This window comes from Neovison vison, chromosome 1, assembly GCF_020171115.1.
Source record: "Neovison vison isolate M4711 chromosome 1, ASM_NN_V1, whole genome shotgun sequence".
In the NCBI taxonomy this organism is placed as follows: Eukaryota; Metazoa; Chordata; class Mammalia; order Carnivora; family Mustelidae; genus Neogale; species Neogale vison.
Window position 1 is genome coordinate 95471101 of NC_058091.1, and position 72089 is coordinate 95543189.

General features: G+C 35.9%; 2 protein-coding genes across 5 annotated transcripts; one reads left to right on the forward strand and one right to left on the reverse strand.

Annotated features, from left to right (window-relative positions):
* Positions 1–9303: 9303 nt before the first annotated feature.
* MMUT (methylmalonyl-CoA mutase) lies at positions 9304–40688 on the reverse strand. Of its 4 annotated transcripts, none has more exons than XM_044252530.1 (14): positions 40549–40688; positions 38190–38285; positions 36975–37399; positions 35283–35650; positions 30751–30908; positions 28554–28725; positions 27309–27557; positions 24292–24403; positions 22886–23001; positions 20680–20795; positions 17393–17524; positions 16084–16231; positions 11900–12067; positions 9304–9571 (listed from the first exon to the last, which is right to left on the reverse strand). In XM_044252530.1, exons 3-14 carry the CDS (start codon positions 37357–37359, stop codon positions 9443–9445), a joined length of 2253 nt encoding a protein of 750 aa, XP_044108465.1. In that variant the 5' UTR covers positions 37360–37399; positions 38190–38285; positions 40549–40688; the 3' UTR covers positions 9304–9442. The 4 variants fall into 4 exon arrangements, with proteins under 4 accessions (XP_044108465.1, XP_044108457.1, XP_044108474.1 ...); XM_044252522.1 differs by having other exon boundaries at positions 40541–40688; XM_044252539.1 differs by lacking the exon at positions 38190–38285.
* Positions 40689–40766: 78 nt separating this feature from the next.
* CENPQ (centromere protein Q) lies at positions 40767–59169 on the forward strand. Its single transcript, XM_044252550.1, has 9 exons — positions 40767–40880; positions 44980–45122; positions 46056–46104; positions 47363–47489; positions 48610–48678; positions 52545–52674; positions 57301–57420; positions 57556–57630; positions 58313–59169. The coding sequence occupies exons 2-9, from the start codon at positions 45021–45023 to the stop codon at positions 58442–58444; spliced, it is 804 nt and encodes a 267-aa protein (XP_044108485.1). The 5' UTR covers positions 40767–40880; positions 44980–45020; the 3' UTR covers positions 58445–59169.
* The last annotated feature ends 12920 nt before the right edge of the window (positions 59170–72089 follow it).

Here is a 72089-nt window from a genome sequence, read left to right on the forward strand (position 1 = left end):
TCATCTGTAATTGAGGATGATAACACATTGCTCTCAGAGTAGTTGTGATTATTAAATGTACAATGGCCAGCAGGAGAAGAAGTGCCATTTGTTCCGCCTCTGCTCCAGTTCCTCCTCCCGCTCTCCTCCCTATCTCCTCCTTCTGATTGAGGGCTTCATCTCTACAGGATATCACAGCCTTTTATCCAGTTGTTTTCTCCTTCCACGCGAGATGTTCATTGCTAATGAGAGTGTATTCTCTTATTACAGAACTATTTTTGGTTACCAGATCATTTGATGTGAACACCAACCAGTCAGCAGAAATACTGGTCACTGCGCCATATTCTTAATGCCCAAAGAGTATGAGTTGAGAAAGCCACATTCCGTGCCTCATGTAGGCAGGCCCCTTGGAGGACTGAATGACTAGTCAGAAGAGTCTTTGATGTCCATTTCATTAGGTACATTGTTCTCGATCATCTTTAATTCCTCCTATTTAGATCAAGGGCTTACCATAATCTGGCTCTCGCATCCTTAATAGCCCTGTAAATCAACACTGTCAGGACTTAGTTTCTATCTAAAAATTAACCTGAAATATATGCATTAAGCCCTAACTCTTCTTTATCTTCAAACCCCCCACCACCTTAAATCTGCGCCATTAGGAAACTCTGGTTGAATTTGCTCTAAGCAGATTGTTATTGAACTCTTGCAACTAGAAACATAGAAAGGCACTGGGAAATGGCAGAGAAGTTCATGGAAAGTACAGGAAGATTTCTTGTAAGCTAATGTAAAGTAAAACTGTGAGTTTCCCTTATTCTCAGTATTCTTAATAAAATTAATTTGACCTGCTGTTACAAAGGAACTTCTAGTTTTAAACATTTGGAATGTGCTTAGTTAAATAAAATCTCAGTAAATTCTTTCTTTCCATTTAAAATTCTTTTTTTTTTAAAGATTTTATTTATTTATTTGACAGAGACAGATCACAAGTAGGCAGAGAGGTAGGCAGAGAGAGAGAGGAGGAAGCAGGCTCCCTGCTGAGCAGAGAGCCTGATGCGGGACTCGATTCCAGGACCCTGAGATCATGACCTGAGCCGAAGGCAGCGGCTTAACCCATTGAGCCACCCAGGCGCCCCCCATTTAAAATTCTTATGAGATACATCCCATTTAATGGAACTCTCATAAGAGAGGTCAAAAGCAAAAATAGTTTTTTTTTTTTTAAAACCACACACACAAGTGAAAGCTGGACCTGAACAATCTGAGGCTACTCCCCCCTCCCCAGTTCTCAGAATGGATGTTTGCCTGCCTTTCCCACAACTGGAGCCATTTCAAAGACATAGCCTCAAGATTAAGATGTTGTTGAAGCCATCTGGACTAAATTTGTGGCTGAACCGAGTTCAGACCTCTATATAAACTTTTTAAGACTCCAGCAGGCAGGTGTGGAGATCAACTCATCTTGCAGTCACCCAAGACAAGCCTCATAAGGAAGTTCCTTTCCTTATTAAAACTACCACCTACCAATCAGACGTGGTCTGCCTCTTCTTCAGTCTCTCCCTGCCCTCCAAATATAGAGGCCAATTTCATATTTCATCTGGGAAGCTCCTGAGATTGCAAATCAACACTATCTGACCTTCGTGTCAATAAAGCAAGTTCAGATTTGTGCTCATATGAACTATGCCATGCACATGGCATTTCAGAATATGTTTCAGGGACCAGTCCTCCATGTGTCATTTAGTGTCTCATGCAACAATGACAGTTTATTGCATATAAAGATGAAAATCGTTGCTGCAATGTGCACAGTTGATGGAGAATAGAAGCAGCCTCCTCAGTAGCTAATAAAAGACCATCTGGAGGTAGCCTTCAACACTGATGTTACATTTCATTTTTTTAATGCACTAGAGATTGCATGGAAAATTAGGTTTTGTGAAAGCTAGCAAAGTGGCATGTCTGTTGCCTTTCCCTGGGACTTTGTCATTTATATTTATGATATTGTTTCTAAACTGACAAGGTGACTCAAATCAAATCCATTAACAGAACTTTCTTTGGATGTGCTGCTGTAGATCTCTGTATATCACAAATCCACACCTTGGAAATAGACTAAATATCATACCTTATGTACTGGTGTCCTCTAATGGTCTGTAGTAGTTAAGGTAAAATACAAAATCTGATTTTTTTTCCCCTTCCAATCCTGAGTGAAAAATTTGTCCATTGCCTTATTGGATAACCCATACATTTGTTTTCTCTCTAAGGAAAATAATCTTCAGTGTTTACTCTGTCTGAGACACACATTCATATAAAAAACACCCAAAAAGAGTATTAAGGTATTAAGAAAACTGAGGCTCATTAGGATAAGTAGATAGGATATCTTGACCAGAATCCTGCAGGTGGAAGAGGCTGAACTGGAACCTAGGTCAGTCTAATGCCCAAGTCCGTGATTGTTCCACATCTCCATACAACTCACTGAGCTTAAGCTGAGCTACTACACCCTGCGAACACAACCATCAAAGCCTACAGAGGAAGCTTGATCGATGAGACAGAAAGAAAAAAGGAAAATGTATATTCATATTGGAATCAGAATCTTAGAATGCATTATACACATCAATGCCCACAATTAGGTTATTTCTGCAACACCTGCACATCTTCACTACTGTCTAGTGGATCTTCAACAGACCCAAGAAGTGAACATGTTCTCTTTTAGCCCTGTGTGCGCACACATATGCACACACAAATATACACACGTGCACCTGTTGAAAATACTCAAATTATTTAATGAAAATAAATAACTTGACAGAGGAAATGTATCCATATAGAGAAAGGATACCTTCAGCATTCTTTAGCACACATCTTCTTTCCACTCTTGGTTCCATATGGAGTGCAGAGTTCCTGTTGACGTCTCTTCAGAAAGTGTTCTATCATACACGTGTTGGACTCTCCTGGTTCTTCAACTAAACTTGACCTCCATAAAGCCATATTTACATTAGGAATAAGGTATGCACAGGTGACTAAAATTATACCTCGGCTGCCAATTTCCTGTTGTGCAGAAAATCCATTGCAAGAATATGCCTCAATCTGCCCTTTTTCTCTGCGCCTCTCCCCATCTATTACTCAAACAAATACCTTTTTTACTCCTTTAGCTCCTTTATATTCTCTTCCAGATCAAAATGCATGTGTGTCAATCCTGACATGGGTTGTCACTACTTCTCCCACAGTTGTTTGCAGTTTACTCTCAGACCTAACTGGAATTAAAGAAACAGTCTACCGTTAAAGAAATTTCTAGTACAAGCATGCAGGAAAGTGTATTTTGGGGCAACATCTTTGGAATCATAGTAGTTATGGATAGCAACTTTGAACACAGTCAGAAGTTTTGAATGTGTAAAATGCCATCTTTTATCAAATAAATCATGGTAATCCGAATTAGCCACAACCTTGGGAAAAATACCTCACTGAAAAATTGTTACGCAAGTGAGGAGTGATTCATACTCACAAATTCGCTAAAGTACACTTTAAAGAACTCTTAGCTGAGTTCTTAGCAAATGTAAGTCTAAAATTATCTCAAATGTCTTCTATAATAAGCATTTCGGAGGGCAAAAAGGATACTTGGAATCCCAAGACCAAAAAAAAAAAAAAAAAAAAAAGCCTTTCTATTCCAGGTTCTTTGCCTCATAATCAAAATAAATATTGTAGTCAAAAAGCCTGGGTTTTTTTTTAGGGGTGGGGTGGAGTGGGAATAGCTGTCTTTCTGTTTGGGCAAGCCAAAATAAGAAGTGATTAACTCCTCTCACCTAAAAAGGCACGGAACACAGCTTGTCTTCACTTTTTGGCCTGTTGCAGACACCATCTCTCTGAACCATTTTATTTAAATGATGCTGCCAACATACTTATATATAACATCACATATCTGAAAGTTTTGCTTTCTCCCCCAAGCTATGGAATGATTTGCTGGTGATGCCAGATTCCTTTGTGACACATATTTACTACAATGACCCTGGATGAATTGAATTCATTTAATCCATGAATGAATTGAAACTAAGGGGTCTATTGTGACCTAAACTGCATTTTTAGTGAGAAATCATTTAGGATTCCAAAACAAGAAATATCTCCCTAATCCCCACTGCCTTGGCCAATCCTAGGCAAAAAGGGAAATGCAAAATGTCTCCTGGCCTCCTATCTCATTGGCATTTGAAAAAGGTATTATCTATCACAAAGGCCTTAGTTATAGAAAAGTGTGTGAGAGAGAAAAAAAAAAAAAAATCGTATAGCTCAGATAAGAAGAAAAAAAAGAAATATATAATTGTGTAGCTGCTTCAATAATATACAAATTCATCTTCTACTAAAATCAGTGAGCTACCTGGAGGAAATCAATTTTTTAGAAAGCTTTCATGGTAAGATGTTAATAAATGATAAAATCCATATCCTATTTTCAACCTTATCATGAATTACATGCTTTAAGCATATTGACTGTCCTAATTTCCCTGAATAAGATCTGTTTCCACCCACCTCTTTTACATACTCACACTTCTGCCCACTTAACCTCTCTTATTGTTTTAGGCTCCTGGTGTTGTCTCCTCTTTGAAGCTTTCATTTCCCCCACAGGAGAACACTGGCGACTCCTTTTGTGTTGTCACAGCACTACGTGGAGACCTCCTTTACAACACATAGTCACAGTCTCCTTAGGAGCTCATCTGCTGCAAACTGGCTTACAGCCCCTTCAGAATAAGAAGCATGTAAAATGCATATATTAGTTTTATTTCCAAGGGCTAGAAGTGAGGCTAGCATAAAATGTAACAATAACAATTATTATAGAAAGCATTTATTGGTTTTTGTCTGCGGCAGAGTTCAAAGCAGTTTTCATGCATTATCTCATTAAATCCTTAAGACAAACATTTGATGTGGGCTCTATCCCTTTTCGGAGACAGAAAATCTCAGCAGAATCCTTGCAGTCCTTGTAGGACTGACAACATGAGACTACACAGTAAATGGCTCCCCCTGGAGTTCGGTAGTGCGCCCAAGCTATGCACAATTAGCAATGGTCTCTCAGTGTTTTTAGAATCAAATTTAAATGTTTAATTTAATATTAAGCTTTTACCAGATGAACCTGTAATTTAAAAAATATATATATCTTTAGAGGTCTTGGATGCCTTAAACGGAAGAACATGGTAGAGGCAAAGAGGATCATCTGTCTAGTGTCCTTTTAAACTTAACTGTCTAGATAACCATTTATTCTGACAGAAAATTGTCACTAAATTGCTCGGATGACCATATGGTCTAATAAAATGACAAAACTAAAGAAGACAAAAAGACAGACTCTTTGAAGTCAAATAAAAACAGTCCAGAAAACCTGAGAATGTCATCACTGTTACTCTATTCTTCTTCTTCTTCTTCTTTTTTTTAAGATTTTATTTATTTACTTGAGAGACAGAGATCACAAGTAGGCAGAGAGGCAGGCAAAGAGAGGAGGAAACAGGCTCCCTGCTGAGCAGATAGCCTGATTTGGGGCTCAATCCCTGGACCCTGGGATCATGACCTGAGCTGCAGGCAGAGGCTTAAACCCACTGAGCCCCACTCTGTTCTTTTACCTCAACCTCCACCCCAAGCAAGCTCTATTCATTCACAGAAAGAATTAAACAGCAAAACTGTCTTTTTGCTATAGACCTATGTAATGCTTACTGTCCCTATGCAGCGTTGCTAAAACACAATGAAATCTCATATGTTTAGAATCTAACAAATGGTAACCATCCAATGAAAGTACAAAATTACATAAATTCATAACATTTATCTTAAATTTTCCCCATGACCTCAAAACCAAAAGGATATTAAAAGAATAACCCTGAAAGAAGTTATTGAATTCTGCATGGCTCTTTTTTAAGGGGATTTAGGGAAATTTGTGTTTTGTGTTGTGTGTAAAATACTCTTAATATCATGCCCTGATCTCATGTTAAGTGGTAAGAGGAGGTCAGTATAACAAGAAGTTTGAATGCAGAGGGAGGAAATAGGCCATGAAGAATTAGTAACTTAAAATGAGTTAATGTGAACTAACAGACAAATTTAAATAGAATAATAATCTCATATCCAAAGTCACATTCTAGCTTCACTGCTAATGAATGAATCATCTTAGCACAAATGCAGTACAGTTCATGGACAATTATCAGCATGTAGTTGTACTGATCACAAAGGATGACATTAGGTACATCTGGGCAGACTATTAAAGAGATGTGCTTTTCTGAACAGTGTTTATGAAACCTATGGGTCTCTAAGATGGGCATCTTTTTAAATGTTTTTTCAAGGAAATAGAATAATCCTGAACTTAGGGAGACACCTACAGGTACAGCAGAAAAAATAAAAGGAAGATCAGGGAAACAAAACAATAGCATTATGTTTATTCAGGAAAACCAAAATGATTTTTCTCTGAAAATTTTTTTGAATGTTGAGAACTTTTCATCATGTTAGTCACAAATTTTGTCTAATGACCTAAAGGATGGTTCATAATTCTTTGGAATTGGAGTCAGTATTTGCCTATGGGTAGAAATAACATTAGCTGTTACCATCATCAGCATCATTTTTACTATGTCTTCCAGAGAGTAATAAGCATATTTACATACTCATCACTTTGATGTTCTTTCCCCCTCATTTAAAATAAAAATATCTGTAAAAAAACATCTTCTACATTAGCAGTGCCTTAACATAAATAGTTTTATTAGATCCTTTTTTTTTTTTTTTTGTAAAGGAAAAGTTTTTGAATAGTATGAAGTGGATAGGAATTTGAAGATGCTAGTGGAGGGTGGTGGGGACCCATGGCATAACCTTGTCTGTGGGTAGATAACCTAGAGCTATTTAACAACCTCCTCAGCTCTCGCCTCCATTGTATGAATCCTCACTCCCTGAAGTGGAAATCATCCTGTTTCGTTTGTTGCTTTAACTCTTCTACTATTGAACAGCTTTTGTTCAGAAAGAATGTCTCTTCAAAGCTCTCCTTAACTTCCTATACTATGATCATATTAGTAGAACACTGACATTTTCATTAAGTTGCAGGGAAAGGATTTTGATGTCTTCATAGTACCCTAAGACATCATACTAGTGTGCTTCCAAAGCCAGAAAAACTCTAGTGCTGACAGAAGGATCACTGGAAAACAAATCCCATGATATTCCTTTCCTCATTTTGAGATTATGCCGGTATAACCAGTCTCAAAATCATTGCACATCAAAAATAGGTGAAGAGATATAGCAGATTCCACACAGTGAATACCCAAGGATCAGGAGCTTTTTTTTTTTTTTTTTTTTAAGATAAAAGACAGATTCTGACAATTCAATCTACCCAAAATAAGATCTTACCTCTCCATGTTTGTCATTTCTGAGCAGTACCTGAGCAGATAAGCTTAGATACTGAGAATTTCTCTAATACATTATTCTAATAGTCTTCTCTCATAGACTCTTGCCCCATTAAAAGGCATCTTCCACACAGCTGTTGTGCTAAACACAAATCTTTTCAGATTATTTCCATAGTGAAAACCCTTTATGATTCTGTCTTTATCTTTCGGATGAAGTCCAAATCCCTTAACTTGCCTTAACATAATCTGGCTCCTGCCTGCCTTCCCTGCTTATTATTATTCCCTGCCTTCCCAGTTTCCTGCCTTAACACTCATTCTTTTTCAACAACAATAATACAATAACAACATTATTAACATTTATAAAATAAATGCTACATGTCAAGACTGTCCTAAATACTTTTACTGTGGTGAAAATCATGTAACATAAAATTTACCTTACTTACCATTTTTAAGTGTGCAGTTCTGTGGCTCAAAGTTCATTCATACTGCTGTACAACTATTACCACCATCCATCTCCAGAACTTTTCATCCTCCCCAACTGAAACTCTATAACCATTCAGTTCCTTAATTTCCCATTCCCTCTCCTCAGACCATGGCAACCACCATTCTACTTTTCTGTCTCTATGAATTTTGACTATGCTAGGAATCTCATATAAATGAAATATTTTGTGACTGGCTGATTTCACTTAGCATATTGTCCTCAAGTTTTACCTATGTTGTTGCATGTATCAGAATTTCCTTCTTTTTAAAGGCTGAATAATATTCTAAGTATATACCACATTTCACCTATCCATTCATCTATCAAAGGACACTTGGGTTGCTTCTATCTCTTGGCTATTGTGAATAAAGCTGCTATGAACATGGGTGCACAAATATCTATGTTGAGATCCCACTTTCAGCTCTTTTGGATATATACCTAGGAGTGGAATTATTGGGCCATTTGGTAACTATTCAGTTTTTTTGAGGAATCGTATCATTTTTCCCAATAGCAGCAGCATTGTACATTCCTCCCAGCAACGTACAAGGGCTCTATGATAATTTTAAGTAATAGGTACCTATAATAGGTAATCCACTTGATGGGCCTTGGGATGTCCTGATTACATATTATTTTGGTGTGTGTATGTTCTGGTGTTTCTGGATGAGATTAGCATTTGAATCAGTGGATTTAGTAAATTGCCCGCTCCAGTGATGTGAGCATCACCCTATCTGTTGAGGGTCTCAGTGAAATGAAAGGCAGAGGAGAGAGGAATCCACCCCTCTTATTTCCTGCCTCACACACTGATCTGGGACATGTCATATCATTTTTTATAGGCCTTAGGGTATGATTCACACTATAGGCTCTCTTGATTCTCAGACCTTCAGAGTTGGATTGAGTTATACCACTAGCTTTTCCAGACATCATAGCCCTTCTACACTCCCAGCTTACATCATTATTCTGGAGAAAGCTGTATTAATAACCTACACACTTTCATTTTAGGGACTATTCATAAAGATCCAGTCTCCTGGGTCTTGGGATAAGCCCAGAAATAACAAAGTCATATGTTCATGCCCAGGAAGAAGGTAAAGTCAGATTTAAAGAAATATTCTACCTTTTCATCCTTATCTGATTTAATATTCTTATTGAAGTGATTGTAGTAGAATTTGGTTGAAGATTACAACCATAATATATTTCTCTACATAAATACTCTTCCTTATTTTTTCCAAGATGGGTGTAATTATTTTGTTCATATATGGATTTTATTTTTGGTGTTCAAGTCAATATAATACTAACTTGAAGAATGGGACTAGTTAGATTTTTTTTTAAGGTAAGGTTTAATTTTTAAAATAGAAAGAAATAGTTTTATAAGAAATACTTCAAATAAATACCATGACTTTTTAAAATCATACCTTTGTCTAGAGTTTCTGATGAAGTATTAAGCACGTAGAGTTTTTAAGGGTATATATATATATATATATTTTCATTTTTAAAGTGAAACTGTATATACACAATTAGAACATCACAAAATTTTTATAAATCAGGTATTTTAATGTAAAGCTTTCAAGACAGCACAAATCAAGTGTTGAATTAAACTGAAGACATGGTTTTACTCTCTGATCATCACTGAAGGACTATTTTAGAAAAAAGCTAACACAAAAACAGGATATTACATAGATTGCTGCTTCTTTTCCAAACACTTCTCAATATCATCAAGCACTTGAATGGCAGCCTTTGGAATTCGAGTCCCAGGACCAAACACATTGGAAACTCCAACTTCAAACAGAAATTCATAATCCTGTTGAAAGAATTTGTTTAATTAATAGAAGAGACAATATTTCTAATTTCAAGGAAATGACACCAGGACAATGAACGCTGTCCTTTCTTCTTTGTCACCAATGCCCCCAGCTTTCTCAACTGGTATACCATTTGCATTTGGAGCTGAAAAATTCTTGCTTCCCCCGGACTGCTAATAATAACCCATCTATCACACATTTTCCAAATTACCCCACTGTGTGACATGTAGTAAGAAGCAGTATGACCCACTGACCAAGAACTTCTAAGACCAAAACCATGTAATTTTCTCTTGCCTAAATTTTCACTACTTGTGACTATTTGTGTTAAATTTATTATCACATTATAGGTTTGAGTTTACTAGGCTATTTATGACCTCTAAGATGTTTTGTCTGCAGTTGGTGAATGGTGATATTTTGAGGGGGGGGTGTTTTGTTAAATTTTTTTATTTGAATATAGTTGATACAAGGTTACATGGTTTCAGGTTACAACACAGTGATTCAAGATTATATATTATGCTGTGTGTATGCGTAAGTGTTGACTGCTACAATTATAAAGGACACTCATATTAACACACATGTGTGTCATTATGGAAAATAATCTTTAGTCTTTAAACTCATAGGAAAAAAGGTATGGAAGACATCAAGGATGTTTTGAGTAATTCAAATATCCAGAGGGTTAATACAACTTCTGTGAAATATATTTCTTAAAAATGTGAGCTTACTTAGATAACAGGCCTGTGTTTTTTCTCAACTCATATTTCAATTCTGATATTTTGTGAAGCCTAATTATTTTGGCTCTTAAATTTAACATCACATCTAAGAGCTTATATATTACAGACTCTAAAACTGCAATACAGATAAAAGTTTCCAAGACAGACAATAAAGAATAAACACCCTTTATATTCCCATATAGTAAACTATATTTGCAAAAATAATAGGCAAGTATGTTAACAAAAGCAGTTTTGTGTTGACTATAACACCTTAAGTACTGTGTTGTTAGGAAGAATAAATAATATATAGTTTACTTGCTAGATCTGCATGATTATCAACCTCACAATTTCATATATATATATATATATATATATATATATATATATAGTCTGATCTCATAAGTGGTACATAAGTCACTATTTTATATTCTGACCAGTATGCAGGAAAAAATTATAGACCTCAACAAAAGATCACACTTCACTGATAGACGCCTGCTCTTGTGGAGGGATCTTTGTAGCATCTATCAATTATTTACTTAGAACAATCTCATATACACTTCTATTTTTCCCATTCTCAATAAAAAAAGAAAACTTGATATAATTAAAAACTGGACTGGAGAGGGTGGTTGGTTTATGGACATTAGGGAGGGTATGTGCTATGGTGAGTGCTGTTAAGTGTGTAAGCCTGATGATTCAGAGACCTGTACCCCTGGGGCAAATATACATTATATGTTAATTAAAAAAAAACTGGATTGGAAGCAAACCAAATTTATATTTTAACTAATTATTTTAACTGACAGGTAAGATAATACGTGGAAGGTATCCTCCCACCCCATTAATAAATTAACTGACATCACTGATTGTTACCTAGCATTTATTTCTCCTTTTCTAAGATGATCCATATTTTTGTTCAAGAATCCAACTGTTCCCCAAGCAGGGGAAATTCAAATTATTGAATTTCCAGAACAAGCTGATTCCATTTATTTCTGAATTAGGATATTTTTGGCTCTAAGAAAACTATGCCCCAATAAAATTAGCTTTAATGAAAAAGAGGTTTTACAAGACCATGTAACTGATACAGCTCTGAGTTAGGACAACATCCACGGATGGAAACAAGAACTGAATAAGTTAGCTATTCTGAAACAACAAAAACAAGTGATGCTGACTGGTTATCAAAGGACTCACTTCGCTAACATGACAAACAGTGGACACTGTCTGTGTCTAGGGTTTGATAGATGCAACATGTTCACCATTCTTCTCTAGTCTAGCTGTGAGACTTTATTACTTTTATCCTGTTCCTTTTCCATCATTCTTTACTGACTATGAATAAAGTAGATCTCTATCTAGGTTATTAGTTTGCAAGGAGGTAATTCCCTCATAGAAGCTTTGTAAATTGTTAAATCATACAAAGTGAAGTACAATATAGCTTGAATAGAAAACAACACTGCCCACTTTTTAAGTAAGATTTACTTAGTAAAATCACCAGGAAATAATTTAGATCAACATCTACACCAAATTTTTTCTTTAGTAAATGTATACAGTAAGTGGGAACTACATAAAAACTAACATTACTCAGGATTCCCATCATAGTACTAGAAAAATACAGGAAATGAACAATACCTGTGGTGGTATCACCCCTCCACACATGACAAGAATATCTGGCCGTCCCAGGGAGTTGAGCTCTTTGATGAGCTCAGGAACTAGGGTTTTATGACCAGCAGCAAGTGTGCTCACACCCACAGCATGCACATCTGCATCCACGGCCTGCTGGGCCACTTCACGGGGAGTCTAAGCAATCAGAAAGTGAAGACACAAATCATCATTTATTCCAAAGAGTATTTTAAAACTGTTATCTACTTAATTGGCATTCCATGGTTTTTCTCATTAAAAATCTTGAAGTGAATATAACTTCATTATTTCATCATTCTCAAATCATAAATCTCAACTCATCCTTGATAAAATAGACACCATTACTGTCTTTGCTTCTAGCCCTAGAATTTATCGATTAGATTTAAGTTACACCAAATATAGCTCCCCCCAAAAACCTTTAGGATAAGCAATTATCCTTAGGCAAAATATATTATCTCTTCACATTACAGTTTTTGTAAAATACATCTGTTGTCTTATCAACATTTATTGAGTGGTTGAGCAGTACAAGACAACATATCATAGTATCTATGACGAATTAAAAGACTAAACATAAAATTCAATGTGAAAAGTGAATTTTAGGTTTTAAAATAAAATGGGTGGGAAAGAGCGATGTTAGTAAGACAGTACACTAGGAAGCTCAGGACCTCAGTCTCCCATGAAGACATTGAATTGACAGCAACATATGAATCAAAATAACATGAGACTCTAGAAACCAGTTAAGGGGCTAGCTACAAAACCCTGGCAAATACATGAACAAGAGAAGGGATGGTGCCAAGAAGGCTGTTCTTCATTATTAACTGGATTTAACCAGTATGCTATACAGAATCATAAAGGGTATTTTCAAGTATTCAATTATGAATTGAGTTACCCAAGATCATATTCATTTTCTGCAATGAGTGACATTTGCTTTGATAATTTTCATGTATTCAAATAACTTCATAAAAAGGATACCTACAAGTTTCTCATTGCAAATATAATGCAAATTGAGAAATTTGGGGAGGATAAAGTTATCTCAGAAACTGCTGAACAGTTATAAGCTCAAAAAAATTATTATCTGAAGATTTCCTAGTTCGGCAATACTTTAGGGCTCACTTCAGTGTGAAAACAAAAGATCCTACGCATCTTGGGAATGAAGCCATGTTCAAGAAGATCTCTAAGTAAATCACATAGCATACTGCTAAAAAAATCAGTCTGTGAAAAATATAACCTATGAAATTAAAACGTTTAAGAAAATGTGCATATTCTTGGTATTGATGCATTAACAAATTTAATTGACTTATGCCTGACTGGTCATTCATATCATCCCTGTTACCAAAATTCATTAGATTAAAATTCCATTTAAACAATTCAGTTCCATGTTTTATGTTTACACACAAAAAATTGTATTTTATGTTATCAAATACTGAGCACTCTAAAACTTCAAATCTAATTTACCTAAATCAAGACACAGGACTGAAGGAAAGTACCTTCATTTACAGGTAAGTGTTTCTTTTTCTTTTAATGACAAAGTATTATATTAACAAAGTTGGTGATATTAAAAGGTATACTGTATTTTTATAGATAGCATGTAAAAGAGAAATGAACTTGCAGCTCATTGAAAAATTCTTTTAAGTGCCAAAGAATGACACCAATTGTTTTTAATTACTTTCATTTTATAAAAAAAATATTTCCTGAAAGCTAATTACTAAATATCAGGAATGTATTATATTTGGTCATTATTTAAAACAAACAAAGGGGCACCTGAGAGGCCCAGTCAGTTAAGTGTTGGACTCTTGATTTCAGCTCAGATCATGATCTCAGGATCCTGGGATCAAGTCCCGCATCAGGCTCCCCGCTTAGCAGGACATCTGCTTGGCTCTCTCTCTACCTGTCACTCCCTCCTCTCTCTTTCTTCCCCTCTTGAAAACAAACAAACAAAAATCTAAAGTAAAAGCATAGTAGAATGTAAGTAAAAAACTAGAATGGGAAAGTATTCAACTCAAAGGAAGAATGAAAGCAATCTAAATATATATATTTATTTAATCTAAAATATATTTGAGGTTCTTAACAAAACCTAGCTTAAATGTATTTATGAATTTACCTACCAACACAGTTCAAAGATGTTATCTCCAGAAGTTCAGGCTAGCGCTTCATAGTGAAAACTTCTTCTAGACTTTCTATAGCAATATTTAAAAATTCATCATTGAACACTATATCAAAAACTAATGATTTTTTTTTTTTATGTCTGCTAACATAAATAAATAAATAAATAAATTCAAAAAGGGAAAATCTTACAGATTCTACAGAGTATGGGCCTCTTCAGAAAGGCTTACCTCTTTGCTGATAAAAATGCAATGAATACTCTTCAGGCTTCACCTTAGTTGACCCATCCACAGTGTGGAACAACAGTACTTCCTTTTCCCTGAAACTCTCCTTCTTCCTCAGTTTTTATCTCACTCCTCACCCCATTCCCTTTCCCTCCTTTGCTACGCCCTCCCCTTTTCCCTTTTGGTGTTCAAGTTCTCATCTTGTGATATACATTTCTTTTTTTTTTTTTTTTCCCCAATTTATTTATTTTCAGAAAAACAGTATTCATTATTTTTTCACCACACCCAGTGCTCCATGCAAGCCGTGCCCTCTATAATACCCACCACCTGGTACCCCAACCTCCCACCCCCCCGCCACTTCAAACCCCTCAGACTGTTTTTCAGAGTCCATAGTCTCTCATGGTTCACCTCCCCTTCCAATTTCTGATGGGAAGTTACATCAGTTTTCATGGTTTTAAGTACCATTTACACATTGTAAGTCTCAAAATCTTATTTATAATGGAGAACTCTCTTCTATGCTCCAGACATGCATATCCAACCCATATGGTCATCTTTATCTGAATGTTCCATAAGTTGGTTCTCTTAAGCCTGCTCCTGATCTGTAAATAGTCCCTTCTTTAAATTTTCTTCACAATCCTAGCTAACTTCCGCTAAGACCCTGATACTGCCTTGGTTAAGGCCTGCCTTGCTTCTCACTCAGATTTACTGAATATCTTAAACTGGACTCCTTGCATTTAGTCACGGCTCCTCTCAATCCACTTCAGAAAGTGATTTTCCTGGAAAGTGAGCTTTCTAAAGTATCATTTGATTGTCACTCTGCCTAAACACCTTTGGGATATGTTCTAACTTCTTAGAATGGCACATATAAGGCTATTCATCATAATCTACATACTATCCCATGCTCTGTATTCTAATTGCACTGAACTTCTTACAGTCACTTGAAGGCATCATGTCTTCATGACTCTGTACCTCTGTACCTCTGTACCTCTGCCCAAGCCAACCTTTCTTAGCATGCCCTTCCCTGCCTTGCTTTCCAGGCTTCCAGAAGGCATAGCTCAACCATAAGTTCCTAGAATATTTGGACAAGTTCCTTGTTCAAACCTTAATTACATTATTATTCTGCTGTGATTACTGGTAAGTAAATCTCTTTCTGTTAGGAGTCTGCAACCTCCCTGAAGACAAAAATTATATCTTACTCAACTGAGAACATAGCATTTGGTAGATGATCAAGAAGTATATAGTAGATAAAGCTTTTAATATGAAACTTATTACAATGTACTCAACCAAAGATATTTTGTAGGGAATGATTATTATACCACTCTATAGAGAATTTCAGTTTCATTTACTTCCAACAAATTATTACTCTGCTGGACTAAATATTCTGTGATTAAATAAAATACTACTAGAGAGTAATAAGAAGAGAAAATCTAATTATGAACTGACCCTCTCACTCTAATGCTTGATTTCTCTTTCAAAACACTTCCCACCAATCCATTGTGGGTTATGTTTCCCTCAAATTATTAGTCAAATCTCAATAGATTATTAGTCAAATCTCAAAGAATAAGATTTTCAAAGTAACCTTCAGTCTTAGACACCTAACAATTTTAGTTACTAATTTTTACAAAGTCTGAGAAACAAGTACATTAACATAAATTACATTACTTTCCTATTTCTGTCATAATTAACTGGATTATATGCATTCAAAAATAAATTTGGGAATCTGCTGAACTCATTTTCTTCTTTAACAACTTAAAAAACATCATCATGGTTTATCATCTTATCATTATTTTTTCTAAATATAAGTGATTTATGACATTCTTTTGAAATTCTCCCAGCAATTTTCAGTACCTGAAAAAGAGGACCTATGTCCACATCAAAACCAAGATCAGCAAATCCTGTAGCAATAACTTTTGCTCCTCTGTCATGTCCATCTTGTCCCATTTTTGCCACAAGAAGACGAGGTCTGCGACCTTCACGATCCTTGAATTTATTTACCCTAAGAACATTTCAAAATACAGCATTTATTAAAAGTAATAATAAAATAAATTTATATATTGTTAATTGTCCAAAGATAAGATATAAGAACTATAATTTATTCACAGCAAATCCTTCAAGTTTATTTAAAAATATTTTTTTGAATCTGTTTACTCATATTTTGTGAAGATCTCTATTTTAAAATGAGAATTCCATTAAAGCTTGGGTATGCTTAACACATTTCCCTTAGAGGAAAATCTGCAAGATGGCACAACCAATAAGCCCGTAACACCTGAGAACATCACAGTGAAGCAAGATGAGGAAACGACAACTTTTCACCTTCGTAAGCCAATCTCCAGAGTATAATATGCATAAATATTTAAATATAACCTAAAAGGTAGCTTTCAGAGTTTTTTATACAAATGTGACTCACTGGTTGCTTTGAATTATCTGTATCTCACCTACTCATCACAAGTGTGAACTTCTCCAAGCTGACTGCAATGTGGTACTTTCTAATGACATATAATCAAAATATGTCTGCTTAAATCAGTAAATTCACACCCCATATGAAAAAGTACTACATTTGTTTTTATTAAAAGAAAAAAAAGTTTCATTTTGATAACTCACCATAGATGTTTTGATATTTATCTCATAACTAGTGATACAAAAAGAGGGAAACTACAAAGGTTGAGAAAAAAAGTCAGGAAGCTACATTTATACTTTGGAACTATGACCAATTTCTATTAATTTATATTTCCTAATCATGTTTGACAGTGCTATTTACTGTCAGTTCAGAGAGTTTGATTTTAATTTATGCATAGATGGCAACCAAATACTTATTTTCAAATAGGAAATTATTTTATAATTATTTAAACAATTAAACAGTTTGAATAAACTTAGGAAAATATGAAAGTATACTATAATAAGGAGACTGAAATATAACCACCCAGGGGATATGAAGCAGTATCAGTGTTAGTTAAAAAAAACATTTGATTTAAATGAGAAACTCCTAATGGGAACTATGATGAAAATTTAAAATATTATATTAGTAAAATTACAGACTAATAGGAAAGTCAATTCAAATATTTTCCAAATGGTATGTGAGAAAAATAAGTCCAAATTTGATTCATAAGGATTATGTTAACAGAAAAGACATTCTGGTGAAAGAAATCTCACATATTACCTCTTGATAGCATATGATATCTCTTTACTTTCTCCAAATTCCTGGCGATAGGCTCCACTCACCATACGATCATTAGCTTTATGTTCACCAAACACCTTTTTCATAGCATCTGTGATTTCTCCAACTGTACATCTAAAATATTAAAATAATAAAATAGAGGTTTTATTAACATCATCATTTGAGATAAAAGTATTTACTTAAATATTCAATATAATTAGACATACTTTATTACCTAAGTAAAATATATTCTACCAAAAATCTTATGGTATTCATCTTTCTCTGACCGACTTATTTTACTTGGGAGTATTTTTTTACTGCATTGATGAAAGCATCTTTCCTCAGAATACTAATGAAAAATGATTCTGGATGCCTTTATACACAATACTCTCTTTTTAACATTTGTTAACTAAAAAATAACGGAATGACTTAAAAAACTCTAAGTAGATAAGCATGAATAATTTACCACCTAACAATACAAATAGGCAAAGGGAGCAAGATTCCCACTGATACATTTTTTCTTTCTTTTTTTTCTTTGAGAGAGAGAGAGAGCGAGCGAGCAAGGGAGCAAGGCCTAGGGCAGAGGGAGAGAGAATCTTTTTTTTTTTTTTTTTTTAAATTTCCCTCGGCCTTTTTTTTTTTTTAAAGATTTATTTATTTATTTGACAGACAGAAATCACAAGGAGGCAGAGAGGCAGGCAGAGAGAGAGGGGAGGAAGCAGGCTCCCCGCTGAGCAGAGAGCCCAATGCGGGGTTCGATCCCAGGACCCTGGGATCATGACCTGAGCCAAAGGCAGAGGCTTTAACCCACTGAGCCACCCAGGCGCCCGGGAGAGAGAGAATCTTAAGCAGGCTCCACATCCAGTGTGGAGCCCAATGCAGAACCTAATCTCACAACCCTGAGATCATGGCCTGAATTGAAATCAAGAGTCAGATGCTTAACTGCCCAGAGGCCCCCTCCTGCTGATACATTTTGATAGAAAGTAAGTCTTTTAGCATATTCCATCCATTGTTTACTAATTCATTCAACAATTACTGAGTGCCTAAAATGGGAAAAGCATGGTAAGTGCTAGACATATGATGATAAATAAGACTTGGAGGGGGAGATACTACTCTTACAGAGCTTATCATCTAGTCAGGGGACACAAACAATACACATGCACACAAATGAATGAATAAGAATTTCATGTGATAATAAGCACTATGAACACACTGGAACAGGTGAAATGGGATCTCTGGGAAAGCTAAAGATACTGAACACTTGAATATTTAACTTTAGAACTAAGACCTAAATGATGAGAAGGAGAAACTCAAGGGAGCATAAGGGGGAAAACCGTTTGAAAAAGAAAGTACTAAATGCGAGGTTCTGAGAGTTAGAAAAACATGCTCTTTGTTCTAAAACTAGAACAAGGACACTGGGGACACAGCCTAATGAAGGAAGTAGAATAAGGTGAGGTCAAAGAAATATGCCAGATTCGCATTTTACACAATCTTGGAGGCCATGGTAAGATTAGGTTTTCATTTAAAAGGCATGGGAGACCATTAGAGGACTGTAAGGAGATAAGTTTTTTTTATTTCTTATAAGAAATAAAAACTTTAAAACAAACAAATAAACAAACCCAACCCACATACTATTTATTCTACCCCTTAAGCACTTAAAACAACATTTTAAAAAGAAAAGGTTATTATATTAAGCAATAAATAACAAAAGCAAAAATAATTCACTTAGTGACATCATGTACTGGGAGAAAATTTTCTGTGGTTTATTTGCTTTTCTGCATGTCCTGTGAGACAAAGCACTGATTGCCCTTTATTTTTGACTGTCTCTTCAAAGTTAACTACACAGTGAATAGCTTTGGAAGACAGAGAAGCCTTGTCAACCTCTGAACAAAGAGTAGGTTTGTTTACTGTCAAAAATAAAAATGTCTCCCTATATTTGAAAGCACATTAAACTTCTCAATCTACAAATGAATGACATGGGTTCATTACAATAGCTTAAAATGTCCCAAGCCATAAGGAAATTAAAGTATTAATATACTAATATAATATAATATATAATGTAATAATAATATAAATATTAATAATAAATATAAAATATATTTAAATAAATAATATATAAATACATAAATATATAAAACATTTAAATATATATACAATATAAAATAAATAAATATAAAATAATATAATGTAATAATAATATGCTAATAAAGTTTTAATATACTCTCCACCCACCCTGGTGGGAGTGGTGAAGGAAGCTTAATGAGTTTTTCCTCTGAAGGGCTTCAGCAAGTTTTTCTGTAATTTCTTATTGCAAATCTTAAAAGGCTGGCTCATCTTTTCTCATCTATAGTTCTTCTGACCCTTTCCCAACCCTTGTTAGAAAGATGTAATAACCAGTGTAAACAGAAATTTCAGCCAGCTGCATGGATGCATTAATGAACTCTAATATAGGATCTATTCAATGATTTTTAATACATCTTTAAGAGCTCCACATGCCTACAGGACAGTGGCACTTAGAGTATCATGAATAGCACTCTATCTGCTCAAACCCTGGTGATATCCAAGTACTGTATATGAATAAAATGTCTTCGGGAACCCCACTGTTTGGCTAGCCGGCTGCCCGGCTGCACTATGTCCTGCACCACACTGTGGAGCATGGGTTCCTAGGGCTCTCAGCATGCCACCTTTCACCTAGAGAGGGACAGGGGAGAGCTTAAGCATGTTTCCCGCTCAGAAAGGTTTCATGATGCCCTTGGTGAAGAACACATGTAAGGTCATTTATAATTCATTACCATATAGCTGCTAAAATAACAGACCCCAGCTTTTCTCTGGAGATGGGAAATGAGCACATGTACCTGAACAGTTCTCACTACCTTATTTTGCTAATAACAGAATTTGACAAAAATCAATCACTTTTGCTGTTTCGTTCATATATTTGCAGAAATACTTAGATCTACATTAGGTAGTTACTAGTGACCTGAGAGTATTTTCCTGCGTAAGATGGACTTTCTCAAAACAAGATGACTTCATACTTAATATATTTTAAAAGTTAATGTTTCATTTTTAAATTTTAAGGAGAATAAAGCCTCTTAATGTTTACATGCTTAAAAAAAGACATGAATGTTGTAAGTGCACTGATATTTAAGAAAAATAAAAACTAGCTTCATTTGAGTTTCCAATATACTCGTTTAGGCTCACATGGTTTATACGATCAACCTTTCATTTAAGCACACTTTGAGAAGCAGATCAACTTCTGGTATTTGGCAATCTCCAAACTTAAATACCCTCACCTTGCACGAGTTGCTTCCACTGCAAGAGCCAGAATATTCCCATCTCCACTGGCAGCACATTCAGTCAGTGCAGCAAGACACCGTTCAGCCAAATCTTGATCCCTGCTGGATTTGACCTTAAGAAAAAGATAAAGAAAAGGGACAATGTTCATGAATAGAAAATAAAAGAGAGATCAGGAAATCAGACACTGATACTATATCACACAGAAATTGTTCCATAATCCTAAACTCAAAAACAAAAGGAAAAAAAAAAGGAGAGAATAGTATATATCCTAAGACTGATACTCATTCAATTTATTCATTCACTCATTCAATAAACATTTAAGGATTTCCTAAAATAATACTGAATTCTGCATAATCCTGATAAATCAGAAACAAGTAGGGCAATAATAAATAACAGTGGTGACTCTACTTAGGCTCTACATATGTAACAAGACATCAAAAACAAGTAGATGTTTTACATGCGTAATTTCAAAAACACACTAAAGAGTAAGAGTCACAAGGAAGAAAAAATGATAATAATAGATTACAACTTAGAGAATACTTCAGTTATATGTTGTTTTCCTTTGTTAATTAACAAATATATTGGTAATAATACGTATGTATATGTTTTTTCTTTACTTAAAAATAACCCAAAGAGGAGCGCCTAGGTGGCTCAGTCAGTTAAACATCGGACTCTTGATCTCAGCTCAGATCTTAATCTCTGGGTTGTGAGTTTAAGTCCCAAGTTGGGCTTAAAAAATAAAAATTAAAATAATCCAAAAAGAGAGAAAAAAAGACAAGAGACAGTGAGAAATACTGCAGGAGACAAACAGACAATGAAAAGCATGGTAAAAACCTTTTCCTCTCAGGTCTTGCTCTACCTTGCTCTACCAACAACCTGCCTAAACAAAGTTATCTAAAATCCAATTTCTTACAAGATTACATCATCTACAAAAGAGTCTAAAATATGATACTTCTCAAGATGCTACTAAAATTATATAATATGTATAAGCAGAAGTGGACCAGAAATCTTATACTAAGGGCAAGGAAAAAACCCAACTCCATTATCACTATTGAATTTCTCTCTTGCCTGAAAAAAAGTTTAACATCATTTATGGCAAAATGAACTCCTCAAGCAGTGAGGTGCAGAGTTAATAAAAGCCTTAAGTATAAGAGAGGAGAAAAGGAGTTTTCCAAATATAATAAAGGTTGAGATTTTTGTGATGACTGAAAATAACATGCTACACCCTAAATAGGACATTGTAAAAAGCATGAAAAAAATGAGAGAGGAGTCCTTATCTCCTCATTAAGGGTGAAAATGAAAATAATTTCATTAAACATCTGCCATTAAAAAAAAAAAAAAAAGGAAGGTGATGATGGTTGTGCATTCAGTCTAATCAAACAAACTCTTAGACTCCTAAAGAACATCTAAACTGAGGAGGGAAAAAAAAGTCAGATCTTAAACTACCACAGGGAAAGTAAACCAATGAAAACCATTAAAGATCGCTAAATAATGTCAAATTCCTTACCTTAGAAATAACAGTAATTATAAAAACCAAAGATTAAGAGACCACGGTAGCTTCTCACAATAGAAATATATGTTACGACTATAAGAATATGTTTCATCTTAGCATTTCATATACTTTGATTCATCTTGGCAAGAAATCAGAAATAAAATTAATACTCTAGTTTCAATCAAAATAAATATGTTTCATTTATAAACTGTATCTTACTAAAGAACCATTAATATATATTTGAGTTAAAAAAAAAACAAAATAAAATGATACTTTCATAGTAGTATCAGAAACCATGGTCTAGTGGAAACAAATTACAGTGAAAAGTCCTAGGTTCAGATAGTCTGAACTTAATTTTGTTTTTAATAGTGAGTATCATAATCATTTAAGCCTTTGTTTTAATCTGTAAATAATGGCAGGTATTATTATTAGAGTGATTTTTAATAACAATATGTAAGTTTCACAGATGCAGTTGTCATGATTTAAAACATGAATGTTTGGTGTCAACAGACAGATTTGAGTCTTGGCTGTTCAATTATTTACTCCTAGCAAGTTTCTTAATCTCCCTTATCTTTAATTTCCTTAACTTCAAAATGTTGGGATATAATACCCACCTCATGTGGTTGTTACAAGGATTAAGAAAGACAATGTAAGTGCTTACACAGTGCCCAGAAGACAGAAAGCACTAAAAAAATGATAGCTATTATTACCTTCTTGAGTTTTTCAATCTGTTTGTTACGCACTGAAGTATTATCAATCGCCAGAACTTCCACAGATTCTTCTTTTTCCAACTGGTACTTATTTACTCCAACAATTATTTCAGAACCTATTAATTTTCCAGAGGAAAATAACATATAGATTCTATTCATAAATAATTGCCTAATAGTAATGCTCTGATCATCACATACTTTTCTTATAAGCTTAATATTTTTAAGTAGTATTCTTAAATCTTTTTAAAATTTTATTCATTTATTTAAAAGAGAGAATGAGTGAGAGAAGAGAATGAGCAGAGGGAGAGGGAAAGCAGACTCTCCTGCTGAGGAGGGAGCCGTCTGTGGGGCTCAATCCCAGGACCCTGGGATCATAACCTGAGCCAAAGGCAGTCACTTCACTGACTGAGCCACCCAGAAGAGGCAGTATTCTTAAATCTTAATGAAACTTCAATATACATCAGTAAAGCAAATCCCAATAAAATGGGGGTGAAAGGGGAAAGAACAGATAAGTGTCAGAATCTCTGTAAGGAAGGACTTTTATTATGCTCCTACATTATATGCTTCCCCAGAGTTTCTGATAAACCCTTTAACACTACAAAATTAAAATAATAATAGCAGCTACATCAAGATTTTTAAGGAAGAGGATTAACATTCAATAGCATTTCAAAGTTTTCTTGAATTCTTTTACAGCCAATCACTTTTAACAAAAAGTACTTTAAAAATTTGTAATAAACCAGAATTAAAAAGACATTTCCTTAACACAGTAAAAAATATATTTAGCCTCAAACTATCAGATTATTACTGTATCTAAAGACATCCTGCCACCCACCCCGTCCTCGTATTTCCTTTATAGAACTCACCACAATTTATAATTATCTTGTTTATTTGTTTACTTGTTCTTTTTCTCTCTTACTAGAATGTAAGCTCTGAGGGTGGAGAGAGCTTATTTGACCTATTCACAGTTGTAAGCACAGTGCCTCAAATGCTAAATACTAAAAGTGTTGACTGACTGAATGAGTAAATAAGTGTAGATTACAGAAAAAAAAAAAAAAAAAAATACTCCAATGCAAAGCACAATGACCAATAATAATACCATCTTTAAAATGCTGGAGATACCCACCTACACATGTATATATACACAATGGGCATACCTCCACACATACTCTACATATGTTTACCTGTGTGCACCCATGCATGCAAAAATACAAACAGGGAGATAGATGGATGGATGGATGGATGGATAGAAAGACAGACTCAGATGAGTCTCAGATGAGAAACATTCTATCCAAGTTTCATTTTTCCATTATCTTTGTTTTATAACTCACAGGTGTTTTCTTCAAATAGAAATTAATATTTCTTTTTAAACACTGGATTTCACACATAAACGTTTCATTTTATCTTACCAGAATCTATTCTCGCTTGCCTTCGGGCAGCACATTCTTCAATTCGAAGTTTAGGTATTCCTTCTGCTACAGCTTTGGCCATTCCACCCATCTCTTCAATTTCATCAATGAGCTAATAAGAAAAATAGATTAATAAAACTGGAAAAGAATATAAAGATATTTTTATAAACTATACAAATTAGTTATGTCACATAAATACTAATATTAATAAAGTAATAAGCTATTTTAGTGGTAAGTTTAATGCTTTGTAAGAAAAGAATCAAGTAGACATCAAGAGCATTAATTAGAAATCCTACAACAGTTAGGGGTGCCTGGCTGGCTCAGTCGAGGAGAGCAGGCACCTCTTGATCTCAGGTTGTTGAGTTTAAGCCCCATGTCAGGTGTAGAGTTTTCTTAAATGAATAAATAAAAACTAAAAAAAAAAAAAAAAAAAAAAAGAAAGAAAGAAAAAGAAATTCTACAGAGTTAACAATACACTACTATGTATTTAAAAGTTGCTAAGAAAGAAGATCTTTTTTTTTTAAGACTTTATTTATTTATTTGACAGAGAGAGATCACAAGTAGGCAGAGAGGCAGGCAGAGAGAGAGGGGGAAGCAGGCTCCCTGCCAAGCAGACAGCCTGATGTGGGGCTCGATATCAGGACCCCAGGATCATGACCTGAGCTGAAGGCAGAGGCTTTAACCCAGTGAGCCACCCAGGCGCCCCAAGAAAGCAGATCTTAAGAGGTCTTATCACAAGGAAAAAAAATTTGTAACAGACATGGATACTAACTAAACTTATTCTGGTAATCATTTCACAATTCATACATATATCAAATCATCATGTTGTATATCTTAACCTAACACAATGTTATATGTCAGTTATATATCAATTAAAAAAAGAAATTATGTACTTAAAGCTACTTGAAAAGAAAACAGAAAAACTAAGATTTGGATTCTGGAAAACAGAACCTCACTCAAGTCTTGGGAGAAAACTAAAAATAACAGCAATTCTCTCATCTTTATTTTTAGTTACATAAAGTAAATAAATTCTTTATGTATTTACTTATGTAAATTTACTTATGTAAAGAATTAACTTAATTCTTTACATAAGTAAATAAATTCTTGGTCACATAAATAAGTATTCTTTAAAAATTATATTTCAAAATGCAATTTTATTTTTTATTTGAGCAGCAGAATGATGATGTAACTCCATCTTACTGATACCAGGGAAGAGCTAAACTTTTAATTACAGCCTCATATATACATATATATGTATATATGAGATGGTGGGAAAATGAATGGTGGAAGGGTATGTGACTTAGCAGAAAGGAATAAAGTTAATTTTTTTTTTTTTCTGAAGAAGTCAAGAAATAAGAATTCATGTTGGATATAAAAGAGGCCAAAGGTACGATAGGAGGCTAAAAAGATGGGGGACTACTTTAGAATTTGCAACTACCCCTCTCCCATTCAGTCAAGAGACCTAAAGTTTAGTGCTTGAAGAAAATGGACCAAAGTTTACTTCTGCAAAAACGCAATGGGCTATATCAAACACCAAGTACAGAAAGAGGCATGGGTAAGATGTCTTGTTGAAATAAAAACCTGCATTCTGAATAATAACACTAAAGACAAAGGCACACAGAGAAAACAGACAATATAGGATATAGAAGGAAACTTCAAAAAAATAATTAATATCCTCAGAAATAATCAGATTCCGTATTAATGAAACAAGTAGTATAATATACAAGGAAGAAAACACAAAAACAAAAATGAGCTTTTGAAAATTAAAAATATGATCTATGAATTTTAAAGTAAATAGAAATTTAAAGTTGATGACTCCAAGAAAACAAAACAGAATCTCATGGATAAGTTATAGAACAGAAAGGAACACCAGGGTACCTAAAGAGGTCCTTACCCAACAACTATGAGTTTTTACCTAACAACTATGAGTTCTAGAAAGAGAAATCACAGAAAACGGGCAGGGGGGAAATTATCAAAAAAGTGATACAAGACAATTTCTTAGGGCTATGATAACATGAAAAATTGGTAAGATAAAAAATGCCCACCGAAGGTCTCGTGAAATGCAGGAAAAAATAAACACACCAAAGTCTAGCAACTCAAAAATAAAGAGATCCTGCAACTGTTAGAAAGTTCCTGAGAGTGAAAATAGCATCAGATTTCTAAACAGAAATAGTGGAAGCTAGAATAAAAAGCAAGGATAAAAAGTAGATCAATGTTTACACACTCACAAATGAAAATAATTTCAAAGTCAGACTATCCATCAAATATCAGAGTAGAATGAAGACATTTTCGAACACCCAAAGTTTCATATAAGTCATCTCCCACGTACCACTTTTAGAGGAGGTTCCTATGCGGTATGCTTCAAGACAACAAGGGATAAATCAATAGAGGTAGACAAAGGATTCAAGCTGCAGATTCAACATCGCAGAGATAAAAAGAATTCCCAGGATAATGGCAAAGGAAAGTCAAAGGCCACAACAGTCAGCACGTCTAAAGAGAAATCAGCTGAAATCAAATGAAAGCACTGGAGGACTTCAGAAAGATATCTACTATTGAGATATAATTTTATTGGTAGTAGTATCAGACAAGAGAAAGCAGAGGTAAGAATCAGCTAAAATACTAAACAACCATACTAAAAAGCAATAGATAATGCCTAAAATCGATGGATAGACCTAGCATACATGTTTAATTCTAAAATATGGAGATAAAACAAACAAAAAAGATGTATTGATTCAAGGAAGTGGGAAAAAAGCAAGTAGAAGACAAAGGACTGCTTTTTTATATTAATAGCCTTTTAACACTCCGTCTTTTTAACTCTTTGAAAAAAATATTTAATACAAGTATATTTTTAAATTATGTTTCTATTGGTATATTATTAAAGTTGAATCTTAAATTTCTTCTCATTTTATAAATCTTGATATAAATCTATAAATGATTTGATTTATAAATCAAAATATCTATAAATCTTAATAAATCTGTGAATCTTAAAACCCAAGTTTTAAAGAAGAGAAACTGACCTTCAAGGCAGCTTCATAAACATCATTTGTGAGAGATTCCATCATATAGGAACCTCCCCAAGGATCAGCCACTTTGGGAATCCCAGATTCTTCTTGAATAATGATCTGTGTATTCCTGGCAATTCGAGCGCTTTTCACAGTTGGCAAACCCAAGGCTTCATCAAAAGAATTTGTGTGCAAAGACTGAGTACCTCCAAACACTGCTGCCATTGCTTCTACTGTAGTACGAATAATGTTATTGTAAGGATCCTAAAACGTTCAGTGAAAAGCAAAAAGTCAAAACACAGCAACAGTTGATAAAAGATGCTACTATGGTTAAGCAGTGGCTCTTGCATACTTATTTTGCCACGTCTACATTAGGCTTCAGAATATCCAATAAATTTAGACAAATTAGTAAACAAGCCAGATTTAACAAGCACTCAACAAATGATTTATTAATAAGTGATCAGTGAAGAAGATGAACAGTGTACTATGAGATTAAAAATCTGGAATTCATTCTCTTCCTGATTGTGATTTGGGCAAATCATTGGATCTTCTGAACTTTAGCTTCCTTAGCTATAAAAATGAGGAGGTTAAGCCAACAACTATTTCTGCCAACCTGAAACTGTATTTCTCCACTTATAAGTACCTAAAGTCATATTTAATGTGGATATATTAGTTTTTATTCACTTTTAAGTATATAAAAGCAATGTTAACTTTAAAGTTAACATTAAAAATAATGTATCAAAATAATATGTAAAAAAAGACATGGAAAAAGATTATCACACAATCCTTTTAATAGAATGATTTTAAATTACTCAAATGATTAGAGTCTTTAAATGGGTCTGTTTGCATGCATACTTAAAACATGTAACTAAAATAAATAATATATATATGCACAAAATTTTAATCAGGCAATTTTATATTAAGAATTTTAACTCTTAAAATCATTTAAGATAATATTAACTAAACTTGGGTTTTTACTTCCTCCTCATCATCACATTCTTTTTTTCTTTCACTTTTAAAAAGGTAAAACAGCACTATAGTAAGCCAATTTATATGATTTCCATAGTTAACCACTGGAGGGAGCCAGTTTTATTTATTATAATACATGTTAAAACACATAAATGTGCATTATGCTTCAGAATAATTATTCAAACATGAATAGATGGGTTCTTAAATCTACTTCCTGACTGTGCTATGTTGCTTGTAAGACAATATATGAATTTTCTAAACCTCTACACTTTAAATTATATATATATATACCTGCTCAGTAAGTGACCATCCTGATGTCTGACAATGAGCTCTCAGAAGAAGGGATTTAGAATTTTTAGGCTGAAACATTTTCTCTATTAAGTGAGCCCAGAGTTTTCTCCCAGCTCTCATTTTTGCTATTTCCATATAAAAGTTCATCCCAATTCCCCAGAAGAAAGACAACCTAAAATAGTAATGTTAAGTCCATTATTTGATTATACTTGGCAATGTAAAATGGAAAATAAAACTAATTGTATCACACACCAGATTTTAATTTTAAACAATTTAATTTGAACTAAAATCAAAGCATATAAACTTAAGTAACTTTAAACCTAACAGATAAAAGTACAGTTTAAGGCACACAGAAGAAAGAGCTCTGATTATTTGCTTCAGGTGGGAATTATTCACTTTACAATTGCTTTTTCATTTTTTTGTTTGTTTTGTTTTGTTCTTAGGAAAGAAGTTCCTCTTGTGTCCTCAAATAAAGAATGAATCACTATCCAAAAATAAAATACTTCAAGAATACCCAGTACGTAAGTCAGGGGTCACCTACGAAGGGAATAAAACCACCAACTAATAATTTTAGTTAATAAAACCACTAACAAATAATTTTCTTTGGATAGCAAGAAAGTTTTCCTGTTTTTTTTTTTTTAATATATAGGCATATATTTCTCCAATTGCCCTTAAACCCACTAATTCTTTATATCCTGCAGCTGAGTTACACATTTAGTTTAGTTTACTTGCCTGTGCCTAGAGGCACAAAAGCTGTGTTTCTTTATATAAGAAGCGGTGAGCCTTAAGTAAAGAAATGAAAGACTAATAAAAATTCGTGGTACGCCCTTGGACGCTCTTAACATTGTTGTTCTCAAATATTTGTCTCAGGATATTTTTTCATTCTTAAAAATTACTAAAGACCTCAAGTAATCTTTATTTGGATATTATCTATCAATATTTACATATTAATTCATTTAGAAATAACCAACATATAACATGTTAACATATGCAACATTTTTATGAAAAATAATTATACTTTGCTAAAATAAAAAAATATATAATAAAACAGTTACTATTTTACATTTTTGCAAAACTAATATGTGGCTTCAGGGAAGACAGGTGGAGTTTATATCTGCTTCTACATTTAATCTGCTACAATATCACATATCATGTAGTTTCTGGGAAACAGTACTATAGACTTTTGAAAAAATGGAGGTGCAAAAGGCAGATAAAGTCTTAATACAATCATGAAAACAATTTAACCTGAAAGACCCCAGGAAGGGTAGTGACCCTGAAGAGTCCTTGGACCACACTCTGAGAAATGCTGTCACATTATGTATATAACAGACTCTGGTATAAAGAAGTATTCACCAATCAATAAACAATCTGAGGACAGAAGTCATGTTTTTCTCAAGGTTTTTTTTCCCCCCAACATATAAACTGGTTCTCAGCCTAGAGTAAAACTTAGCAACTAATTGCTTAGCTGACCAATTTTTGATCACCAAATTTAAGTACTTCATAAACTTCAGCTAAGCTTTTCCATACTTCTTTTTTAAGATTTATTTATTTGAGAGAGGGAGAGAGCACGAGTAGAAGGGGTTGAGGGAAAGGGAGAATCTCAAGCTGACTCCACGCTGAGCACAGAGCCCCACACCGAGCTGAATCTTAGGACCCCGAGATTACAACCTGAGCTGAAACTAAGAGTTAGATGCTCAACTGACTATACCACCCAGGTACCCCAAGCTTTTCTGTATTCTTCATACAACTTCATTAAGCTATTTTGAAACAGAAATGTTTTAAATAGCACTGTGCATTCCAAAACATTTATATTATGTAAGTGCAACAGAAAAAAAATGAAATGACTTACTTTTTAAAATGGAAAATTAAAAGAATAAAAGCTAATATGCCTGAAATAAGATGTTTATAATTTTAATTGTCAAAATTATAAACAAAATATGTCAGGTAATTGTGTTTTCTGAACAGCTGGAAACAAGATTCCTCTAACTTACCAAGAAGTAGTAAAATTTAATTCTGATTTTTAATCATCAACAGTAATAGCTTATTCTCTCATTATTACTCCAATAAAACGTTAAGAGGATCGAGGTATGACATTTATAAATACAGATTTATTTTATCATTAAATTTACTATACACTCATAAATTGGTCCTAAAAATTGTCTTATTATTAAGATAATCTCTGAGTCAATTTACTCACCTTGGTGCAAATTCATCAATTGTCAGACCAGCTTGGAGTCCAGTTCTACAATATTCCAACCCATCAGCTATAGTATAGGCCAGTTCCAGAATGGCATCAGCCCCTGCCTCCTGCATATGGTATCCACTAATTGAAATTGAATTAAATTTTGGCATGTGCTACATAAAATATTAAAAAAAAACAGTGAATAAAAATTTTAAAAAGTTCTATTAAACCCATTTTCTAAAAGACCATTATTTTAAAATGCTGTTCAACTTAGATATACAAAGTAGTCTTTAATGTTAACTGAAAATATTTAATGGTTACTTTGTTACATTTAATTCACTCCTCAATTTAAGTAGTGATTCAATGAACCATCATAAAAATTGCACCCTTTTTAAAAGTGAAAATGAACTTTTGGGACTTCATCAAGATCAAAAGCTTCTGCACAGCAAAGGAAATAGTTAACAAAACAAAGAAGCAACCCATGGAATGGGAGAAGATATTTGCAAATGACAGTACAGACAAAACATTGATATCCAGGATCCATAAAGAACGTATCAAATTCAACACACACAAAACAAACAATCATTATCAAAAAATGGGCGAAGATATGAACAGACACTTCTCCAATGAAGACATACAAATGGCTATCAGACACATGAAAAAATGTTCATCATCTCTAGCCAGCAGGGAGATTCAAATTAAAACCACATTGAGATACCACCTTACACCAGTTAGAATGGCCAAAATTAGCAAGACAGGAAACAACATGTGTTGGAGGGGATGTGGAGAAAGGGGAACCCTCTTACACTGTTGGTGAGAATGCAAGTTGGTACAGCCTCTTTGAAGAACAGTGTGGAGATTCCTCAAGAAATTAAAAATAGAGCTTCCCTATGACCCTTCAACTGCACTACTGGGTATTTACCCCAAAGACACAGATGTCATGAAAAGAAGGGCCATCTGTACCCCAATGTTTATAGCAGCAATGGCCATGGTCACCAAACTGTGGAAAGAACCAAGATGCCCTTCAACGGACGGTAAGGAAGATATGGTCCATATACACTATGGAGTATTATGCCTCTATCAGAAAGGATGAATACCCAACTTTTGTAGCAACATGGACAGGACTGGAAGAGATTATGCTGAGAGAAATAAGTCAAGCAGAGAGAGTCAAGTATCATATGGTTTCACTTATTTGTGGAGCACAACAAATAACATGGAGGACATAGGGAGATGGAGAGGAGATGGGAGTTGAGGGAAATTGGAAGGGGAGGTGAACCATGAGAGACTATGGACTCTGAAAAACAATCTCAGGGTTTTGAAACGGGGGGGTGGGAGGTTGGGGGAGCCAGGTGGAGGGTATTAAGGAGGGCACATATCGCATGGAGCACTGGGTGTGGCACAAAAACAATAAATATTGTTATGCTGAAAAGAAATAAAAACAACAACAAAAAAAAGTAAAATGTCACAGTCTTCATAAAAATTTTGTATTTTCTAATAAACATAAATATCTGAACGCCAGAAAAAAAAAAACTGCACCTGTTTTATTTTTCTAGTGAAAAAGAATCTGCACTAACCATTCCTTAGAGTCAAAGTTTAAATTCTGAAATTAGTTAGCTGAGGTTAGGAATGCAACCTTTAGTCTGAGAACTGAATAAGACATCTTTAATTCCAAACCAATGACTCCTCACAAGGTCCTAAGATCTCCTAAGTTTGGGCTAATCTGCTGAAGATATATAAATTTAAGTTTTATTTCCTTACTTGAATGAAGTCATTGAAGATGAATAAGTACATGGTGGGGGGGAGGGAAAAAGAAAATGATTCAATCCTTAGTACTATAGTTCTAAGGATTAGTACTAAGTACTATATATTGAAACAAAGCAGGATAAAATACATGGCTTAACAATCAAAGATTTCAATTTGATTTACTGTGACATTTTTAAAAAATTATTTAAATTCAATTAACATATAATGTATTTGTTTCAGAGGCAGAGGTCAGTGATTCATCGGTCTTACATAATACCCAGTGCTCATTACATCACCGGCCTTCCTTAATGTCCATTCCCCAGTTACACCAGCCTCCTAACCCTCTCCTCTCCAGCAACCCTCAGTTTGTTTCCTATGCTTAAGAGTCTCTCACGGTTTGTCTCCCTCTCTGATTTCGTCATTTTATGTTTACCTCTCTTCCCCTATGATCCTCTGCTTTGTTTCTTAAATTCTACATATCAGTAAGATCATATAACTGTCTTTCTCTGACTGACTTATTTTGCTTAAAATAAAAAATAAATTTCTGACTTTTAATGCTAAGCCTATCCTGGACAGTTTTTTTCTACCAAAATCACCAAGTGAATGGTATTTCAGGGGGCACCTGGCTGGCTCAGTAGATGGTACATGAGACTCTTGATCTTGGGGTTGTAAGTTTGAGCCCCACATTGGGTAAAGGGATTACTTAGAAAAACAAAATAAAAAGATTTAAAAAAAGAATATGGTATTTCCACCATTCTCCTAAAACTTATTAGGTAGGGGACATATCACACATATTATTATTTTTTTATTTTTATAAATTATTATCCTTCCCAAGAGCTGGCCAAACATCAAATAATAAAAACTAGTTCACCGAAACCAATATGGTAATAAAGAACATGGGCTCTAGAGTCAGAATGATCAAAGTCTAGCTGTGTCACTTAGCTAGCCACATTTAGGCAAGTTTCTCACCCTTGTTATTTCTTGGCTTCCTAAAGTATAAAATAGAAGTAATAATTATGCCTTCCTCATGGAGTTTTGTAGGATTTAATGAAACGATTCACCTAAACCACTTAGCATTATGCCAGCATGTAATAAGTGTTACTTGTTGCTAATATATGTTATAGATCTATAATTTATATTTTGAATATTTTTATTTATAATTAACCAAAAGCACCTAAAAAATGTTCCACAGCAAAAACAATAAGGGGATTGAATTCCATGGAATTGAGAGACTACTTGAGTATATGCAATTTATAAATAAGAAGCAATAAAACAAACAGGTGCTTCTCTATAGAGAGGAGTCCAGCAAAATGTCTTTAAAAATAATAGAAATACTGGAATATTGGAATATTATTCAGCCTTAAAAAGGAGGTTAATTGTGACACATACTATAACATGGATAAACCCTGAGGACACTATGCTAAATGAAATAAGCCAGTCACAAAAATACAAATATTGTATGATTCCACTTAATATAAGAGAGCTAGAGTAGTCAAATTCACAGAGCTAGGAAGTGGAAAAGATAGTTTCTAGGAGCTGAAGGGAGAGGAGGCGGGGGAGTTATTATTTAACAGGTACAGAGTTTCAGTTCTGCAAGATGCAAAGAATTGTGGAGATGGATGGTGGTGATGGCTGCACAACAGTATGACTGTATTTAATGCCACTGACCTGTACACTTCAAAACAGTGAAGATGGCAGATTTTATGTTATGTGTATTTTGATACAATTAAATTTAAAAAAAATATAAAGGTTGACAGTTCACAAAGTACTTCAGTATAACATTATTAGATCAGTATATGAAACCAGCACTTTTATCACTTATGTGAAGGATTATATAAGGCAATTTCGAGCTTCAAGATGACATTAGGAGCTTTCAAAAGGTGAAATGCCAAAGTACGTAACAGCACAAACTGTATAAATTGCTACTAGCTACTCAATTCTCCACTCTCCTCTTGTAACATCTGAACCATAAATACAGAGTGTCACTGTACAAGGACTGTACTTACAATCTTCTCTCACTACTATGGGTGTCCACTGAGATACAACTGGGATTAGGGTTTCTTCCTTCTGGAAATTTACCTTAAATCAGAGGAGCTGGGTCCTTCTGCTACCCCAAACACACACATCCAGCCCACCCACTTCCTCAACCCTAAGCTGGCATACTAACAACAAGGAGAGCTTGAGCCTTTGCCATGAAATAATATAGTCTAACGTCAAGGTAAGTTAAGAAAAAAAGAGCATTGCCAGCAAGAAGCAAAATGTAAGTGATGGGGGAAAATACATAGTAATTACTCAGAGGGATTTCCCCATGGAGGGATTGCTATTAATAGGAACACTGTAAGATCCTTCTTTTCCCACCTAATTCAGGGGTGAAATACCAGGGATCTCACTATAGATGGCAGATACAAGTGATATCTTACTAAGCTGATATTTTGATCCCCTACAGTCTGGCACCAATGCATACTTCATAACTGAGTATGAATTCTGGAAAGAAATAAAAAAGTGTAATTTATGAGTCCTCTTTCATTCTAACAATTATCAGAAGATAAAAATTTTAATAAAGAAAATACAGTAAATGTCTAATACCCAGATTCCTATAGATAAAAACAAGAGTATAAAATGAGTACATTAAAAAGAAAAAAATACAAACTGACAACACACATACATATAAAACCTTCATACTAAAGTTTATACTAAAACTATGATTCAGACTCACTTATCAAATTCAAATTAGGTTATGATATTTTATAAAAAATTCCTACATCGAAAGAAGTAAAGCAAAACCCATAAGAAGCAGAAAATACCTGTGCTGTATATTGGAAGATGTCAGCAATAATTCTCATGGATGGTTCTGGAGGAAAAATGTAAGTATTTCTGACCATAAACTCTTTCAGTATATCATTCTGAATGGTACCAGTAAGTTTCTCTTTAGGTACACCTTGTTCTTCTCCAGTTACTATAAAAGTTGCAAGAACTGGAATAACTGCTCCATTCATGGTCATGGAAACTGACATTTTTTCTAAAGGAATTCCATCAAAAAGAATTTTGGTATCTTCCACGGTGTCAATAGCAACTCCAGCCATTCCAACATCACCACGAACTCGAGGGTTGTCTGAATCATATCCACGATGTGTTGCCAGATCAAAGGCAACTGATAATCCCTGCTGACCAGCTAAATACATAAAGAAAAACAATTAGGATTAAGGAGTGTGACATCAAAGCAAACTGATTTACATTAACACTACTAAAGTATTGATTCATCTCATCATTGTATACTTATATAACAGCCATTTTTATACTCATACACATCAAAACAAATTAATGAAAGGTACTTCATTTCCTAAGCTATTTCCCATGTGGTAAAATGCACAAATTTAGTTGCAGAACAGAAAATATAAACCATCTCACTTTTCTCAGGTCTGAGGACTTTTTTAACTTAGCATTTTTTTTGAATAACTGAAAGTTTGTACCTCTTAATCACCTTCACCTATTCTGCCCTTATCTTAACAATTTCAGTTAGAAATATTTTTTAAGATTCTTGAAAAGATTTGACTGTTTACAAATACTTACCATAATTTGGTATGCTTATTTATTTTCATTTTTGTATTTAATATGGTAATAACAAGATGTCTTGGCTCTTCAAATATCTTGGGAAACAGAATTAGGAACACCATGCCAAAAACTAAAATAGTCTACACTAAATATAAGATCAATACTCCATGTGCAATATAAATTTATAAATCCTCAAATTTAGCATTCAAACAACATGATTTTAATACAGACCAGAGAGAAGAAATAGTAGTTAAATATAATTTTCTGAGACAAGAATGCCAGACTGCATTAAATATATTCGTACATTATCATTTATTACTTTATTTGGGCATCTTTTAAGCCATTTTCCCCTTCAATTCCTATATTAACAATGTTAACTAAAAGCTTCTCAAAGAAAAAACCAAGGTCTGTTTTTATCATACAATTTCACCTAATTCCTTTTACATAATATACATTTTTAAAAGATCTATTTATTATTTATTTATTTACTTGAGTAGAGGAGATGCTGCTAGTTTATACACTGATCTGACATTAGAGGTATATATTCCTGATACCCAGCACAGTGTTACACTAAGTGAGGCAGAGTCTTTTTTAAGTAGACTCCGTGCTGAGCGCAAAATCCACCTGACACAGGGTTTGATCTCAAGACCCTCAGATCATGAACTGAGACAAAACCAAGACTCGGATGCTCAACTGACTGTGCCACCCAGATGTCCCCATATCCTGCATGTTAATTGCTGGCATTTAAGAATTTAACAACTTAATCTGGCTCATCCATCCTTTTGACCACAGAAGTTGAAAAACATTCATCTTTTTCCAAAGTACAGTCTTGACTACAAAATTAATAAAGTGACTATCTTTAAACAGATTAAACAGTCTCCCTTAAAAAGAAGCCAAGAACAGGAAATGATTATAAAATACTATGTGTTGCATTAAAATCTCACCCTTAATATTGTCTTTATAGAACTTATTGCTTTCTTCCACAGTACTAAAACCAGCATACTGGCGGATGGTCCAGGGCCTAAAGGTGTACATGGTGGGATATGGTCCACGTGTGAATGGCTTCACTCCTGGAAGTTCTTCAGGAAAGTCTTTGGTATCCCTGCTAGAATATAAAGGCTTTATGGAGATCCCTTCTGGAGTGTGCCATGTTAAGTCTTCTGGGTTTTTGCCTTTCAACTGCTTTTTAGCCAGGGCAGCCCATTCTGGATGAAGGGGTTGTCGCTGATGCAGAAGTCGCCGCCACATAACCCTGGATCCTGGTGACTCTTTGAGCTGCTTCAGGTGGTGTGGTGAAAGTAAAAGAAGCCGAGTCTTAGCCCTCAACATGATGGAGCATGAAAAACACTCAAAAGGAACAAGAACTGGCCTAGAAAAAGAAGCAGAGTATACATGTATTTACGAAAGGCAAATGGGAACTACTGCTGAGAAGGCAACCAAGGCGGTATTTTAGTATTATTTCATCCCTTCTCCTTTTCTGGTTTCTATACCTGATGTTTTAGAACTTTGGCCCGTCTTCCCCACAACCATTATCAATGTTCTAGTCTTCTTCCTCAATACTTTCTTGGCTGGTTTTACTGGATAGTCTTAGGCCCTCTAATCCATTCCACACACTGACACCAATGCAAATATGACCATGCCACACTTCACACTTCACATTTTAAAGGTTCTGCAGTATGTACAGGATAAAATACAGCCTCCTAATTTTTTCATTGAAAATATTTGTACACCTGTTTTATGACAGGCATTGTGCTGGGTGCTGGAGAAAAAAGTGATGAACAAGACAAACAGGCATTCAAGGCCTCTATGACCTGATCTCTGTATACCTTTCAGACTCATAACTGCTTTTGTCCTCTATACATTTTGTTCTAGAAATACTGCATAACCTACAGCTCCCTGCATATATCAAAGTTCTGTGACTTGCTCTTTCATCTACCTAGAATGTTTTTCTTTGGCTAATGTGGCTAAGGCATCATCTCCAATACACAGGGTTGTCCATGTGCCCAGCACTGCTGTATGAACTGTACACAGAGTAGCAATTTTAATCCTCACACCACTACCAAGACCAGTACTAACAGTATCCCCATTTTACAGATGAGGAAACTAAGACACAGAAGAGTCAGCATTCAAGAGTCCTTGAATTTAAATAATATACTCACAGCTTCTCCCTGAATTCACAAGTTGGGCTAAATGGGCTCTTCAGTAATCTATGCCCCAGCACTGTTTCTCTGTTTACACATCTGTCATCTCCCACACTACAATACATTAGAACATTGTTCTTTTATGTTTATTTGAAATACATTTAAGATGCATTTTATATTTATACAAATATACGTATAAAATTTTATATAAATATATATGTATATATTTTTCTGCTAGTTTATACACTGATCTGACATTAGAAGTGTATATTCCTGATCACTAGCACAGCGTTACACTAAGTGACTAGGTCTGATTTCATCATTTTACAGATATAGAAATTAAGATCCAGAGAAATAAAGGAATAAAGAAACTTAAACAAAATTCCATTCTTCATCTGAATTACTAAATACATGTCAAAGTCATAAGCCTCAACATATAGAGCCTAGGATTTTAAAAGATTTTGAGATGCAAATTCTATCAATATATTCATCATGCCATATAATGTATAAAGTTTTAAGTAAAGTGAGCTTAAAATTGTATTTTCCTTACCATATCCTACCTATCAATTTAATGAAACTTAAAGAAACATAAGAATACCCAACATTTGTTAGGGGATTATGAAACAAAAGACATAAACCATTGGTGGGAATATTAACTGCCATTACTACTTTGGAAAGCAAATTGGTAGTATCTACAAAAAGTGTCAGAATGGATTATGCCCTTCCACTGAGGAACTCCTGAGAAAGTTACTGTGTAAAAATAAATGTTTCCTATAGTTTTACTTGTAATAAAGAAAATTTAGAAACATCTTCAATGTCTAACAATGTAGGAGTAAGTGAATAGTCTATACAAGTGATAGAATTTTCATGTAGCTATTAAAATATATTTAGGAAATAGACAAAACTAATCTTTAATGGCAGAAGTCAGAAGAGTGGTTACTTATGGTGGCTAGTACAGAAAGGGAGTGAGAGGTGCTTTGGGGTGATAGTCTTCATCCAAATGGTAATTATAAAGATGTACTAAGTTTGTGGAAATTCATCAAAATGTACAATTGTCATATGTACACTTCTCTGTCAATATATTATACCTAAGTCAAATTTAAAATATGTTCTGCATAGTTTAAAAAGGAGATAGGCTCAAAAAAGTATTCAGTAAAAGAATCAGGATAAAACACTGTAAATGCAGTATGTTCAACTGGGTAAAAAGTACACAGAACAAACTCTAAACAGAAATACAACAAGACAATTGCCATTACTCTTTCAAAGTTACTGTGATTTTTATTCTATCATATCCATAGGGTCCTTGTCATCCATCTTCTTGCAAGCATAAACTACATGTACTAGCTTAAAAAGTAGGCGAGAAAAATAATACATGATTGAACATTACAGTGGTTTTGTTAGATTCGTAGACAGGACATATTACACTCATCTCCACAAAATACTGGTTCCCTGAATCTGGACAAATGATAGGAAAGAGCCCTCTATTAGGTGACTTCCGGAAAATCACATGGCAAATTGGTAAAGGCCGAAAATAGCATTTTAGGTAAGAACACAACTACTCTTGGTAGCAACAGGACTTCTGAATTTTCTCGGAAGACCCATGAAAATGCTTCAAGTATCCAAAGAAGCAAAATGTAAAAAAATACAGTTACTGACGATTAGAATGTGTTAAAGAATAATGATGAAGCTCACACCCACAGTCCCCCCAATATGGGTAAAATATCTATAGTTCTGAATCAAATAACTTTTCAAATAATGTGGTTTCACATTAATCCTGCAGGAAACGTTAGCCACCTCCAATGTTCAGCCAGTGTGGGTTGGAGATGACAACATCTTGAGCTCTTTCAAGATAAAACAGAACAAGTTAGTAATTTAGTTTTATGTCAGTTTAGACCTGTCTTTCCTATTTTCACCTCTCACTCTTAACCTCTACCTGTATACAGAAAGTCACCTTCAGTCCTGCCACCTCTTACCAAAAAAAACCCTCACAGTAACAAGAGCCGCAGCCTAGAGCGGAGGCGGCGGTGGAGCCAGAGCACCCCTGTGTAATCTTGCAAGCCCACTCTGCCTAGCGGAACCTCGGGTTGTTGGGGTGACCAGGGAGGATGGCGACACGGCCTTTAGGCGAATCTTCTTTCCAGCAGTACTTCCCAATTCCCATACACCACGCTAAAAGTGAGGGGTCCGTGGAGAATCTAAACCCAAGGAGAAGGCAGAGGAGGGGTGGGTGCCGTCACGGTGGGAAGCTAAATAAGGAAGTTGGGAAGAGAAAAAGGACAGGCTCAGAGGACAGGGTAAGTGGGGAGAGGAGCCAGAAGAACGGAGCGAACTGAAGGACTGACGTATCCCGAGGTGCACATTTTACTCACTGGCCGACCTGTCTTGGCCGTCGGCTGTGGGAGAAGGCGGCTGGACTTCCAAGACCCTAACCCTGCGAGGCAGAGGTCCACACAGCCCAGCTCCCCACTGAGCTGGCGCAAGAGCCAGCGCAGGAGTCAAGGGGCGTAGACCGACACCGCCCTCCCCGCAGCCAATCTCATCGCGCTCCCATGGGCGCGCTTCTGATGACGTTAGGGCTGTACCGAGATGCCCGCCTCTCCCCACAGCTGCTTCCGGTTTCTACTCGCCCACTTCTGGTTTCCTTCGCTTTCAAAGGGTTGGGCGGGAATTGCTCTGACAGCTCCCTGGAGGATGGAAGAGGCGTCTTCGGTGAGTAGTGAAAGCTTTTAAACTGCTGGTGGGTCCAGCTTGCGGCATGGGTTTTGTGGCCAACGCGATTGTGGCCGACTCCCCGGCTTGTTTCTCAGAAGGGTGAGGTGATTTTCCAGATCTGCCCTTCGGGACCAAGGATTGAAGTATTTGATTTCGCGAGGAGGCAGTGAAGCCCCGCACCTGGTTCCTGGGGTCTTCCCTCCTTTCCCCAGATCATCCTCATCCCGGTTCTTTTTTCCTTAATCTCCCCCGGCGGCCCGTAGTGAGGCCAAGTGCAGCCTTAGAGGTTAGTGTCACGGGCACTGACGTGATTGCGGTCGGCAGCGTCGCTAGCCCGAGGCAGGTAAACATCGCGTTATTTGTGTTTTGCCAAACTTGGTGCTTGCTCCGTGTGCTTACGCTGAGGCCTCGGTTGAGCGACTTGGTTTCCATTTATTTCAGTAAACGGGTAAGAAGATTAAGAGAATTTAGGATGCCTCCCTGTTTCCTACAGGCTCAGGAGTGAATTCTGTGCTGTAGCATATAGTCTGGCCTCAAACTACCATTCCGGTCTTGTTTCTGTCGGTTACTCCCATATAGGTTCAAGTCTCGTTGAATTTTCCCTGTGCCCGAACAGAACAGTTTCTTTTCAACTGTTCTGCCATCAGGCTTTTGCTACTTTCTCTTAAATACTTCATTCTTGGTCCTTCTGGCTAAATATTTAAAAATGTAATTCCGTGTTACTTTTTTTTTTTTTTTTCCTGAGTACCATATATCATTACCCCCCCACACACACATCAATTTGAGATAGTCATTCACTCATCTTTTATAACTTTTGTCACATGATATATAACTTAATATAGTAATTGTTTTCATATCTGTCTCTACCCACTGTCACCGGGTTGTGGTTTCCTGTGGATCTAAAGCAGGGCAAAATGTCTATCCCTTTTACATTTGCATTAAAATTTCTATTTTAGTTCCTTTACAACTGGCCAGGTAGTGATAGAAAATTTTGACTCCTATTTATTGAATTCTTACCTTGTCCTAAGTGTTGTTCTAGGCACTTTATGTGTTTTGTACAAAATTTTAGCTTCACAAAAGCCTTTAATGTTGGTGTTTTTAACTTTAACCCCTTTTACCAGTGGGGAAATTGAACAAATTTACTTGCCTAAGGTAGTACGGCAGAGCCAGAATTTGGAATCAAGCCATTTATCCTTGTCCCTGACTTGCTCTTGGCAGTGGTTCTCAATCTGAGGTGCTTTAAGACCAGGACATTTAATAATGTTTGGGTTGTCACACCTTGGGGAAGGGAGGGTACTGGCAAGTAGAGAACAGAACTGCTGCAGAACACCTTACAGTTGATGGGACAGCCTCCACAACAAAGAGTTATCCCATCCAAAATGTTGATAGTATCAAGCTTTAGAAGAGTTTTGTGCTATGGTTTATTGCCTCAAGTAGGTATGAATGAAAATGCTGCATCTTGTATGCCAGTACTAAAGGACCAACCTTTTTTTTTTTTTAATTTTTAATCAGCCACAACTGTTTCAAATCTAGCTAGAGAGAGAGAGTCTTATAAGGAGTAGTGGGAGAGAAGTATGGAACACCAGGCAGAACTAGATTGTTAAGAACTGTAAATGGCATGGTAAAGAGTTGGATGCTGTATGGTAGGTATTGGGGAAGGATTTTTTTTTAATTAAAAAAAAAGTCATTTATTTTGTTCCAGAATTTGGAATCAGAAACAACTTTGGTTGTTTGGTAGGGCTGACTCATGTCTTTTCCATGCAAGGTCAGCTGCAGCATACTGGCTCAGGTATATGTACCAGGCTGGCAAGTTGGTACTGGCTATTGGCTGGGAGTTCAGCCCGAGCTCTTGCTGGGGCTTTTAGTTCCTCTCCATATTGGCCTTCGTCATAGCATGGTAGCTGGGTTCCAAGAGCAAATACTCCAAACATGAGCGTGTTGCAGCTGCTGATCTCTTCATGTTTAGGCCAGTAAACTGGTCCAGAATCATTTTCACCATATTCTACTGCTCAAACAGCTACAGAGTCTGCCAAGGTTTAAGATAAAAGGACATAGTCTCCATCTCTCAATAACAGGAATAAAAAGGAATTTGCAGCATTTTTAATCTACCAACTGGAGTTAGGACTAAATTTCAGCCCTCACTTGCTCCTTCACCTTCTTCATTGAATAACCTGTACAGCTATATGTATGGTAGCCCTTCAAGAGCTGTTATGTGGATTGGTTTTTAAGTCAGGGAAGAATAAGGGCATGGATGCCACGTTGAAAGAATTAGGCATTTTGGGAATATAACACAGGCTGGGTGTAAAGTACCACATTGTTCAAGACCGAGGTAAAGTGTAACTGATCTTACATGTAGTCCCCAAGTATAGTTGGTGATCTTTCAATTATTTACCACTATTTTCGTTAATGTTACTTAAAAAAAAGCTTGAAACTTTACCTTTCAAAATTTGAAGAAATAGATTTATCCAAAGTATCTCCTTTATTGTTTCTCAATCTGCATATATAAATTATTAATCTAATTATCTCTGAACTTTTAGAAAAGGAATGGTGACTTGTATGTATCTAGTTGTATATGCCTAGAAAACGTGTGTGTGTGTGTATAAAATGTATATACTACATACATGTATGTGTGTGTATACAGGCATACCTCATTTTATCACACTTCACGGATACTTTGATTCTTATAAATTGAAGGTTTGTGGCAATTCTACATCAGCAAGTCTTTTGACTCCATGTTTCCAACAGCATTTGCTGACTTCTGTCTGTTACATTTCAGGAATTCTTGCAAGATTTTAGAATCTTCCATTATTATTATATTTGTTATAGTGATCTGTGATCAGTGACTGACTTTCTGAAAGCTCAGATGATAGTTAGCATTTTTCAGCTTTATGTATATTTTTTAGACCTAATACTATTGCACACTTAGTAGACTACTGTATAATGTAAGCATAACTTTTACACGCAAATCAAACCAAAAATTTCATTTGACTCACTTTATTGCAATATTTGCTTTATTGTTGTCATCTAGAACAGAACCTGCAATATCTCTGAGGTATGCCTGTACATATGCACACGCGTGCGTGCACGCGCACACACACACACACCCCCCTCCATGTATACTATACCTAACTTCTAAGCTTTCTATTCCTTAAGGTCTAATGCAAGAATAAACATCCTATTATTCTGTTCCTTTTAACAATAATGAATTTGGTGATAAAGGACTATTAGATATGGAAAAGGAGTCATTTTAAATGTTGTCATTGACAACATTCACACTTCTGTGCCTGTTTTGTAATTTTTGGAAGGACAGAATAATCAGTATAATTCTGTGCTTTTTAAAAATGCAATGGCAGAGTTTTAGCTTAAATTCTTATGAGTGACTTTTCCACTTGAATATCCATAGCATAGATTCGTAGTGTGGATCCTAAAGATTATCTCCTTTCATATTTGGCATAAGTTGAATGAGAAATCTATTAGGCTTAAAATAAAAAAAAACCTGAGTATTAATCTTCAAGTTAATATTATATGTGACCAGAGTAAAACAATTCAATATTTTATATTTCCATTTTTTTATCGAAACATAGAGATAATGTTATTGTATGGGGTAGTATAAAGTAAGAGATGCAAAAGAACTTTCACATGATTTTTTTAAAGCCATTAAAATAGAAGAAATTTCTAGGAATGAAACTGAATTAGATACTTACTTTAATAATAAGCAATGATACTTGTTTTAAAATATGTTTAAATGTTCTAAAAACAATACTTCCCCAAAACTTTCGTTATGATTTTTTTAAAGAATATTTGGAACATTTATAGGTAGTTCTTTTTTTTCTTCTTCTTCTTTTTTTCTTTTTTTTTTTTCATCAGAGAGAGAGTGAGCACAAGCAGAGGAAATGGCAGGCAGAGAGAGAAGCAGGCTCCCCACTGAGCAAGGAGGGCCCGATGTGGCACTAGATACCAGGAACCAATGATCACGACCTGAGCTGAAGACAGCCACTTAACTGGCTGAGCCACCCAGGCGTCTCTATACATAGTTCTTTTTAACAAAATATTCGGCAAGCTTAAACTTATTTTTGTGTCCTTTTTATCTTCACAGATTTTTTGAAGCACTATTATAATTGTTCTGTTTAGATCAAGATGTCTAGCAAAACAAATTCTTCCAAGAAAAGGTCTCAACAGTTAAAAAGAAACCCAAAAAGAAAAATTAATGATGAGGAAGTGGAGTTACCAGGGAAAAAGGTAATGAAAATACCGAGTTTATCTTTCAGAACTTTTTGATTAAAAATGTCATTTGAGGAATATGTGAAGACTAAAGGTCAGTTTGAGTACAAATTATAATAATTCATATCATTATGTGGGAGCTATTGCAACATAATTTATAAAAATTCTTAGATGAAAATTGTTTATTTCAATTTCTAAAGATACTGATTATAGAATTCTTTGTTGAGGAGAGGGTCATGGGACATTGCTAAGGTGTTTGAATGTGAAGACTAGGAGTAAAGTGTGTATACTTTACTTGAAATCTGTCAATTGGTGGAAGAGGTTTTTATTAACAGAAAAATTACCTTGGGAGGAATGAGCTGCTTTCTGCCATAATTTTGCCTCTCTCACAAAAGAATATTTAAAATGTAAAAAATTTTGTGATTTATCCTATATTAGGCACTGCCTGTGTTTTTTGCAGGTAAAGTATATAACACTATTTCATAGGCAAAATGACTGAAGATTTCTTTAACATATTCTTAGACACGGCACCTAGACGTCTTGTTCAATTAAGCATTCTACTCTTGATTTTGGCTCAGGTCATGGTTTCCAGGGTAGCGGGATCAAGACCTGAGTAGGGCTCTGCACTCAGCAGGGCATCTGCTAGAACGATCCTCTATCTCTGCTCCTACCCCCAATTGTGAGCTCTCTTACTCTCTCTAAAATTAATAAAAATAAATCTTAAAAAGAAAATTATTGGAATTCTCTTGTACTTTATTACCATTGTCCAGAAATTGTTTTAGTATATCTTCTGCCTGTGAAATCACACCCTTTCTCTGTAAAAGTGGCAATATACTTTTTCTGTGTAGCCAGAAGATACATGAATACTCTTCAACATACATGACAAATATATTGCAAAAGCAGTATCTTTTTATCTGATGTTTAATTATGTGTGCATGTTCTTTTCTCTAGGTTAGAAACACAGCAAAGAATAAAAATCCAAAGCATCTGCTTACTGAAGGTATTTATTTTCCATATCTTATTTAATTTGTCTGTCTCAAGCTGTCTATATTCATGAAAAAATTCTCAGCTTCTTGTTTATGAGTTGTACAAAAGCAAAAGATAGTAGGGGCTCCTGGGTGGCATAGTCAGTTGAGTGTCTGACTCTTCAGTTTGGCTCAGGTTGTGATCTCAGGGTCATGAGATCAGAGCCGCATGTGGACTCTGCTCTCAGTGAGGAGTGTGCGAGTGTGCTTGGGACTTTCTCCCTCTCCCTCCCCACCCCACCCCACATGTGTTCTCTTTGTCTCAAATAAATAAATAAATCTTTTTTTTTTAAAAAGCAAAAGATAGTAATAAAGCTATATTCTCATTTTTGCAAGAATAAGTAATACTGGTTAGTCAGTAATTTTGGTCAGCTGAAATTTTACTTAACCGCCTCAAGCAAAATATTGAGTAAGGTTCTAAATTGATAAGAACTAGAGAAAATCAAAGTGTCCCACAATCTGAATTATTACTGATCTATGATATATAGACACACCTACTGATTTCTCTTTAAAACAGATATACTTCTGTCCTACCACTATTACATAGATTAGTTTGGGGCTACTGTCTACTTTTGTTTGTAGTAAATTAATTTGGAGTGGTCATCTTTCCTTAGGCATCACTTTATTTAGGAATTCCCTCTCTCTCCTCAGCAACACCAAGCTAGGAAGCTATACTTCCATAGTTCACAGTGTACTTTTTCTTTTGTAATGCTTTGAATACCTGTAATGATAATTATTTAGTTTCCCTTCTCTCCAAAACTAATCGTAATATGAGCCAATAGTGTATCTCCTTTGTTTATCCCTTAAAAGTAGAACAATACCAATAACCAAGTATACCCTGAATATTTTGTTCCAGTTGCCATTCAGCATTTGGTAGAAATAGCTTTCTAGTCTTCTTAGTGAAGCTCTTTAATTTAGGTCATTTCTGGGAATCAGAATTTTATATTGAATCCTAATAATTGTAGCCTGCTTCTTCATTTAGAATTGCCTTGAGTTTGTATATGCAGTATCAGCTAGTAGTATTTTAGTTAACATAATATTAGACAGCATAATCATGCTCAACGCCTGGCATATTATGTCTATGCAATAAAAAGGAAATTCAGCAGTTTATGCAGTTTCATAATATTTTGGTTCTCATACTTCTATTAGCTTTTTAAAATAAATTTATACTTGAGTAACTTTTTAAGTAGAAACATAAAACCTCAAGATTAACCTAGTCTCTTCTTTTACCAGTAACAGGACAAACAGAGCATACTGATCTAAAACAGGTTCGGATAACATCCAACAAGACAAAAACCTGGCAGCCTCTTTCAGAGAGTAGTAGAGAGCATTTGCAAACTATGATGGATTCAGTAATAATGTAAGTATGAAAGTTTTCCATTTCGCCCTTGATCTCTACTTATATGTTTCCCATAGAAACAGATTTCCTTAGAAACATTTCTTTTTAAGTGTCATTATTTATTTTACGGTGATAAGATGTTTTTCTGAAGAATATAATGTCTTTTGATGCTGTTAGCCTTAAGCAGGAAGTCATTGTTAATTTCAGAAGCTTAGGATTCCATCAGTAAAAGAAAAGTGAAGTCTGTGTTGCATGACCTGCTACCTGTAAACTTTAAACTTGTTCTGTCACTAGGGCTACTTTAAGAAGTTGAGTTCCAGTTGACACTTAATATGTAAGCTACCATAGTGGGGATCAAAGAAAGTAAGACAGGATTCTGCCATCAAGAAGCTGAACTCATCTAAATTAATTATAATTATAGAATGTAGTAAGAACTTTGATTGTACCTTTGCTTAAAATTGTATTTCAATAAATAAATGTGTGAAACAAAAATAAATAGTAGCAAGCTATTTTCATTACATAAAATTATAATCCTGATATCAAAACCTGAAAAAATAGAATATATGTACAAATACATACCCTGAAAACTGTTAAACTCCTTTCACTAATAATATAGATGTAGAATTACTAAACTAGAAATAGAATCCAAATGTATATCTAAAGAATAATTAACACTAAACAAATAAAATTTAGTTTAGGAACCCAAAGATTACTTTAGGAAAGCTATCAAAACAGCATAACAGATTAAACTAGGAAAACATAATGTGATATTTTAATATCTGTTCTAAACCATTTGCTGGATTCAATACTAATTCCTTATTTAAGAATAAAACAAAACAAAACAAAAAAACTCTTTAAAGAACAAGAATGTAAGGATGCTTTCTTAACATGACAAAGATTGTCTATCTGGAGCCTACAGCAAGTGTTCTACATAATGACAAAATCCTAGAGGCTTTCTCAGTAAAATCAGGAATAAAACTTGGGGAGGAAAGTATATTTGATATAAAATTAAAAGTGGTTAATTCTGCCTGGCTAGCGAGGAGGGGCACTTGAAAGAGAGCAGGGGGGAAAAGTAAACACATTATATTCACTGTGTTTCAAACTAGTATTCATTCAATCTTTTTTTTCTTTTCTTTTCTAGAGCAATTTTGAGTAATAATGTTAGAGAAAATGAACGAGTTCAGTATCATCTTAACTATCTGAAGAAAAGGTAATGTTATGCAATTGATTTTTTTATAAAATATAAAAATATACTTTTAAAATAAAATTAATGAAAGTCTGATCTGTTCTATGTTACCAGAACAGACATTTGTGGGATATAAATTTTTTCTTTCATGTTGGGTTTTTTTTGTTGTTGGTGTTGTTGTTTTAAGAAGGTGAATGACTTGGAAATATATACTCCAAACTGCTGCTGCATGCAGTTATGAAGTAAGTTAAGAGAATTTATTAAAAAAAATGAGTCTGAAAATCACAAATACCTACTTCTACAGTTCATTTTTTTGTATTGGGATTTGAAAAGATATTTTGTCAACTTTAACTCTGTCTTCATTTTTAGCAATTTGAAGTTAATGGTTTACCATTCTTATCTGAGATTTACTCCATTATATTTTTTCACTTCAGGTATTATATTAGATTATTTTCATAAGCAGCAAGTGTAATTTTCCAGGGTATTACTTATCTTCATCTTGTGGCAATTCACAAATGGAAGTTTCTTTTCAAGTGCTTTTAAAGTCACACTGCTGCCAAAGATATCAGTGACTACTATTTGCATAACTTTTCCTTTTCTTTTCTTTTCTTCTCTTATCTTTCCTTTTCTTCTCTTTTCTTTTTTCTTCTTTTCTCTTTTCTTTTTAAGATTTTATTTATTTACTGGAGAGAGAGAGAGACAGAGAGAGAATGAATGGGGAAAGAGGGAGCGGGAGAGGGATAAGCAGGCTCCCCACTGAGTGGATCCCAGGACCCTGAGATCATGACCTGAGCCAAAAGCAAAGCTGCTTAACTGACTGAGCCACCCAGGCACCCAACTTTTTCTTTTCATATCTTAGTTTCAGGTTTGCCTGAAAATAGTAGACTAGTTTCTAGTCTAGTCTAGTTTACCAGTTTCTAGTCTAGTCTAGACTAATTTCTAGTCTAGTAAACTAGAGCTAGTAGACTTCTTGGGAAGTATGAGCAAAAATTCTCCTTACTTTAAGTATAATTTCAACAGTAACAAAACAGAAAGGGTGGATGGGAAGGAGAGTTTGTATAGAGATTGAAGAGATTGAAGAAGGACTGCTAGAAGCGGACCTGCAACCTGCTTATGGGAATGATAGTCTAATATGAAAAGGGAAGGAGTGTACTAAAAAGCCAGTGTATAAGCTAATACATAATAAACGTGTAGCTATTTATTGCCTTTTAATAGAGAACAAATAAATCATATTTGGTGTGTAAATGAGAATATTTTAGTACAATTAGATTTGCAGGATTCTTAAAAAATCTTATTAAAATAGAAGTGTAACATGAATACACCCTACTATGTCAACAACACCTAATCATCTTTCATAACATTTTTCTATAGAGCAGACTTCCTTAAAGTATGTTTCTCTAAAAACTGTAGTGTCTAACCCATTCAGTTTGACTAGCAGCCCTGTTTTGTTTGTCTGATCATGAGTCTGCCCAATAGAAAAATGTTATGAATGATGATTAGGTGTAGTTGATGTATTCATGTAACACTTTTATTTTAATAAGATTTTTTAAGATTTCTGCAAATATAACCTCTATTTACAACATGTAGAATAGTGAGTGACCCTTTCACAGAATTAACTTGATAAACTTTTAGAAGAAATTGTTCATAAATGGATCATTATTTTAGTTTAGAAATCAAGAACTTATGCCTCTTAGGAATGGTTATAGACACACATTATTATTATTATTATTATTACTTTGTAAAGATTTATTTTAGAGAGAGAGAGGTGAAGAGTAAGTGAGGACATGGGCAGAGGGAGAGAAACCCAAGCAGACTTCATGCTGAGTGCAGAGTCATATGTAGGGGCTTGATCCCAGGACCCTGAGATTATGACCTAAACGGAAATCCAGAGCTGGGCGCTTCAGAGACTGAGCCACCCAGGTGCCCTACAGGTTTTTATTCTTAAATGTGATGCCCTTCCTAATGATTGGATAACTGAGGTTTGTCCCAACAGTTTGATGAAAATTCTGATTGGTGCAGCTTTATATTACCTGCTTCTTTCTTTTTTCTTTATAAAAAATAATATTTTGAGTAAGATCCTAGAAAGATGAGTTTTGTTTTCCACTATTTATACCTGAAAATCTTAAATAGTAGGGTTTTTGAGAACCCCAAAATGTTGCTATTAAGAAGAAGCAACCAAATTTAGATTTTCCTCCTTAATCTCTTCCTCCTGGAATCTAAGAATTCAAGCTTTTAGGAAAGCTGTATTGCTTCCTGCTACCAGTGAGGGTAGTGATAGGTTAGTTTCCATTGGCAATCTAACCAACCCAGTTTGAAGGAAGATTTTATAACCTTGCTATATTTTGTTAACTTTTTTGTTTTTAATTTGTTTTTTTTTTATTTTTATTTTTTCTTCTATTCTTTCCTTTATTTACATACTTAGAGAGGATTCCTTAACTTTAATACTGCACAGTATTCATGTTGATTGTCCTTTTTTTTTAGTTTGACTAATATGCAGTGTTCTTTTTTTAAAAAATTACATATAATGTATTATTTGTTTCAGGAGTACAGGAACGTGATTCATCAGTCTTACACAATACACAGCCCTCACCAAAACATATACCCTCCCCAGTGTTCATCACCCAGCCACCCTATCCCCCCCACCTCCCTTCCCTCCTAGCAACCCTCTGTTTGTTTCCTAAGATTAAGTCTCTTACGGTTTGCCTCCCTCTCTGGTTTCATCTTGTTTCATTTTCTCCTCTCTATGCCAGCTATCCTCTGCCTTGTTTCCTAAATTCTGCATATCAGTGAGATCATTTGATAGTCTTTTTCTGATTGACTTACTTTGCTTAGCCTAATACCCTCTAGTTCCATCCATGTCTTTGCAAATGGCAAGATTTCAATTTTTTGATGACTGCATGATATTCCATTGTGTTATCCATTCATCTGTCAATGGACATCTGGACTTTTTCCCTAGTTTGGCTATTGTGGACATTGCTGCTATAAACATTGGGGTGCAGGTACCCCTTCGGATCACTACATTTGTATCTTTGGGGTAAATACCCAGTAGTGTAATTGCTGGGTCATAGACATGTTGATTATACTTTTAAACAAAGCACTTTAATCTTAACATTTTATTTGCCTTAAACTCTGTAGGACTCACTTATCTTTTAAAATCATTGTTAGAGTAACTAATACAGAGTTCTTTTCATTGGTCATATTATCTAAGACAACTGAAATATAGAGTTCAGTGTCATAATTATGACTTACAGAGTAGTGTTTCATCTCTTACCCAGCTATTCACAATCAGTGATAGAATTATGTGCTATACTAGTCTAGGAAATATATTCAGAAGATACAAGGAACGTTTATTTTAAAATATATTTAAATGAGGGCGCCTGGGTGGCTCAGTTGGTTAAGCAACTGCTTTCGGTTCAGGTCATGATCCTGGAGTCCCGGGATTGAGTCCCACATTGGACTCCCTGCTCAGCACAGAGTCTGCTTCTCCCGCTGACCTCTCTCATGTTTTCTCTCTCTCTCTCTCTCTCAAATAAATAAATAAATACATTTAAAATATGTTTAAATGAAATCATATAAAAATGAAATTATATAAATATATATAATAAAATTGATTAGTGTGTAAAACAGAAATTTCTCCTTTCATGAAACAACTTAAGTGTCACATGATTTGAAGTAAATCTTAATAACTCAAAAGGCTAAAAGATAATGTGTCACGGCTTTTTAATGGGTGAGTCACTGCTAATGTTAGCTACTGTTAATAAAAGAATATGATAGCCCTTGAGAATATGAGGACAGAAAAAAGATGGCAGCAAACACAGTTCAAAACACAACAAAACAAAATAAAAATAGTACTTAAAAAAGTAAACATAATTTTTTTTGTTATTCCTAAGATTGCTACAACTATGTGAAACCCTTAAAGTCCCTCCCAAAAAGCTGAAAGATTTAACTAACGTGTCACATCTACTGAAAATGGAAAGAGCACAGCACAGAGCTAATGAAGAAGGTCTGGCATTATTGCAGGTATGAAATTTGAACAGGGAGTCCATAATTAGAGAGTTAGGAGAAAGAGGAAGAGAATAAGAAATTTTTTTAACTATCATGATATTCTCTGAATAATAAATACTAGATTTTAGAACAGGGATTTCATTAAATTCTTCTTTTATACTAATTGTTATTATTGTATGACTAACATGTAACGAGGGCTTTCTGTGTTCTAGGCACTGCTCTAGGCACTTGTAGTTATATCCCTTAATTCTCAAAACAACTTCAAGATGTGTGTGCTATATGATCTTATTATACAAATGTGAAAAAGAGACCTATTTTTAGCTAAGGTTCAGCTTAGCTAAAGGTTAGCTGAACCTTAGACAAACTGCTTAAAGTTATGATGCACACCTTAGTCCTACTGCTGATTCTGATTCTCAATCATCATCTTGCAGAAGATAATGGGAGATAACATTAGGTATTATGACTAACTTCAGGCTTTTAGTTAGTGGATACTTGAACAGTTAAGAGAAACAAACGTACAGGGCTTATTAAGTGTTATTAAGACTAAAGTTGATTAGACCATATATCCTTAGCCATTTCAAAGTAGTTTGTAGATGATGGCCCTTGGGTCTTTGTTAGCAATTTAGAAAATGCAGGATTGATAGTAATTTATGCAAGGAATGCATAAATTAGAAATCCCCAAGGATTTCTAATAATTCAAAAATCACAATTTATTCCAGTTTTTCCATATGATTGAGAATAACATTGGGTGCATTAGGCTCTGAGCAACAAATTTACATATATTATAAATTAATTATATATATTATAACTTATGTGTATTATAAATTAATAAATTGCATATATTATAAATAGAAACTCACTTTCTTCTTAGTGTGAGGTTATATTGAATTTTTTCCTGTTACTACTTTTCAAGAGGATATTTGCAGCACTGGCACTAGTTCCACCATGTAATAAACAGCTGGATATCATTGACATAGTTTCTTTTTTTTATTTCAACTTTATTGGGCTAAAATTATAATTTGAAGTATACATTGTAGTGATTTGATATATGTACACATTGTGTACATATATCAAATTCCCTCATCTGGTAACACATCCTTCACCTCACATTATTTATTTTTTATTTTGTGTGTGTTAAGAAAACTTAAGTTCTCTCTCATCAAATTTTTAAGTATACAGTACAGTATTACCAGTTATAATCACCTTGTTTTTCACATTAGATCATCACACCTCCTTCATCTTATAGCTGAAAATTTATACCTTTTACTAACCTCTCCCTATTTTCTCCCCTCTCAGCCCCTGGTAATCATGTTCTTACTCTTTTTTTGTGAATTTGACTTATTTTAAAGGTGATTTTAAAGGTTTTGAAGTGTGATCATGGCAGTTATCTTAATATTTAATACTTGAGTAAGTCACTTGAAAGTGGTCAGAGATAGTAAATAATAGTGTGATCTTCTGTAATACTGAGGGGCATTTGTTTTCTAGCAAAAAGCATAAATACAGTTAAATGAAAAAAGCTTTTTCAATCCTCAACACTTCTGACACCAAATGTGTGGATTTTCCACATATAAATCAGGTGTTGCCATCACCGGTTCCTCATGTTCAATGATTTGCTAGCCTCCCAAGGTGTTCCACTAACCTGAAAGCTCTCTGAATCCAGTGCTTAGAATTTTCATGAAAGCTTCATCACGTAGGCAGAATTGATTATTAACTAAATCTCCCCTTCCCAAGAGACCAAGGAGTGAGGCTGAAAGTCCCAACCCTGTAATCACTTGGTTGCTTGCTCTGGCAACCAGCCTTCATCCTCTCTGAATCACTCATTAGCATAAACTCTCAGGTAAGGTTGAAAGAGGCTTATTATGACTAGCAAAGGATGCCACTGTGTCACCCCAATCACTCAACAGATTACAAGGATTTTAGAAGCTCTCTGTCAGAAACCAGGGATGAAAAACAAATACATATTTCTTATATCACAGCATTACAAGAGTCTATGGTTTGCTTGCTTGATGGCCAGTTACTCAGTGGAAGCACTGTTTGCATTTTGGGCACAAGAGTCTTCACTGGCCTAACAGAACCGTTGAACTAAAAGTTTTTAGGTCTTGTCTGTATCCATCAGTTTTCTGTCATGTGCCTTACTTATAACCACTACCTTTTCCCTTAGTAGCCTAGAGCTGTTCTTTGGGGTGACTTCAAAAACCTGTATCAGCTAAGAACGGAAGTTGTATTCATTGAGCTCTCTCATTTGGTGATGGTGCTACAGAAAAGACAGTGGTGAGCACTGTCTCTGAGACTGAGAAGATGGTAAAGGAACTGCAAGGGCTCAGGTTTTTTATCTATATGGACCTCCGCATAAGAACAGAGCCATAGGGGCGCCTGGGTGGCTCAGTGGATTAAGCCGATGCCTTCGGCTCAGGTCATGATCAGGGTCCTGGGATTGAGCCCCACATCAGTCTCCCTCTCAGCGGGGAGCCTGCCTTCTCCTCTCTCTCTGCGTGTCTCTGCCTGCTTGTCATCTCTGTCTGTCAAATAAATAAAATCTTAAAGAAAAAAAAAGAACATAGCCATAGGATTTCACAGCCAGATTTAGCATAAGAACATATAAAAATAAGGACAAAAAATAGCAATCCACAGATAACAAAAGCATGCTAAAAGTGTGTGTTCACAAAACAGATGAACACTAACCTAATTCTTAAGCAAACTGAAAGAAATTCAGAAAAACAATAGAGGATATGGAAAAAATCATAAATCGGCATTAGACATACTAAAAACTGAAGCCACAGAATTTAGGAAAAAATTACAAGTAAAGAAAAAGCTTTTCAGATTCTACATTAGAAGAATTAAAGCAAATGTAACAAATAAATGCTAAAATAATAGTAAAGGAGAAAATTTTAAGAATCAAAAAGAAACATTTTTTTTTTTTGAAGTTGAGAAAAACTGACAAAGTAAAAGCTCAGCATAGAAGATATGACATAGGAATAGTAGCCCAAAAGAAGATAACCAAAGCAATGGACCAATATATATATATTTTTAAACACAATGGAAATTTTTAGTCCTTATTATATTAACTTTTCTTTATTCATTCCCTCTATAGTGGGTTGAATGGTGTCCCCAAAAATGATATGCCCAAGTCCTAGCCCTGGAATGTGCAAATGTGCCCTTATTGGAAAAGAGAGTCTTCCCAGATATAATTAAATATCTCAAGATGAGATCATCCTGGATTATCTTGGATGAGTCCTAAATACAAAGACTGATGTCCTTAAAGAGACAAAAGTGTCCTTAATAAGAGAAGGAGACATGGAAGAAAAGGCTGTGTGAAAAATGCAGAGATTGGAGCAAGCAGCCACAAGGAAGGTTGGGAGAGGCTGGAAAAGGCAAGAGAGGATTCTCCCTCAGAGATTTCAGGGGGAGCACTATCCTGCCCACACCTTGCTTTGGACATCTGCTCTCCAGAGCTGTGAGAGAATAAATTTCTGATTTCAGACACCAAGTGCGTGGCAGTTTTTGGGGCAGGCACAGTAAACTAATACATGTGGTAACACACATTGGTACTGGACAGGACTCTCTAAAATCCAAAAACCAAGTCACAGGAAGTTCAGGACCGAGGAACAGGTTAAACCTGCCCACAAATTCTGCAAAGCAAACTATCTAGTTTCCTGTACAAATCAATAGGAAAGAACCAAAAAAAAAAAAAAAGGACTGGAAAACTATACATGAAAGGAGACTTTATATGCACTTCCTAGAATTAGAATGGCCAAAATCTAGAACGAGGACAACAACAAAGGCAGATGAGGATGTGGAGTAATAGGAATTCTCACAGCTGGTGGGAAATGCTAAATGATACAACCAGTTTAAAATACAGTTTTAAACAGTTTTAATACAGTCTCTTACAAAATGAAACCTCTTCTTACTACATGATACAGCCATCATACGCCTTGATATATTGTCATGAATGTTGGTATATTATACCTGGATGTATGAATATTGCACATGGATGTTTGTGGTGGCTGTATTCATAATTGCCAAAAGTTGGAATACCAAGATGTCCTTCATTAGGTGAATGGATATGTAAATGTGGGATATCAGACAATGGAATATTATTCACTACTAAAAAGAAATAAGCTATCGGGCCCTAAAGAGACATGGAGGAACCTTAAGTGCATATTATAAATCAAAAGTGAAAGAAGCAAAACTGAAAAGGCTCCATATTGTATGACTGCCACTATGTGATGAGTTAGAAAAGGCAGAACCAGAGAATAAAAAGGTGAATGGTTGCCAGGGGTGCGTTGTGGCTGAGAGGCATAGCACAGCAGATTTTTAGGCCATCAGTCCTTGGGCTCTGCTGTATTCACATGGGGCTTCCAGGATCTCTGACTGTAGCAGTTTCGCTGAGTTATGGAGGAAATATTCTTGTACATGGGTTGTATCTCCTTCCATGGAAATTAAATCTCCATGTAATGAATTAGTAAGTTGGTAAATTTGTTTCTCGGAAGTTTGTTTTGCAAAAGGAAAATAATTTACCAGTTTCCTCTAAAAATTTTTCAGTATATCTGGTATTTAAGAAATATGTCTATTAATACCTATTTGGGTTTTATTTAATACTGTATTTAATTTAAAACATTAACTTTCTGATCTCTTACTCAGGAAGAAATAGATAAAATAGCAGAAACCATAGAGTCAATGACTGGGAATATTCAGAGCCTAAAGAACAAAATTCAAGTTCTGACAAGTGAGGTGGAAGAAGAGGAGGAGAAAGTAAAACAGGTAATTATTTAATGATGCATATCTTGAATGTGGATAAGTTTTTTAATGCTCATCTCTCAGCAAGACAACTTTTTAATGTAAGAAGAGAGAAATCAGCCTTTTGAAATAATCTGTAGCTTTCTTTTTCTACTTCAGATGTTTCAAATAGATAGTGGGATACTCTGTCTTCCAGAACTTTCTCAGAAGAGTCTCAAAGCACCCACACTTCAGGTAAATGCTAATTTGCCATATCAGCTATATCATCAGTTGTGAATTGCATATATAAAACTATAATATCCTTTTTTTTTTAAAGACAAATGATATCTATGATATGTTTGTAGGCACATTATTTTTCTGACTTGACAGAATGTTTGAACATCTTATTTTGTGAGCATCTTTCATGTGGATCTCTCATTCTTGTCAATAACTGTATAACATTGCATTTTACCATACTATAATTTGTGAATTACTGGTGGAAATAAATGATTTTGCAGTTACAAATAATGCTCAGTATTGCTTGTATATGTATCCTTAGATATTTGTGTGGTTGTAACTGCAAGGTAGATTTCTGGAAGTAAATTCCAATAGTTGAGTTTGTTTATGCTTCTAATAATGGCCTATAACTCTTCATGAAATAATGTTGTTATTTGCAGCAGACTATATACTGGGCTCTGTTTTCACAGGTTCCCAGTAGCTATTATGGTATAAATGTTTATAGTGGTAGAAATTCTACAAGTTTCTCAAAAATAACTTAAAATAGTCCTATCTGTAATCCATTTAGAGTGAAAGGAAAGGGAATAGACAGAGGTAAAACAGAAAAATACAAATTTGAAAGAATAGGAATATGGTGTTATATGTCAATTATATCTCAGTTTTTAAAAATTTTTAACTAATTGTACTATTATACCCACAGAAAGAAATTTTGACATCAATTCCAAACCATGAAGCTCTTCTGAGAGACGTAGATATTCTCCATAACTCATCCCAGGTGAAGAATATGTTAACTTTCATCGAAGAAGCCTATAAGAGACTGGATGCCCTTTAAGACTCTTTTAGTCTGCTCTGTATTAATTTCAAGTTTATGAGTTTGTAAAACTTAACCTATGATGATACCGCTGAAGCTGAGGCTTCTTTGGGATTTATTTTCACCATACACTTAAAATTAGCCTCTGTAGATCTATTAGCATCTAATGTAGTTCTAAAAACTGTTTTTAATTGTTGTCAAATCTAGCAACTCATTTCTGTTGCTGTTTATCCAGTGGTTTTCCTGAGCTGCTCTCTAATGATTTACAAAGGCTGAATGGAGTTCTTTTATTGATTAATGCAGAGGAACTGTGATACTGTAATGTAGTATATGGAAAGTGTGTAGAGTGCCTAGCTCATAAAAACAATTGTTTGCAATCATTATTATTTAGTTCATAATTTGCATTTTCTGTCTGGTCATCTGGAACTTGAGAAATCCCCAAATGCTTTTATTCTTTTACATGGCCCTCTAGACCTTTTGTGACATAATTAAGATTTTCAAGGTGTCTTTACCTTTGGGAGTAGCATGAACATTTTATATCTTTGGTTGGATTATTGACTAGATGATGAATATTTTCCACTGTCATCGAAACATACTTTCATTTAAAAGGAACCTAAACACATTTATTCCCTTAAAAGAAAAACCAAACAAAAAACCCCTTTCTGCAAACCTTTTCTCATTGTAATAATGTTAGGAATTAGTTGGACAGTTAGGTGGTGTGGACCAGGGTCCCCAACAAGAAAACATGGAAACAGGACAGCTAAGACAAAACAGTACAAACATCCTATTTTGCACTAGCATTTTGTTTTGCAGCCTTTGTGGAAATGACTTCTACAAGATGTTTTAAAATGAAACAAAGCATCTGTCACTATCACAAACCGGGGCAGTTAAGACATAAGTCCCCATATGTTAGCCCAAAAAGGCCATCAGCAAATAAACATTAACCTAATAGGTAGACAGATGCGTGATCAAAGCCCTGATCATCATGCCTTAGAACACTATGGTTGCTTAAAATAGTTCTGCAAAAGTGCTCATAAAAACCCCTAGACTTAGAAACTCCAATGCCACCCTTTTGGGTCCCCTCCCTCTTTGGGAGTTTTGTACTATCACTCAATAAACTCTGCTTTGCTGGTTACCAGTCTTCGTCTGGTCTACCTCTTCATTCTTCATAGTAGCATGACCAAGAACCTTGGGCATTAAAGGAAAAGAAATTCCGAAGTATTTTCTTGGGAGTTCATCCAGGATCTCCACCAGCATAAAGGACATCTAACTGTGTATAGCAGAAAGCGTCTATCTCTCCATTTTGTTAAAACAGTGGACACCCATCAGTCACATAAGAGCGGATTAGCATGCCTGCCATTCTCAAATCTCAGGTGACAGGCTCTCTGGGCTCCTTTCTGATGAACAGTAATTGAGGAATCCTGACCGAGACTATCCTTTGGTGGACACCCAAAGGCTCTCTGAGGGACCTGGCTCCTTACATGCCTATCCAGGCATCGAGAGAAAAACCCCTTTACTGCTCTTTTCTCGGACATCCGATGGTTCAGGCGGCCTTCAAGGGATCACACACACAGTTCCCTGTCATGATGAGGAACAGCCTTCCTCCTCTGCCATGTGCCCTGTGGTGGCATCTCTGACTCATACTCCTTACCCCAGCTCCTGGGTCAGATGGAAGGGTATATTACTATACTGACCAGAAGGGCTGGCAACCAAGGCTTCCTCAGGGTCCTGGCCCATGTTGTGCATCAGGAAGCACCCCCCACCTGCACTGCTTTAATCCCTATATTAGATCACTGGCATCATCTCCTCTGCATAGATGGAGAAGAAATGTGGGTGCTCTTTCTGCACAAATGATGGATAGAATCCAACCCCCATAAACCTAGGCCTGAAGGAGTACTCACACATGGTGGCAGGTGCCATTTTACTACACCTGACAAATTGTTATTCCCCTATCTATACTTTAAGATAGACACCCCCCCCCCAAATTGGCTTCACCACCTATAGGAAGGAATGGCAAAACAGGGCTGGTAAACTAATGTCTACCCAGGCGGCTTCCATCTCCCCAAGTTCCCTCATCATACCCCTCCAAAACGTGGCCTTTACTAACCTCTTTTTGTGGCTATGCCAGACAGAACAATTCTGTTATGCCATCATGCCAACTTTCAACAAGCCAAAAGAAGTCTAGCATTTCCATCAACTACTCAAGGAGACTTAATAGGTCATAACAACTACTCCCCGCACCTCACAGAATTGATAGGGTCCTTGGTCGTCAGTCACATAAACAGGCCAGGCCATCAGATCAGGAAAGGTCTTCCTGATATATTATAAGGAACTGACTTAAGGGATGCCTTTTCCTCTCTTCCTATAGATGGGCAACTGTAATTCCCTGCCCAACACCAGTACTCCTTTAAGATGCATCCTGAATATCTGGAAACATTTTGACCTGCAAACCTTGAAGAAAAGGCAGCTTACCTTCTTTTGTTCCAAGGCATGACCACAATACAAATTGGAGGAGGAGACATGGCCACTTGTGGGAGGTATCAATTATAATACTATTTTACAATTAGACTTGTTTTGCAAACGTGAGGGAAAACGGACAGAACTACCCTATGTACAACGTTTCTGGCCCTTAAAGGAAAATAAGGGCCTGTGACAGCAGTGTAGGATTGATTCCAGCTTCTTGGCTGCTCTCTCCTGTGGCTGGCCACTGGAGGGGGACAAAGGACTACCACACCCACACTGAAGGTAGATAGGCAAATGGCACTCTTGCAGAGAATCATCCACCCCTAGTCTCTCCTTCCGTATGGCCTCAAGGTGTTTATTGGGGTCTTAGGTCAGTTCCCTCTACCTGGAACCTGTACTGGTGCTTGGGGGCTCTATCCCTCCCAAGAACATGTACCTGGAGAAGGACCAAGGGAAGGAGATGCTTCTATGGCTAGGGTATAGGAGCTCTTTTCATTGCAAGACTTGAGACAAAGGGGAACCTTGGAAAATTTTCCAACAACCCAGACAAATATATTGAAGCCTTCCAAAATCTCACTTTTGAATTAACATGGAAGGATGTAGAGCTCTCATTAAATCAAACCCTCTCCAAGGCAGAGAAATGTGGATTTCTGGCCACCACTGAAAAATAGGGAGACAAACAGCAAATTCATTACCAGGGCTTGGTTGAGCCATTTGGTGGCTTCCAGTTCCCAAATGGAGCCCACATTGTCCTTGCCCAGTATCCCAATTGGAACCTAATGATCCCCTCAAAAAATGGTACCAAGCTCACTTCCAGGCTTGCATCCTTGAGGGATTAAGAAGATCAAAGGTTAATTAAGCCTCTGAATTATGCCAAGTTGCCTATCATCACCCAAATTCAAGAGGAAAACCCAACAGCCTTCTTAGGTCGAGAGAGGCTCTCATTAAATACGGCTATCTCCCCCAGTTCTCCCGAGGCAGAGATCATTCTCAAAGACAAATCTCTGAACCAGTCAGCCCTAGATACTCAATAAAAGTTGGTTGTTAGACCAGAGGGGACCCTAAAAGGGCACTTATGCGCTGCTAACCAGATCTTTTACAACCAGGCCCAAAGGAGAGTAAGGAACAAGAAAAGTGACTAAGAAAGAAGTCCAAGACCCTAGTTCCAGCCTTATATACGTTTACCAACTTGGGCCGTCAAGGCTCTGCTACTAAATGCCACTGAAGTGGCTGCCTATGACACTGAAAGTGAGAATGCCCTCAAAAGCAAAAATAAAAGCCCTGAAACCCCTGTCCTACATGTAGAGGAGGACACTGGGAATCTGAATGCCCTTGGGGATCTCAATCTGCAAGGGCTCAGACAACCAGCACCCCCAACAGGGACTGGTGGGGCCCAGGGTCCTTCATTGTGACTCCCCAACAATAGCTTACCAATGGAAACCCAGAGCCTCAGATAGTTCTAGAGATAGAAAGTCAGTCAATTTCCTTCTTGATACTACTTTCACTCCAGGCCAACTGTCTAACCACAGCATTGTTGTTAAGGGTGTCACTGGACAGCCCATAACCAGATTTTTTTCACCCCATTGGGATGCATTTGGTGAAATCCAATTTTCTTACTCACCTTCTTAATAATGCCTGAGCGCTCAACACATACATAATATCTCTACAGAAATATTATGTCCAGTCTGGAAACTCTCATACTGATACCCACTGGACAGGCTAGCAATTGCTTACCCTTAATAGAGGCTGATATATAGATATAGATATATAGATATAGGTACAGAAGTGTATAGATGCCAGATTTATTAATTTTTATTAGCATGTAATGTATTATTAGCCCCAGGGGCACAGGTCTGTGAATCACCAGGTTTACACATTTCACAGCACTCACCATAGCACATACCCTCCCAAATGTCCATAACCCAACCATCCTCTCCCTACCCCCATCTCCCAGCAAATCTGTTTGTTTTATGAGATTAAGAGTCTCTTATGACTTATCTCCCTCCTGATCCCCTCTTGTTTCATTTTTTCCTTCCCTACCACCCAAACCCCCCATATTGCCTATCAAATTCTATCAGGAAGATCGTATGATAATTGTCTTTCTCTGATTGACTTATTTCACTCAGCATAATACACTCTAGTTCCATCCATGTCACTGAAAATGGCAAAATTTCATTTCTTTTGATGGCTGCATAATATTACTACATATATATATATATATATATATATATATATATATATATATATATAAAACCTCTTCTTTATCCATTTATCTGTTGATGGACATCTAGGTTGTTTCCATAGTTTGGCTGTTGTGGACATTGCTACTACAAACATTTGGGTGCACCTGCCCCTTCGGATCACTACATTTGTATCTTTAGGGTAAATACCCAATAGTGCGATTGCTGGGTCATAGGGTAGCTCTATTTTCAACATTTTAAGGAGCCTCAATGCTGTTTTCTAGAGTTGTTGCAGCAGCTTCCATTCCCACCAATATTGTAGGAGGGTTCCCCTTTCTCTGCATCCTCACCAGCATCTGTAGTTTCCTGACTTGTTAAATTTTAGCTATTCTGACTGATGTGAAGTGGTATCTCATTGTGGTTTTGATTTGTATTTCCCTGATGCCAAGGGATGTTGAACAATTTTTCATGTGTCTGTGGCCATCTGGATATCTTCTTTACAGAAATGTCTGTTCATGTCTTCTGCCCATTTCTTGATTGAATTATTTGTTCTTTGGGTGTTGAGTTTGATAAGTTCATAGATTTTGGAAACTGGCCCTTTATCTGATACGTTGTTTGCAAATATCTTCTCCCATTCTGTCAGTTGTCTTTTGGTTTTGTTGGTTAATTCCTTTGCTCTTCAAAAGCTTTTGATCTTGATGAAGTTCCCGTAGTTCATTTTTGCCCTTGCTTCCCTTGCCTGTGCCGATGTTTCCAGGAAGAAATTGCTGTGGCTGTGGTCGGAGACGTTGCTGCCTTTGTTCTCCTCAAGGATTTTGATAAATTTCTTTCTCACATTGAAGTACTTCATCCATTTTGAGTGTATTTTTGTGTGTGGTGTAAGGAAATGGTCCAGTTTTATTTTTCTGCAGGTGATTGTCCAATTTTCCCAACACCGTTTGCTAAAGAGACAAATGTAGGACATTCTTTCCTACTTTGTCAAAGATCAGTTGACCATAGAGTTGAGGGTCTATTTCTGGGCTTTTTATTCTGTTGCATTGATATATGTGTCTGTTTTTGTGCCAGTACCATTCTGTCTTGAAGATGACAACTTTGTAATAGAACTTGAAGTCTGGAATTGTGATGTCACCAACTTTGGCTTTTTTTTTTCAACATTTCTCTGGCTATCTGAGGTCTTTTCTGGTTCCATATAAATTTTAGGATTATTTGTTCCATTTGAGAAAAATGAATAGTATTTTGATAGGGATTGCATTATGAGACTGAAGCGCTACCTACTGTGCTAACAAGGCACCTCGATAGGGATTGCATTAAAGGTGTAGATTGCTTTAGGTAGCATAGACATTTTCACAATATTTGTTCTTCTAATCCATGAGCATGGAATATTTTTCCATTTCTTTGTGTCCTCCTCAATTTCTTTCATGATTTTTCTGAGTATACATTCTTTGCCTCTTTTGTTAGGTTTATTCCGAGGTACCTTATGGTTTTGGGTGCAATTGTATATGGGATTGACTCCTTAATTTCTTTCTTCTGTCTTGTTGTTGGTGTAGAGAAATGCAACTGATTGTTAGTGTAGAGAAATGCAACTGATTTCTGTGCATTGATTTTATCATCTGACACTTTACTGAATTCCTGTACAAGTTTTAGCAAATTTGGGGTGGAGTCTTTTGGGTTTCCCCATATAAAGTATTATATCATCTGCAAAGAATGATATTTTGACTTCTTCTTTGCCGATTTGGATGCCTTTAATTTCTTTTCATTGTCTGATTGCTGAGGCTAGGACTTCTAGTACTATGTTGAAAAGCATTGATGATAATGAACATCCCTACCATGTTTCTGACCTTAATGAAAAAGCTCTCAGTTTTTCTCCATTGAGAATGATATTCGCTGTGGGTTTTTCATAGATGGCTTTGATGATATTGAGGTATGCACCCTCTATCCCTACACTTTGATCAAGAAAGGATGCTGTACTTTTGTCAAATGCTTTTTCAGTGTCTATTGAGAGTATCATATGGTTCTTGTTCTTTCTTTTATTAATGTATTATATCACATTGATTGAATTATAGATGTTGACCCAACCTTGCAACCCTGGAATAAATCCCACTTGGTCGTGGTGAATAATCCTTTTAATGCACTGTTGGATCCTATTGGCAGGTACTTTGGTGAGAATTTTCACATCTGTTTTCATTAAGAATATTGGTCTGTTATTACCTTTTTTGTTGGGGTCTTTATCTGGTTTTAGAATCAAGGTAATGCTGGCTTCATTAAATGAGTTTGGAAGTTTTCCTTCCATTTCTATTTTTTAGAACAGTTTCAGGAGAATAGGAATTAATTCTTCTTTAAATGCTTGGTAGAATTCCCCTGGGAAGCCATCTGGCCCTGGGCTCTTATTGGTTGGGAGATTTTTGATGACTGCTTCAATCTCCTTACTGGTTATGGGTCTGTTCAGGTTTTCTATTTCTTCCTGGTTCAGTTATGGTACTTTGTATATCTCTAGGAATGTATCCATTTCTTCCGGATTGTCAGATTTGCTGACGTATAGTTGCTCATAATATGTTCTTATACTTGTTTGTGGTTCTTTGGTGTTGGTTGTGATCTCTCCTTTTTCATTCATGATTTTATTTATTTGGATCCTTTCTCTTTTCTTTTTGATAAGTCTGGCCAGGGGTTTATCAATCTTGTTAATTCTTTCAAAGAACCACCTCCTAGTTTTGTTGATTAATTCTATTTTTTTTTTTTTTTTGGTTTCTATTTCATTGATTTCTGCTATGATCTTTATGATTTCTCTTCTCCTGCTGGGTTTAGGCTTTCTTTGTTGTTCTTTCTCCAGCTCCTTTAGGTGTAGGGTTAGGTTGTGTATTTGAGACCTTCCTTGTTTCTTAAGAAAGGCTTGTATTGCTGTATATTTTCCTCTCAGGACTGTCTTTGCTGTGTCCCACAGATTTTGAACTGTTTTATTTTCATTATCATTTGTTTCCATAATTTTTTTCAATTCTTCTTTAATTTTCTGGCTGACCCATTCATTATTTAGAAGGATGCTCTTTAGCCTCCATGTATTTGGGTTCTTTCCAAATTTCCTCTTGTGATTGAGTTCTAGCTTCGAGAATTGTGGTCTGAAAATATGCAGGAAATGATCCCAATCTTTTGGTACCAGTTGAGATCTGTTTTGTGACCCCGGATGTGATTTATCCTGGTGAATGTTCCATGTGCACTAGAGAAGAATATATATTCTGTTGCTTTAGGATGGAATGTTTGGAATATATCTGTGATGTCCATCTGGTCCAGTGCATCATTTAAGGCCTTTATTTCCTTGCTGATCTTTTGCTTGGATGATCTGTCCATTTCAGTGGGGGAGGGGGTTAAGTCCCCTACTATTATTGTATTATTGTCAATGTGTTTCTTTGATTTTGTTATTAATTGGTTTATATAGTTGGCTGCTCCCATGTTAGGGCATAGATATTTAAAATTGTTAGATCTTCTTGTATGACTGACTCTTTGAGTATGATAGAGTGTCCTCCCTCAACTTTTATTATAGTCTTTGGCTTAAAATCCAATTCATCTCCTATAAGGATTGTCACCTCAGCTTTCTTTTGACGTCCATTAGCATGGTAAATTGTATTCCACTCCCTTACTTTAAATCTGGAGATGTCTTTGGGTCTAAAATGAGTTTCTTGTAGACAGTATATTGATGGGTTTTGTTTTTTTTTTTAATCCATTCTGATACCCTGTGTCTTTTCATTAGGGCATTTAGCCCATTTACATTCAGGGTAGCTATTGAGAGATATGAATTTAGTGCTATTATATTGCCTGTGAGGTGACTGTTAGTGTATATTGTCTCTGTTCCTTTCTGGTCTACTACTTTTAGGCTCTCTCTTTGCTTAGAAGACCTCTTTCAATATGTCCTGTAGGGCTGGTTCAGTGTTTACAGATTCTTTTAGTTTTTGTTTGTCCTGGAAGCTTTTTATCTCTCCTTCTATTTTCAGTGATAGCCTAACTGGATATAGTATTCTTGGCTGCATGTTTTTCTCATTTAGTGCTCTGAGTATATCATGCCAGTTCTTTCTGGCCTGCCAGGTCTCTGTGGATAAGTCTGCTGCCAATCTAATATTTTTTACCATTGTATGTTACAGACTTCTTGTCTTGAGCTGCTTTCAGGATTTTCTCTTTGTCACTAAGACTAAGATATAATAGTGTTACTATTAGATCATGGGGTGTGGACCTATTCTTAGTGATTTTGATGGGGGTTCTCTGTGCCTCCTGGATTTTGATGCTTGTTCCCTTTGCCATATTAGGGAAATTCTCTACAATAATTCTCTCCAATATACCTTCTTCTCCCCTCTCTCTTTCTTCTTCTTCTGGAATCCCAATTATTCTAATGTTGTGTCATCTTATGGTGTCACTTATCTCTCGAATTCTCCCCTTGTGGTCCAGTAGTTGTTTGTCTCTCTTTGGTTCAGCTTCTTTATTCTCCATCATTTGGTTCTTCTATATCACTAATTCTTTCTTCTGCCTCATTTATCCTAGCAGTAAGAGCCTCCATTTTTAATTGCACCTCATAAATAGCTTTTATGATTTCAGCTTGGTTAGATTTTAGTTCTTTTATTTCTCCAGAGAGAGCTTTTATTTCTCCAGACAGGGTTTCTCTAATATCTTCTGCACCTTTATCGAGCCCAGCTAGCACCTTGAGAATAGTCATTCTGAACTCTAGATCCAACACATCACCAATGTCCATATTGATTAGGTCCCTAGCCTTTGGTACTGCTTCTTGTTCTTTTTTTTTTTTAATCTAGATAAGAGTATATGAACAAGAGAATAAAATACTAAAAGGGTGGCAAAGACCCTAGAAAAATGTGCATTAACCAAATCAGAAGAAACACCAAATTGTGGGAGAAGAAAGGGGGTAAAAAGAAGTTAAAAATTTTTTAAATTAATATATATAAACATATATTATATATAATATTATATTGTATTTTATATATATATATATTTACACAGACATATATTAGACTGGTGAATAGAACAGAGCAACCCACTTGATTTTGGGTGTATTTTGGTCTCTTAGAAGAAACTACCTCCAAAATTTTATAGAAAGAAAATATGTAGATAGATATAGGTAGATAGATAGATATACAAAAATAAGGGTAAACATGATGAAGGGATGGAATATGACTGTAAAGATAAAAATTGTAAAAAAAATTATAAAAAGGGAGTTGATAAGATAAGTTGGTTGGGAAAAGAAAGAAAAAGAAAATGGAGAGAATTTGCTCAGGCTGAAGACTGGAACAAAGCCCTGTGTTAGATTTCAGGTATGTTTTGATCTATTAGAAGAAGTTGTATTCCAAAAATAGAAGAAAAAACCCTATATGTATACATATAAAGTTTTTTTAATATTTATAATATATTTTTTATATTTATAATATAAATTTAGATATAATGAAGAATAAAATATCACTATAATAATGAAGATTTAAAAAGATTTTTTTAAAGAAATGTGTTGTAAGATAAACTAGTTAAAAGACGTTAAAAGAGGAGCCAAAGTTAAAAAAATTAGAGTAAGAAAATAATTTTTTTAATTTAATTAACTTTGCAAGACTAAAGAATCATTGGGAGAAAGCCATGAATTCCATGCTTTGCTTTCCCTTCCTTTGGAATTCTGCTTTTCTTGATCAGTGAGCTTGGTCTTGGCTGGATGTTCTTGCTGATCTTCTGGGGGAGTGGCCTGTTGTAGTGATTCTCACGTGTCTTTGCCCGAGGCTAATTGCTTTGCCCCTGCCAGGGGCCAGGCTAAGTAATCAGCTCAGGTTCACTCTCAGGAGCTTTTGTTCCCTGAAGGCTTTCCATAGAGCTCTGGAGGATGGGAATGAAAACAGTGGCCTCCCAATTTCCAGTCCAGAGGAGCAGAGAACTCGGAGCCGCACTCCTCAGTGCACCTTGGAGAAAAGACCTCAATCACTCCTGTCTCCCTGGTCTCTGGCCATGCTCTGTGCTCAACCGACTTGCCACTGAGCATTTCTGTCTCTGGCACACAGTCCCATTTGGAGTCTCCTAACCCAGCAGATTCCTGCTGCTCTGCTCTTCCAGGGGGATTTCCCCAGATCTGCCACTTGTGGAGTCTCTGCTCAAAGAGCAAGTGGCCTGATGGTGCCATGGATCACAATATAAGGTAACCCCTGAGCTGAGAGCTCACTCCTTGGCTCTGTCTCTGTAGCCACCTTCCCCGCTCTAATACCTATGAGCTCTGCTACACTCAGGCATCCCTGATCCTTCGGTGACCCCACGGGACCTGAGACCATGCTGTCCCCACGAGGGCTCCACCCTTGCTTAGCCTCTAGAGTGATGTCCTAAGTGGAGCAGACATTTTAAAGTTCCAATTTTGTGCTTTGCCACTTTCTGGGAGCCAGCCCCTCTCCTCACAGTCTACCTTCCCCTCTCTTCTGCGCATGTCCTACCTTTCAGAAAGTCGTCGATTTTCTGTTTCTAGAATTGCTGCTCTTCTTCTCTTCGATCTCCTGTTGGATTTGTAGGTGTTCGGAATGGTTTGATAACTATCTAACTGATCTTCTGCTACCTGATGTCATCTCAGCCTGCTATTCCTCCGCCATCTTGACTCCTTCCGTAGAGGCTGATATTTATCCTCAGGTCTGGGCAACTCAGGGAGAAGTGGGCTTGGTCTAAACTGCAGTTTCTGATCACATACACCTTAAAGACCTCATAACTTTCCCTGTTGGAAACAATACCCTCTGAAACCAGAAGCAAGGGATGGCCTAATAAGAATCATAAATAATCTAAAGCAGCAGGGGCTCTTAAAACAATGCAACAGCCATGTAACACCCCAATTTTGGGGGTAAAGAAACCTAATGAGGGGCACTGGGTGGCTCAGTTTGTTGAGGGTCTGCTTTAGGTTTGGGTCATGATCCCAGATTCCTGGGATGTAGTCCTGCATCGGGGTCCTACATCAGTGGGAAGTCTGCTTCTCCCTCTGCCCCTCCCCAACTCATGCGCATGTACACACACTCTCTGTCTCTCAAATAAATAAAATATTTTAAAAAAGAAAGAAAGAGAGAGAGAAAAAAAGAAAGATAGAAAGGAAGAGTGAGAGAGAAATCTAGTGGGGAATAGAGATGAATATAAGACATTGGCATTATTAATGAAGCTGTGGATACAATTCATACTGTGTTTATAAACCTTCATGCCCTACTGGCTCAATCCCCTTAAACAGCTGTAGACTTAAAAGATGCCTTCTATTGCATTACACTTCATTCAAATTCTCATTTCCTGTTTGCATTCAAGGAGTCTGCTAATCCAACCACCCAACTAACATAGACAGTTTTACGCCAGGGGTTCCAAGATAGTCCCCATTTATTTGGACAAGCTCTGTCCCAAGATCTCTCAGATTTTTCAGCTGAAAACTGCATCCTACTATACAGTATGTAGATAATCTCCCCTTATGTGTCTCCCTGAGCAAAGCATTCAAACTGGCACCCCAAAACTTCTCACTTCCTGGATAGAAAAGGATATAAGGTTTCTCAGCGCAAGGTACAATTATGTAAGACATTTGTCAAGTATGTGGGCGTGGTCCTCACAGAGGAGACAAGGAGACTGGTAGAAGATAGGGTCTGGCCTATTACGTCCTACCATCCCCCTAATATTAAAACAAGTAAAGGGGTTTGGTGGCATAACTGGATGCTGTCACTTGTGGATACCAGGGTATGGAGAAATAACACATGCTGTTTATCAGTTGTTGAAGGACACTCAGACAGCCGGTTCCCACCTATTAATGTGAACTCAAGTCAGAAAAAGCTTTTAAAAGCCTCAGAGGGGCCTTGCTCTGTGCCACAGTTTTAAGTCTTCTTTCTGGGAGGGCTAACAACACATATGTGACAAAAAGAAAAGGAATGGCATTGGGTGTCCTAATCCAGGCAATGGTGGCAGCCACCAGAGGCTACCAAATTAACTTTGGAACAGGATCTTACCATACACAACCCCCATAATATTCAAGGTCTCCTGTCAACTGATGGCAGTCACTGGCTCAGACAGCTTCCTCCTGTGGTACCAGCCACTACTGGAGCGTCCAGTCATGCAAATAAAAACCAACCAATTTCTACCAGTAACCCTAAGACAGATCTCTGGGGATGGAACCCTGACTGCTGTTTTTCAACAGCACCCCAGACCGGCAAGAAACAGTTAGATGGGTCATCACTCCCTTTCCCTGATGGCAGTTAGGGTCACTTCTTCAGATGGGGGCATGTTAGGAGTTAGTTGGACAGTTAGGTAGTCTGGGCCAGGGTCCCCAGCAACAAAACATGGAATCAGGGCAACTAAAACAAAACAGTGCTAACATCCTATTTTGCACCTTTGACAAGACTACACTAGCATTTTATTTTGCAGCCTTTTTAGAAATAACTTCTGTAAAATGTCCTAAAATGAAACAATTAACTAGAAAACATTTGTCACTATCACAAGCTGGGGCACTTAAGGCATAAATTCTCACATCAGCCCCAAAAGACCATCAGCACATAATGACCAAAGCCCTGATGTAGCACGCCTGAGGACACCCTGGTTGCTTAACGTATTTCTGGGAAAGAGCTCTTAAAACCCACTGGGCTTAGAAACTCCAAGGTGAGTCTCCTTGGAGGTCCCCTCCCTCTCTGGGAGTTTTGTACTATCACTTAATAAACTCTGCTTTGCTGCCCACCATTCTTCGTCTGGTCTGCCTCTTCTTTCTTCGAAGTGGCAAGCCCAAGAACCATGGGCATTAAAGGAGAAGAAATTTTGAAACGATAGTTAGTATATACATGTGAATAAATTACCACTTAAATATATTTAAAACCTTTTCTAGTCACTATAGTATTTTTTCTGATTTGCTTTTATTTACTTGTAAAATAAAATATCTGCAATTTCTAATTATTTTCTTTCTAGCCTAGAATATCTTGTCAGTTAGGGTAGAAGGTACCACAATTCTGTTGATACCCTCTGGCAGAAATGGCCAAGACCTCAGCTTTAGCTAAACAAATTCAGTGTAATGC

Excerpts from the sequence above, each read along its gene's own strand:
- CENPQ (XM_044252550.1), top strand. The coding sequence starts at position 45,021 with ATGTCTAGCAAAACAAATTCTTCCAAGAAAAGGTCTCAACAGTTAAAA. Across the intron at positions 52,675-57,300 it reads AAGGTCTGGCATTATTGCAG|GAAGAAATAGATAAAATAGC; the intron begins GTATGAAATTTG and ends TCTCTTACTCAG. Across the intron at positions 57,631-58,312 it reads TCAAAGCACCCACACTTCAG|AAAGAAATTTTGACATCAAT; the intron begins GTAAATGCTAAT and ends TTATACCCACAG.
- MMUT (XM_044252539.1), bottom strand. The coding sequence starts at position 37,359 with ATGTTGAGGGCTAAGACTCGGCTTCTTTTACTTTCACCACACCACCTG. Across the intron at positions 23,002-24,291 it reads GCAAGCGAGAATAGATTCTG|GTTCTGAAATAATTGTTGGA; the intron begins GTAAGATAAAAT and ends GAAAATTAATAG. Across the intron at positions 12,068-16,083 it reads ACATAGGTCCTCTTTTTCAG|ACTCCCCGTGAAGTGGCCCA; the intron begins GTACTGAAAATT and ends CTGATTGCTTAG.